Consider the following 71555-nt stretch of genomic DNA (forward strand, 5'->3'; position numbering starts at 1 on the left):
CCAAGCGAGCAGTCGCGGAGATGGCGACTGTGGGAAGGTGGGCATCACTCACTCCCCCCCTCGGCCACTGTCAGGACTGGGGTCTGAGTGGAGTCTGTAGGAGCTTATGGAGGGAGTGGACCCTCAACTCACTTTAACTCATGTGACAGCACCGATTGCTTCAGGACTGGTGGGACGTTCCTGGGCCCCCCTACACAATGCATGCTCTGCATGGCCCAACTTGTGCCCCTGAATGGAGTGGAAGCTCTCCGTTTCCCTCTCTAGTGGAGGGTTGGCATCACTGCCATCCAACCCTCCAGCCCACAGTGTACCCCCATAATACCAGACATGGCTGTCACTTGACCAGCAGAAGATTTCTTACCTTTGACTGGTGGCCCTGCCATCTCCTGCCACTGCTACGACCTTAAAGCACCTTAAAGTCTTTCCTGATTTCTGCCACCTAAGTGGTGTCTGCAGATTGGAGCCCCGACTCCTCGGTGCCTCGTTTGTCCTTCTCTTTCACTATACATGGATGGGACAGACAAACAGACAGAGGGTCCCATGTTTTCTAATGTCTGCTGTCATCTTAGACCTTCAACATAATGAGGACACACAAGATGAGGTGATGACGATGGTCTCAGAATTGTCATATCTCATCATTTACTAATTTGAATTTTGGTGCCATAAGTGCCATACAGGATTACCCCAAATCCCGTCCAGAAGGAAAGGTGATTCTTGCCAGGGAGTGGAAAAACAAGAATGGAGTGGCATCCCAACCAGGCTGGGAATCGATCCCTTGCCAGGAGGGGAGACCAGGAGGGGAATTAGTCCTTTTGGGGTATATACCCTTCACAGACATGTGGCATTCTTCTGGCACTGTTTCCATTTTCCAGAGCAAAGAGCATGTTGGGAAATGTAGTCCCCAGCTGCATGCCTGACTGGGACTTGGATTAAGCAGGCTCCATCGGAGTCGGGAGGCAGAGGACAACACTTGTGTGGAGGAAGAGGAAAAAGTGTTTTGTGCTGTGGGTGACACATCTAGAGGCCCTGTAAAGGTATTTGAACCCGTGACTGGGTCCGTATCAGTTTGGGGCTCAGTGACTCCTCTTGTCGTCCGCCATGCCACCGTCACCTCGGCTGCTGGGATGTTGCTAGGCATGTGGCTGTGTCATCGTGCCACAGGTGCACAACGTGATGGCGCTGCTCTGCCCGCTCCTCGGGTTTGAGCTGAGCTCTGTTCTCGTTCTTCTTCTCTTTCCGCTTTGATCTTTGGATTTTCGGTGCTCAACTTTGTCACCCTTTCTGTCCCTCTGCTCATCCTTTGCCTCTTTCTGTTTGGCTCATGCTGGTACTCGACCTTCTTTCTCCCTGGCCCTGGCACTCTCATCTTTTAACAGCCATGAAAAGGTGAGCCCCCCCAGCCCCCCGTCTTGAACGTCTCCTCTGTACGTGCGACTGAAATTCTTTTTCTGTTTTACTAAAATACGAGCTTCAGATCGGCTTACCTCATAAAGGGTGAGCAGCACAGACACGTAGGCGACGAAGGCGAAGCAGAAGTTCCAGATGAGGACCAGCCGGATCTTTGGAGAGAAGACCGAGATGTAACTCTGTCTGACGTGGGCGGTGGTCGAGAGGTCCTTGAACAGGTAGTTGAACTCCATGCTGCGAGGACGGCCTGTGAAGGGACAAAGGACAAAGCCGCTTAGCCAGACGTCTGAAGCTGGGAACCACACAGGCGTCACACAGCAGCCGAGAGCACAAGGTACCCCAGAATAAGTGGCATTGTGCCACACAACAGGGCACCCATAAGGTCACCCCGCTGCTAATGTCAACATCACTTTGGGTTTCACCCCAGAAGTGCCACCCCCTCCATCCCACATGGGCTATTTAAAGAATAATGGCCAATACCCACTGTGACACGCGGGTGCACGGGACGTTGGTGACAGTAATTACACGCCCAACCAGGGGATGGCGCTGTATTCTAATGCCTTCTCTTATCCTCTCTCTGCAGGATGGAAGATTGGCAGCCACATCATTGCTGATGTCACTTCCGTTGTCTGTCCGCCTGGCCCCGCCTTTTCCGGCCATCTTGTTTCCAGTTTGGTCTTAAACTGGCATCACCCTGCACCTGCTTTCCTGTTTTTGGTCTCACTTACAGGTTGGTGCCCCAGCTGTTTATCAGTGGCATTCAATAATAAAACATCAACAGGGCCAAACCCTGCAATCAAAGAGACGGGCAAATGATGGCATCACCGCTTGGCTGCCTTACTTTCACACAATCAGGGTCACGACTCGAGATTGGGCTGCCATCCGTAATGCTGAGGTGCGCCAGCCTGCCATGCGCCATTCTGTGGAGCCACCATCACCATCCATTTAAGGTCCTCGGCTCAACCAGCCAACACGGGCCGACAGCTGTCCCCTGGCTTAAAGATGGCAAAGGACTACAACTGAACAAGCGAATACTAAGAATGGCAAAGTTAGCCAAAGACAAACCCCTCAGCAGAGCCGTCATCCTTCCTGTCACATCTGGACCAGGCTTTAGAGACTCTCATGGGGGTCTCCATGATCTTGAGGCCCATTTGGGGTGCCATGAATGGTCACTGGGGCTCAGCCCTCCACTGTCCCGTGGCTCCCTTTATGCCTGTGCAGACCCCAAAGCCTGCTACTTGATTTGGGGGGCCAGGCACTGAGAGGCCGGTTTTCAAGTCCCGTGAATACTCTTGCTAAGATGGCGTCACAAAGGTGCAACTTCCTTAGTGCCAGGCTCTCACCTGATGTCAAAAAAAGCCACAAAATGGAGATTTACACGGAGAACCACAGACATGTGGGATAAATGACCAAAGAGTGCGCTGGAGAGTCAGACTGTAGGGACCCTCAAATCTTGACTTGACGTCATTTTGGAGGAACAGGATTGGGCTGGATTGCCTGTGCTGGTCATGACGTCCGAACATTACATTCAAATCCCAGTTGTGTTGGCTGGGGGGTGAGCAGAATGAGGTGGTGGACGTGCTGGCACTGGGACGAAGCAGCTGGGAGTGTGTGCCCCTGCTGAAGACCTGGGCGGTGGGCTGGAGCAGCCAGTGAAGAAGCCAGTGGTTCTCTGTCTGGAGTAAAGTGGCCAGTTCCATCCATTCTTCTGTCTCTCATTGGTGTCAGTAGTGGGATAAGAACATAGTACTAACCCAGAGAAGACAGACTATGCGGACCCCTCAAGCGCAATCACGATGAATCGCTTTAGGCAGGGTAGACCAGATCACTTTGCACCCCCTGAACGTCTTGGAGTTTGTGTTATCCTTACAATGGATGAGGGATTCTGGGAGAAGGGCAGTGTAGTACCCCTGTGTCTGGACCTGAGCAGGACTCGCTGCTTACGTAGCTGTGGACTGTCCGAGGGGGCAGGAATCCCTGGAGAAGCGCGAGGATGGGCACAGACACAGAACTGAGTCTCCTGTCAGCTAAAACTCCTTGTCTTGGGTAAGTGGCATCATGTCTGGACCCCGGTCTTGACTCAGCACATGGAGCTGAGGGTTACTGTGGCAAAAGCGGCACAAATGGTGAGGCAAACTGCCAGAGCATCAGGAGACCCAAGGAGCTGCAGATGATCTGAGCGGCATGGTGGAGGTGACCAGTGAAGAAGGCAATCGTCCTCCGTGGGCCCCCTCACCACTAACATAGCAGACCCCCTTTCAGGTAAAAGCAACATACTGTAAATGATACCGTCTCCCTTCCCAGTCCTCTCTGCTGGGTTGTGCTGTGTGACTTTGACTGGGAAAAGTTCAAACAACAAGTGCAGAAACAAAAAGGGAAAAAAACGAAACAACAGAACAAAAGCTGCTCCTCAGGCGCGCCCCTTCAAGTCCCCATCTGAGTTCAGGTGGCACCTGTGCACGCCAAGCAGTAACTGAGGACACTGCGGGGCTGACAGAGCCAAGCCAATGATGTCACAGACGACAAGAACCGACAAGACACATCAGGGGGACTAGGGACGGAAGGGGACAGTCGTTGTGGACATGTGAACCATCAGGTAGATGACTGAGGTACGCTTGTGACCTATGCTGCGTAACATCTGGTGCCCCGCTGGCCCATGACACACAAATGTAATAAAGTATATCATCATCATCATCACCATTGTCATCATCATTATTGTCATCTTCATCATCCATCATCATTATCATCATTGTCATCATCACTATCATCATCACCGTGGTGGGCTGGCGCCCTGCCTTGGGTTTGTTTCCTGCCTTGTGCCCTGTGTTGGCTGGGATTGGCTCCAGCAGACCCCCGTGATCCTGTAGTTAGGATATAGCGGGTTGGATAATGGATGGATGGATGGATGGATGGATGTACTATCATCATCATCATCATTATCATCGTCATTACCATTATCATCATCATTGTCATCATCACCATTATCATCATCATCATCGTCGGACACTCCAAGTCTTTTGTTCCGGTGCCCCAGAGACTCCATTTTAAATTACAACAACAGAAGGACATTTTTTCAACTTTTGACACCTAAGAACACAACAAGTGAACGTCCACCACGACTGTGGAAGGCCACGTGTGACATGAAGACTCCCCTGAGTTACCCCTGAATGGCGGCTCAGCGTGGCAGCACACACTTCCTGCCCCTGTGATACTCACTTTGTACCCAATTATAAGATCAGCCCTCAGATTTTGAATTTCAATCCATTTTCGATGCCCGAGTTCTCGAAGGTCTCAGCAGATCTCATCTCACTCTCTCTGACCCGGAGTGACTGCCTTGATGGCTGTCTCTGACTTTCAGGGGGCTCTCGGACTCTTCCACTTTGTTGGGGGGCACGGTGTGGTCCAGTGGAGCGGCATGGGGGAGCGTTTGTGTGACCCGGCCCCCCATTTAAGAGGCGGGGGGCTCAAGTGCCATCTCTACTTTGATGTCTTAGAGCTGAGACTCGCTCTTCTTCACCTCGAGGTGTGCGTCGCTCACTCTGCCAGGATGAACTTTTATTTTTGGCCCACTGATGTCAGTCACAGAGTGAAAGCAGGTTACAATGTAAGTAAAGAGGGACTTTAGTGTGGGGGGGGCACAGCATTGAAGAGTCGCCCACCACTTGCAGAAAGTTCAGTGGAAGTGACGTGATGGACTTTTCAGAGTCAGATGTGCTTGTATGGTGGGAGATCTCTTTACTAATTTGGTTTGAACATCTCCCAAAATTCCCAACCAAATGTTCCTGTGTTGTGCCGAGGAGCCTCCTGGACGTACAACTTAAGGTGGCAGCATTCATCTAATCCTTTGAAATTCAACTTGAAGGAGAACGTGAAGGTGGACTGAGTGGTCCCAACGGCTCACATGTTCTGAACGTCACTTCATCAGGATGGATGGTGCCGTGAAAAGCATCTGTAGTTTGGATTTGGGGGCACCTGTGCTATGCATGGTACTGCTAAAGACCCCATCACGTAGACTTTGTTTTCATAATCTTAGCGAATCAGTTGGCGGTGCCCCCCATTGACTTTGCTCCCTTCAGCTTTTCCTCCGTCCCACCTTGTCTGTCAGTCCCCCCTGAATGGCTTCACCCAGGTGAGTAGGGTGGCCTGGTTTCCTTAGTGCTCCGGCCACAGAGGTTATCCTTGGTTTCATCAGATCTAAGGATACTCTGGGTGGCGGGGGCTTCCATGAGTCTTTAACTGGACCCTCCATCATAAAGCCCAGATTGGTGAATTGTCCTTCTGGAAGTTCCTTCCACCTCCGCATAGGTTCTCTTGAGCTCAGCCCACATGACCACATGTCTCTTGCCATGTCCCCTGTCCCCTGATTGCTTAGTGTGGCTGACGGCCACCTTCTGGAAGAGCTGTGGTTCTTCCCAACTTCTTCCATTTTAGGATCATGGAGGCCACTGAGCTCTTTGGAGCCTTCAACACTGCGGAAATGTTTTTGTAGTCTTCCTCAGATGTGTGCCCTCCCACTTTGCTGCCTCTGAGCTCTGCAGGTAATCCCTCTGACCTCAGGACTTGCTTGTTATTCACCTGTGGGGCCTTCTACTGTCCAGTCAGGTGGGCGCCTTTCCTAACCTCGTCCGGTCAACTGAGTTGACCACATGTGGATTTCACAAAAATGGGAGGTTAGCGTCAGTAGACTTGTGCCCTCTGAGCCAAGTTACCCGAATGATTCGATAAGATGAATTATTTACCGCTGTGATCTTTCTGATTAATAAGATACGTCAGTACGATAGCAATGGACGAGAAGAATTGAGAATGAATTCGGGTCTCTGGGGGTCCTCTTGAGTGCTTCTGATCAGCACACCATCATCTCATAACAGGCTGAAGTTTCCAGTTTCCCGTCCAGCCGTTTAAGCTCGTAGACCATCCTCGAGAAACTGAGACGCACAGACACACATCTCATCGAGGTGTCGAGGTTTTCAGTATCAGAGGACCCTAAAACGTCGAAAACCAGAGATTTTTGATGAATCTAAAGGCCCCCTCCCACCTCCATAGATGATAGGTTATGGTGGGGGCCACAAAGTAACGAAGTGTAGAAACATCTCAGTGACAATCAGTGGAGTGGGACCACCTGAGACCCTCCGAGGAGTTGAGTGGACAGGACTGGTGAGCTTTGTTGGGCTGAATGGCGTCTTCTCATCGAAATCACTCGTGTCGATTTGAATTTGATTACATTTCTAAACTCACGCCCTGACGTTGTCACTCTGGGACGCTGAGTGTTGCTCGATTTGAAGGAGCAACAGAACGAAATGTCTAAAGAGTGAAGGGGCTCAACGTTTTGTACAAGTAGCGGGACAAAAACCGACGACAAAGCGGAACCATGAAAACGAAAAGAGTGCACAGACAATTAAAACAGCACAGTGAGCAACGAAGAAGGCAACTGAGCAGAAGCCAAAGGCTCCACCGCCACCTCCAGCAGGTCCAGAGAGCGTCCCGTCCCTCAGCCTGCCTGTTTAATCACCTTGTGAAGTCGGTGGGCCTCGTTTTCTTATCCAGGTCTTTTCTGTGGTCCTTGACCAGCACAGCCTGTGGCTGATGTACTCCTGCCAGGGCAGCCCCTCCACACGGACTGCCTGAGGTGTCGGGGGTCTCGAGGTTCTTCAACACAGCCGCTCCCTGGTCAATACTTGAATCTCCACGGGACTCGTCTCCTCTGTGTCACCGCATCGGCGCAGAATTCCAGCAAGTGGCGCGACCCGTTCTTCTGTTTAGTCTGAAGTGTACACCGGGTGGGTAGAGGAGGTGACACAAGCTGACAGTCCGTTGTCAGGACAACAAAGGCTTGTCCACCTGTGCTTACCTCCCTAACAGGCGTGGCTGGGTGACAATGAAGGGACTGGAGAAATCAAAAGTCACCATCCTCGGGGGCTGCCGGCCTTGGGGAGCATGTGCAGCCTTACTGGGGTCTTACTGCAACTTGCATGAAGGCACCACCTGATGAAGCAGAGACAGTCACACGCCTGTGACACGCATGCCCGGCGTGAGGTGACGCTTACGTCATGTGTGGCCTGATTGGGAAGCTTGATTGTGGTGGGACTTGGTAGCCATTATTTTTATTCACTTTCAGGGCTCTGCAGATACATGTGGAGGTGCCAACTCGTGCCACAACATGGTGGGCTCCCATTTGGCTGCACTGGAGCTGGTCAGGGAACACTCTGGTCTGTTTACTGTATTCCATTACGTTCCCTTCTTACATGAGTGATGCTTTTATCCAAGGGGACTTACAGCTTCTGACATACAACCGGTGACATTTCTCTTGTTTCCCAGCTGGAGCACAGGCTGCTGAAGTGACCTGCTCGGGGTCAGCAATGGGATTTGAACCCCTGGTCTAAAGCCTTAAGTGCTATGCCATTCTGGGGGGTCAGCGCCGCGTTGGATTCGATGGCCGAGGCTCCCGATGGAAAGGTTTTACTTTTTTTTTTTGCTCACTAAATTGAGTAAGAATGCGGCGGACTGGAGTGGCTTGGTGGCACAGTGGTGGCACTGCTAGCTCACAGTAAGGTGACCAGGGTTCACATCCCTAAGTGGAGTTTGCATGTTGTCCCCATGTCTGCGTGGGCTTCCTCAGGCAGTCCAAGACATGCAGGTGAGGTGAACTGGTGACACTAATTGTGTGCGTCCTGCCTTGTACCCAGTGCCAGCTCTGATTGGCTCCAGTACCCCCTGCAATCCTGGAAACTAACATGACAAGCAGTGGACTGGCATCCCGTCCAGAGCTCCCATTGGGCCATACTGGGTCGTCCAGTGAGGATTTCGGCCTGTTGATTCCTTTATATTTATTTATTTCTGTATTTATTATTTATCCTTTATTATTTCTTTATCGCACCATTTGGCCGACAGCTGGTTTCTTTTCTTTTGGAGTACAGGAGGGTGAAGTGACTCACTCAGGGTCACAAACTGGGGTCTGAACCCTCAACCTTCAAGGTCAGAGGCATTGTTAAATTTGCAGATTTGAGGGTCTTAGCCCCCTCTGCTATTTCTCCCAGAACTGTCCCAGTTGAAAATATAACACTGAAGAGTGATGGTGGGGGGATTCTCCCTGAGCCCCTCATGTATGACAGATGGCGGGGTGGTGGTATGCAGGAAGATCAGGGGCTTAAAATGTCAAAATCAATCAAATCCCCTTGTGAAGCCTTAACCACTGCACCACGGGGGTCGCATCCAGGGCCGTGTTTGCTCGCATTCAAATTGAACACGAATGGGCAGGAGTGGCGTCCCGTCCCGGGCCTGGTGCTGCAGATGGAATGAACGTTCAGTTTGATCTTTAACGGCTCTCGGGCAGAGCGTGCACGCGCATCACGTTAATATCAAGCCGAGGCTCCGTCTCCCGTCAGTTCCCGTTAAAGCGCCGCGGAGCTGCGGGTGAGCTCGACGTGCTGTGCGCAGCCGTGGCGCCGGAGGCCTGAAGGGGGCGCTGTGTCTTTGCTGAACGTGCGCTGCATTGCTCTGTCCTGAGGTGCGCCGTTCGCTCATTCAGCTGCAGTAGCAGTAGCAGCAGCAGTAGCGCCAGTGCCAGCCTCGCTCTCTGTGCTGAGGGTCTCGCCGGCCGGCGGTTCGCGCAGCCCCTTTAACTGCAGGGGGGGTCGGATGTGAGCCGCTCGAGAGGTGCGCACTTGCGCTGCCGCCGGGATGCCGCTGCATTAGAGGACTGGAGGCCAATCGAACAACATGGTGTCGTGGATCATCTCGAGATTAGTGGTGTAAGTAGAGCAGATCCTCGGCATCGCAATCCACTTGAGCTATTTATGGTGTTTGGGGCTGGGGGGCGAGCGAACGAGCAGGCAGGTTGGCTCGGATTCGGGGGCTCGCGCTGCAGAGATGCTTTGCTGTGTTGTGGGGGGCCCACTGCAGCATACGCACGTCGGACACACCTTAATGCGATAGGCGGACCGGCGGCCGGCACACAGCGAAGCCTCTGAACGCCGAAGCGCTCCGCTCGAGCCGCCGTCTCGTTTTTATTCATTCGCTCGCTCGCGGAGCAGACGGTCGCCTGTGTGCGACAACGCCGTCCTCGCGAGGATATTCAGGAAAGAAGAACAAAAAAAATCTGCAGCGCCTGGCCTCCGCCGACACGATGCGGCGCCGCTCAGCTTTCTGGTGGGCAGCCCGGGGGGCTGCGAGTGTGCCGCTGCGGTGACCACCAGGCGCGGCTTGGCCGCTCGGCTCCTCCACGGTGAACTCCGCGATGCCGCGCTGGTCGGCCTGCGCCCGGTGCTGTTTTATTCAAGACGTGCCGATCCGCTCATTTTAATGACATCAAGTGACAAATTAGTACTTGAGGGGCTTCTTCATCCCGCACCCCCAGTTATTAATGGAGGTGGCTGGTGCCTTTGATTTCCTGCCATGCCAATAAAATGAAGCCTTGTGCCGCATCGATGAGCCTCCATTTTAGGACTGGGGTCAAGTGAACCCCCAGTTGGCCCAGTTAGCCGGCTGAGGGACTGCACATTAGCCGCTCGGCTCTTACTCAGTGTATCATGACAGTGCGAAACAATCGGGCCATTGTCACGCGAGTCCATGCGGCCACTCAAGTCAGCGAAATGTGACAATGGGGACTCAGACTGTCAGCCGCAGAGACAAAGCCGTGCTGTGCGGAGAGCGAGTGCCAAGTGTGTCGTGTGCTTGTGTTGTGGGTGGCCGCTGGGTCCCCCGCTAGTTGTCACTGTCGAGCTCGCTGTCACTCTGGTGCAGATGCAGGTGACATTGGCCTGTCACAGCCACTTAAGTCTCTGGTCGGCAGAAGGTGGTCCTTGTGTTGCCCGCCGTGAGTCCTTTTTTTAATTTGTATTTGTATAAATCCCGAGACCGAAGACACAGACGGAGAGGACGCAGGGCCTTGAGAACGTCTGCAGCCCCCAAACCATTTTCACAGAAGTGTTGGTCCCACTTGGGTTTTTCACAGAGAGTTTGGATTTCTTCATCTGAAAATGATAAATCATGAAGCCGAACTGGCACCTTGTCCAGTAAATCTCCGCTCCTGGGGATTCATGCAGCAGAAAGGACCAGGATGTCGTGATGCCCCCCAGAGTTTAGGCGTCCATTCTACATCGCAGCAGGTGCCAACACCACAGGCAGTGGTGGGCAACTGGTTCTGGGGGCACACGTTGATACCAGAGTTCTGCATGTTTCTGAAGCCCCTCATGACGTCCCCTGTGGCTCCGCACACGACTCAGGATTCAGCGGTTCCCTGTCATTGTAGACTTGACCAACGTGGGGACCAAGCTTGTGTGACCTTCAGGGACAAGTCCTTGCGTGATGTTATTTGTGGAGTTCCAGTACTAAGAAGACGTTCCTCCAAGCTCTCAACAGCCCTTAACTGCCAGTAATGCCATTCTACTTGTGTGCCCGGTGAGACTCCTCTTCAGTCGGTTACAAAGTAAAACAATCGGGGCACAATATTTATTATTCTACAGAGCAGCAGGTTCATGCTGGCATTCCATCTGTTTTCCAAACCCGCTGTACCCTGAGCGGCGTGGAGCAGGAGCCTAACCCAGCTGGCACAGGGCAGGACCAACAGGGTGCCAGTCTATCGCTAAATGACTTAATCCGATCTGCTGAGTGCCAGCCTTGTGATAACACAGCCTGGCATCAGTGTTGTAATCTGCTGTCCGTATGGACACTAGGGGGCGCAATCACAGGGTCCCCCAAAAATACGCAGGCTGGAATATCTAGGAAGAAAAAAAAAAGGCGCCTTACTAATCTAAAATATTATGAGGGAGTAAAAGAAAAGAGCAGCTGCCAGTCCAACAGCGGGAATGTCCGCCGCCTGCGGGTCCGAATCCTTGGCACCTCGCCGAGTTCTTACAGCAGGTCACTGAGGGGAGAATTCATTTGGCACAACGTCGTGGCGCAGATTTGCTGAAGCTGTGCCAGGTCAGTTGGGGAGCAGCAGTGGGCCACCGATTGGAGTTCTCGCCACAGATGTCTGATGGGGTTAAGGTGGGCACTCTGACTGGGCCACTCATGGATGTCCATCTTCTCCATTCCAGGCAGCCGAGCTCCTTGTCCTGGCAGACGTTTGTCCTCCATGATCTCTCTGGATGCTGCGGTGTTTGCCAGTCCCACAACATGGTGCTGGTGCCACCTGGCTGTTAGTTTTATGCCTCATTTAAAGCCTGAGGGGTCAGGACATGAAGGTCCACTTTGGTCACCGGAGACCCCAAGAGTTTCAGCCACATCTTTGCAGGGTCTTCCAAGTTGCAGACAGAGGTGTGTGTGTGTTTTGTTCTCTGCCAAGGGGCTGCTTGCCATGAATTTCCTCCTGAGTCATGGCACTGGCATCATGCCAGCCTCTCTGACCAGTGCCATTCTTATTCGGTGGCTAGCCTGGCATCCCTGCAGTGTGATGGATTGGACTGAGCTCCGAGGCCCCTTTTGAGGTGGTCTTGTCCCCTTCTCCCCTTTGAGGTGGTCTTTCCTCTTCCCCTCCCTGATTTGTTTTCAGTGCCCTTTTGGCTTAATTTTGGTTTGCTGTCCTTTGCTGTGACCGAGGAGGGATTGAGAGCTGGTGGAGACCACCAACGAGCTGTTGAAGTCGATCATGGGGGGTGTTGGGGGGGTCTCACCATTTTGATTTTCACTTTTTAGCAAATGGACTCGGGCCGTAGTCCATTAGGTGTGAACGTTATCTAGTGGTCTGAATGCGGTCTCAAGGCACTATATCTTGTTGTCCATACATTTGTGGACTATTTTTGGTTCTGCTGTCAGGCCTTGCCAGGTGCCCACCATGTTAGTCTCAAACGCTTAGCAGGTCCTGCCATCTAGGGGCGGCTGACTTTGCCCGCTGTGTTTGGTTTCTCTGTCCATGCAATTCCATGCCGAGTGCCCGCCAGCCTCCTAATCCAGCAGCTGCTGTGGCCATTGAGGAGGATCCTGTGAATGCCACTGCTGTCCACACACAACATAAAGTAAACTGGTAAAACTGGGCAGAGTACTTGGAGCCAATCCATTATTGGGCAGCTCGCTGCTCTGGGGGCCCATTGGCTCAGCGTGGGGTCTTTGATGTTCTCCTCCATGTCAGAGATGTGTGCCATGGGATAGACTGGGTCACCCAGATTGGACCCCAGGGGCCACAGAATGGGTTAAAGAGCTTTGGTGTAGGGGTGGTGGTGTACGGCTGGTGGTCCGCCTCGTGTTCTTGTCTGGACGATGTCTGTAGGTCCCGCTCCCGTGATTTTCAGGCTAAAACGCATCTTGTAACAAATGTGCTAGCGAGTGGTGGTGCACAGCTAGTGTTGGAGCGCTAGTAATATTTGGACTTTGGTATCCATACCACCTTTTGCACCTTGGCATCAGTGCCAGAAAGGTTGTGAAGCAAATACTGGGTAACTCCAAGCTCCGCCCCTGCCCTCGCCTACGTTACTTCAGCACTTTCGGTAGCAAATGCCATGCCGTGCCACATCGGGCTTGTCCTTTTATTTTACCATTTTGTTTAGGATTTCCAGTGGTGCCATCTTGTTTTGTTTGTCCTTTGCCCTTTTCAGGTCTCATTGCCACAACAGCAGTGGCGGGATGCGCATTCCTGGAGGTCTCCTCATGTGACGCTGTCGCCACAGCTGCATAGAAGCTGGCACCATGCATTGGCACCCAGTCCAAGATTGCGGATTTTCCTTCTACCTGCCCTGGCGTAGGTTTAGCTCTGCACCCGGTGATCTCCTCGTGGTGTTGACACTTTGTATTTGGGGACCAATTTTTATTAACAGCAGGATGGCAAAAATGGCAAATGCACAGAAAATAAAACCAAATGTACGCCACCAGGGCCAAGTTCTTCTATAATCCTCAACGCGACTTGAAGCTCTGGGCTCCTGCCTGCACGTGTAGCCACACCCCCATCACCTCCCACCAGTCCCCATATATGGCTCCATAAACGCCCCTTTTGAATATTCATGAGCTGATCAGCATACATGTTTGGCCGCGTTCCTGAGTGACGGCTTTACTTTCACACCCTGGGTGAACACAGAAAACTCAGTGAATGTGAACTTGAGGACTTTGTGACAATTGGCGAGGGTTAGAGAGGCTCATGGGGGTCTGCCACCCCCATGGGTGCACTAGGTTACTAAAATAAGCCCCAGAGGGTCTTTTGTGTTTGTTTTTTCTTCGATTTGTAATGTCAATATGTTGATGAGTGAATTAGGTGCACGGTGACGCAGCTGCTGGCTCGTACTAAGGAGACTGGGGGGTCACACCCTCATGGTCCCTGTGTGGCATTTGCCTGGTGGTTTGCTCCTGTTTTCTCTCGCAGTTTAAAGGCCTGAGGGTCTTGGATTGTCCCCTGATGTGTGTGTGATGTGCTGCCACCCTGTCCAGAGGTTGTCCCTTTCTGTCCCTGTTACTTACTAGGATGGTCTCCTTCTAGCCCCGATAGAGAGAAGCGGGTTTAGAGGAGCGAGGGAGGGATGAACGAGTGCGGCATAACGTCCTGCCTGGCGCTGGTCTCCCCTGCGGGTCGCCAGTCCTTCAAGCACACCAACCTCTCGTCTGCCCAGTTTCCGTCTCGGGTTTGCTCACCGTGTCACCCTCGGCTACAGAGAGGTGCCCACCACTTGAAGGCCTTGCACTGAGGGTTTTCCTGTTTTACGCTCCCAGGAGACCCAAACAGATCCCCGGTAGTCGGCAGTGAGAGGGTAGAAGCTGCAGTGCACGTGCCCAGCGCTTGTGTCCGCCAGCAGGGTGGTGGCTAAGGGTCTACGCTGGCATCTGGAATGCTGCCCAGTTCAAGTCCCGGTACTGCCCTTGAGAAGGCCTTTAAGCTGAATTTTGCCCCCAAACATCATGCGAAAGGACAATTTCCCTTCGGGGTCAACAAAATACATCAAAACTGAAATCTCCATCACGTCACCCTGTGAGTAAATATTGAAAAGACACAAAAGTGACATCCATCAGTCGCTTTGATGACACCAAGAAATCCAACGTTCAAATGGGTTAATAAGCAAGTCACACCCAAAGGTTACGCCACTCGTGCGTCTTCTGTCTTCTTACAATGACGAGGGGAGAAAATACGTAGACGGACAAACGTCACACCGCATCGTGCTGTGTCCTTTAAATGTCATTGATGTCCTTTGTGTGTGACGATGACCGACTTATAAGCTGATTTAGATGTCTTTGAGCCGCCCTCTTGGAGTCTTGTGCTGAACTGGAGCCGACGTTACGAAGACCACCACGCGGAGATCCGGCCGTTACAACATTGGAACAAGCGAGCGGACATCGGAAAGTGACGGAGGTCGGAATGAAACGAGATTTGCTGGTCACTTCGATGTCCTGCCGCCTGGCGTCGCTAAAATGCCAACACCACCAAAGTCCACGTGGGACGTGCAGCTCGACGAAATGCTGTAAGCCTTGGCAAGTTTTCGTGTGTCTTAGAAATCTCGACTTTGCGTAGGAATTGGCATATGAGCCTCGCCAACCGCTCTGTACGTCAAGCCCTTTATGTCCTTGGAGTGGGCACGGCGACCCAGGACATGGGCAGTTCTTGACTTGCTTTAGGGAGGCGTGTTACTTGGCATCGCTAAACGAGCCGCCCTGCGTGTGCCGCCCTGCACTTTATTAACGTTTTCTGCCTTTTCTGGGGGTTTTGTTTGGTTTTTCTTTCCATTGTCTTCCCGAGGTGCCATTTTGGATTCTTTTACTTTCTGACGTTTACATCGGTTGTTGCCCGAGGTAATTTTTCCCAGGATCCCCCTGGAATGCGTGACGCGTAACGTCATTGGCTGGACCCTATAAAAGGTGGTCTCTTGCGTTTCTTGCTTCCCAATTTAACGTTTGCTGTGCGACTTTCTACGTAAATCCGGCCAACAGATTTTGATTTTTAACGTTTCTGCCTCGTCTCTCGGGGGTCGAGCCCACACGTGTTTTTGACGTCACTTCATCTCCCGACCCTTTCATTAAACTCCTAAAAACTGTCTTGTACTGAGAGAGACCACCATGCTGACCGCCATACTGGTTGCAGTTTCTCCCTGCTTTGTTCTGCTGACTTTGATAGATGAATGCGCCTCCCCGTCCCCCCGAAGTGTCTGACCCCTGGTTTGGGCCTCGTCCCCACTGCCATAGGTGGCTTTGAAAATGCAGGGTCCGCCACCCTCGCTGAAACAGCATTTTTGACCACCGAAAATGGCAGGAGCGAGGATGGAGTTTACCGCTGAGCTCGGACGTCATGTGGTGGGCTTCCTCTGCGCCCACCGACCTCCACGATGTTTGACATTTCGCTCTCTCCAGTTTGGCCAAACTCCCAGTCCACCTTTGCTGTGGTTTTGTCTTCCTTGAGCTCGTTTGCACCTCATCATCGGTCCAGACAAGGACATCCTATTTGGGTCTCGACATTTTGATGAACTTCTCCTTTCCGTCTTCAGATGGCGCTCTTGACGCGCTCGGTGGGAGAGGTTTGTGAGATTGTGGGGTCTCGGCGTGGATGAAGAACGCCACCTGACAGTGCTGGTCCTAAAGCTGTTGGTCACGCGTGGACTGTGAGGCCTCATCCAGGGTTTGTTTGGGGGTCCCACCAGTCGACAGACTTGGAGGAGCTAAAGAGGAGTAAGTGGGTGAAGGTGAGTGGAGGCCCCCAGCAGGGGTGTCCATTGTGGAGCCGGAGGGCCGCAGCGGCTGCAGTCATCCACCTTCATCCTTAATCCTTGACCAGTTCCTCCGGCTGTTGGCCTTCGTTTTCATTGAGGTGCTTTTTAAGATTCAGACCTCGTCATTGGGTGGTCTTGTTTGGTTTTCTTCTTCACCAAAAGCCAAACTGAAATGAGAAGCCAACTCACTCTGGAGGGCTGCCATCTTCACCCCAACGGACGAGGCCCGTTCTTCGCAGGCCTTGCTGACTTTCTCTGAGCTGTGCCTTTTGGACGAGGGCACAGTCCGCCATCTCCGATCTTCACTTAATTCCTTTAACTTTGTAAGTCACCTTGGATGAAGTCATCAGCTGATTAATTAAAGAGCTGGCTGTCCGCCTTTTAAACGCGAGTCCGCGTCACATGGGAGCTGGCAGGCTGCTGCTTCCAAAGTCGAGTCTTTCACATGTCGGGACGTGTGAGGCAGCCCCCCCGGTCCTGGTCGAGTGGGGTGGTCTGCTCCGGTGGCACTTCTGAGGTTCATGGTGGGGACAGAATGGCGGGGGTGGGGGGGGCAATGTCAGAATGAGGGACAAAAGTGCAAATGGGGTCAAGATGGCTCTTCATGTGTTGGCTCACTTTTGGGGGAAACAGTGAAAAGTTCTGAATCTTAAAAAGTAAGTGGGCTGAAATGAAGACCACTCATGAATTAATAATGGGGGCTGCGGCCCTCCTCCCCAGGCCTCAAGTGTTGCCTGAAAGTTGAATGTGCAAAGCCTGCCATCTGAGGACTCCCACAGCCTGTTTGATTTGTCCTTGTTTGTGACGTGCCCAGTGCTCCCTGATTTTTTTTTTTTTTTATATAGTGCCTTTCACTTCAAAAATTCATCCATTATCCAACCTGCTGTATCCTAACTACAGGGAGCCAACACAGGGCGCAAGGCAGGAAACAAACAAAGGGTGCCAGCCCACAGCAGGGCGCACACACACCAAGCACACACTAGGGACAATTTAGAATCTCCAATGCACCTCACCTGCATGTCCTTGGACTGTGGGCGGAAACCCCGGGGAGAACATGCCAACTCCACACAGGGAGGACCCGGGAAGCGAACCCAAGTCTCCTTACTGCGAGGCAGCAGCGCTACCCACTGCGCCACCGTGCTGCCCCACTTCAAAAATAAAGAGTACAGTAGCCATTTCAAATGTACCATGTGACGTGCCTTGGAGTTTTAGTGGACTGGGCACCGCCAAAGAGACACTGGGCACCATTAGGAAATCAAAAAGCAGCATGGTGGGTTATGATGTGTGGAGCACAAGGCTTTATGTAAGTGGCTTAACTCAACGGTGAGGCCTCGCCTGGATGTGCCTTTACTGGTGGTCTTAGGGGGGTTTGGATTGTGGGGTCAGCTTGGTCCCCATATTACAGAAGACGACACAGCAGCAGTTGAACGAGTGCAGAATAAGGCAGCTGGGCTGATTCAGGACCACGGAGAGCAGTCGGCGAGAAGGCCATTAATTCAGGCTAAGAGGCTGCTGGGTTATATAGCGCCTTGATGTACGAAGTCAAAGGAGGTTTTACTTGGTGAGGTCTCGTCTGTGCACAGTTCTGTTCTCCATATTACAGCCAAGACAAAGCGGTGCCAGAGGATGAAGAAGTGAGGAGAAGCAAACGGAGCGAGGGGGTGACCCGATTCAAGTGTCTTAAATTAGGCCGGGAATTCAAACGGCGGATCCCAGCTGTCACTTATTAACGTCACAAACTAAAAGAGTGCGGCTGTTGAACTCGCTAGTGAGCTCTCATCTGCAGTACTGCGCACTCCGCGAGCGGCTGGGCTGATTCAGGCCCACGGAGAGCAGACAGAAGAGAAGGACATCTCCAAGTGTCGATTGCTTGGTTGGAGATCCTTTCTTAATTCCTGATGCCAATTATCTTTTCCACAAGTGACAAACGAGAGGAGCCCGTCCAGCCCGTTGCGCTCGTGTGTTTCCTTAGTAGCCAACTAGCTTGGTGCCCCCCATCAACACCAGATCCTCCTTAAGGGTTTCAGCTCCGTGTCTGTGGAGTTTGTTCTTACTATAAAGACCACCTTTGGTCCTAAATGGCCCTTCCTCTTAACGTCTGCTGCGTCCTCCATTTCGTGACTCGCAGTTAAGCTGAGAGAATTCTGCTGGATGTGCCTTGGGGGGGTTTGAAGGCCTGCATGAGGTCCCCACGTCATCTCCTCTGCTCCGACTGAACAGGTTGAGTCGGTGACAGTAGGACGTGTCCTGAAGTCCCATGATGCACCTGGCTGCTCTCCACTGCACGACGTCCAGTGTCACTTTGTGTTTCATGTCCTTGTGGTGACCAGAACTTGCCAGTGTGTGCACAACATCTCATGGTTTAAAGTCCTCTGTTTGTACCCTTTAACATTTGGTCAACCTTTTTAGTGGCTTCTGCGCATTGCTTAGACGATGACAACATTGTGTCAACAGAAACCCCTAAGTGCCTCTCGGCGGTGTCTCCCATCTTGTGTTTTTAATGGACGTTCCTGTTGCCCCCGTGCAGCACTTGTCACTTTCCTCCATTAAAGTCCTTGTCCCAGGTGTTTGCGCAGTCCATGTCGGCTGTTCTGAGATGTCCCTGCTGCCTCCTCGGTGTCTGCCATCGCTCCAGGTGTAGTGTCACCTGTGAATGTCACCGGTTTACAGACTACACCTGTGCCTTAAGAGGTGACCGGAGTGACGTGCTTTGAATTAGGATGGCATTACTGGGTCCCAGTTACCACTTTTAAATTGTTGAGGATGGAAGCTGGCGAAGGGCACCGCTTGCTGAATGAAGAGCCAGATGTCCACCGTCCTACTCTTTTGTAACTCACAGAAATGGCCGACGCCCGCCGTTGTGCTCGCAGACCGTGGCATCGCCAAAAGCCCAGACTGCAGCAGCCCCCTTGTAAAGCCCTGATCTGCTTACTTGTCCGTTTTCTGTCGCTGATGACGTCAGCTTTGTCACTTCTGCAGTTCTGAGACGTCCTACGCGTCTTCCAAGTGTCCCTGTTTGTGTTTGAGATGCCTCCTTTCTTCTTTCTAATGACATTTCCTCCCGGCCATCGCTGGCTGCTTCAGGTGAGGTGAAGGATTTTCGTGTGACCTCTGGTGACACGGTGGGGTACAGCAGGACATGCCAGCCTCTGACTGGCATTTGTCTAACCAGGCGCTCCTCTGCCTTGTTGTTGGTCTCCACAGGCTGATCTTCGGCACGCTGTATCCTGCCTATTCCTCTTACAAGGCGGTGAAGACCAAGAATGTCAAGGAGTATGTAAGTACCCACATTGGCTCCGCTGGGTGGTGGGCTTCAGCTGGGTGTGGTGGGCTTCAGCTGGGTGTGTTACTCTGGCCGGTCGCCGTCTACTGTATTTAATAGTAGGATTCCTGTTGGGCGTATTCAGCCTAATGTGTGCTGCACCATCTGTTGGAATGGACTTTTCAACACTTGTAGTAAGGCATTGCATTTTCATTCTAACAGATGGCACGTCGCACACATTCGCAGTGCTGTTGAGAATCCCATAGCAAGTGAGACCACCGACCAACCGACACAGTAACTTAGTAAACCGGAAACCGAAAAAAAGGAAGGCTTGAGGGAGGACGAATCTCACCAAGATCCATGAAACGTGCCCTGCTTAATGTGGCAATACGAGGGCAGTCATAAACCACACGGGTAATGGGCCACAGCCTGAGATCGGCTAACGAGCCCACCGGTCCGAGTCACCTGACAGCATTGAGTCAAGTTGTCACGGTCCCCAAGTCTGCTTGGTGACTTCTTCTTCTTCTGTGTGTCGGTTTGTGTGACTTTACCCTCCGCGAGCCCCGCCGTGCACTTGATGAAGAATTCCTTTTAAAATCCCAGCGGGGGTCCAGCCTTCCTAATGTTAAACCGGGCTAGCGGCCTCACTTCAGTCTGATTGGGTTTGTTTCTGTGTAGCGCCCTTCGCCGAGTGCAGTTGGTTCTCAAACCCCAACTTTATCACTCGCTAGCTGTGGAAATCGAAGGAATCAATGCAGACCTCGGTGTTAAGGTTGGCAGTGCACCATCTGTTGGAATGCAGTGCGCTGTCTCCTTTCGTATTCTTTGTTGTGTAGCCCTCATCTGAATGCCTCAAATCCCGTAGACGTCCCGCCGCTCAGAAGACTTTTGATCTCCATAACGTCTCTCCACCTGCCCCTCCACGTCTCTAAGCTCGGGTACTTACAAGGAGCAAAAGCCAAGCAGGAGTTAAGTTACGACTTTAAATAACGTATTAAGTGATGGATTTCATCAAACAGTAACAATCAGCAAAGTCCATCCGAACATTGGCAACCTGGTGAATGCGTCCCACAGACTTGTAGTTACTCCGCTGTCTCTCATCAAGTCGGCTTTCTTCAGCCCCTCTCAAAATGGCCGCTGAGCTGCGCTCCTCACCGCGTCGTCTTTATGGCCGTTGAGAGAGATGGAGGAGTAAAGCGACCAAATTTATAGGACGTCCTGGTACAGAATGGCCTCCCATTCCAAACCGATCCCAAACCGCCAACTTCAGACCAATAGAAATCCGGCACGACTCGTCCCACAGTTGCAAGTCCAATCGCCGTCCCCCTTGCCAGGCTGTCCTCAAGTAGTGGATGCCCCTTGTTGGGCTGACGTTTGCCAGCTTGCTAGTCTGAGGCAAACACACAAACCGTGCAGTAAGATTGACATCCTGGGCCGGTCCTAAAGACTCTGGGGGGCTTGGCTCGTCAGACATGCAAGCCTCGCTGTTCTCATCATTGAAATCCTGGAACACTAATGTTACGTTTGCTGCGTGTGACTTACAAGTAAAGACGTACAAAATATGCATCGACAACATTTCACTCCAAAACGACGTGTCATTCCAACAGATGGCGCATCATCAACATTTATACTAATAAAATGCATGACCGCAAAAGTTTAGGATGCACCATCTGTTGGAATGACGGAGCGCAGCAAGCGAATGGACACACAGACACTGAATAAGTCGGACAGAGTGCTTTGAAGCTGATTGGCATACGAGGAGTCATGTGACAGATCATTTTAGAACTGAGCAGGAGAAGAAACCAAAAATACAGTCTGCAGCATCAACGGGGGTCCACGGTGGGCTATAATGGACCAAGTCAGAGACTGAGTCAGTCCTGGGGACCTCGGACAAGTGACCACCCGCCCTCTGCTGGTCACTCTGCAGTAGAGTCTCTGCCGCCCATCTGAGTTTTCCACCCGTTGATCCCATGGCTGCCCATGTCTCTTTTTCTTATGGGCAGTAGAGCGGTGGCACCAAGTGGGCAGAGGGTCCGCTCCTTCCATCTGTCCTCGTAGCTCACGTGTCTCAGAATCGGCCTGGGTGATCAGCTTGGGATTCTTGAATAAGAGGAAGACGTGATCCGGAATAAATTGGGTGTCCTGCCAGTTTCACTTTCGGCCTGTGGGACGGTCCTCTGCGTTTCCGTGTCATTCCTGCTCCGTGACGTGATGTGTGTGTTGTGTGTCAGGACTACGCGTCACTTACTCTCAGTAGTGTTTGCAGTCTGACCCCGATGTTGACGGAGGAGATGATGGGAGAGTGACGACCATGATGTGTGCCAACTTTCTGTTGTGCCCGTCGGGTGTTGCCCACTCATTTGTCTTGTTTTGTCTTGTTCTCCCCCCGCCAGGTCAAATGGATGATGTATTGGATTGTTTTTGCGTTTTTCACCACGGCGGAGACGCTCACGGATATCATCCTCAGCTGGTGAGTATCGAGTGTGCTTTGGGCAGAATTACAAACTGAGACGCCGTCCTGCACGTCCCATCGAGGCTGAGGAGACGGCCGAGCTCAAGATGGAAGGTAACTGGTGACAAGTGACAGCCTGTTGGCATTTAGGGTTTTGTAATAACCAGAGTAGATTTGAAGGGTTAAATGTGATTGGACCGCCGGGGTCACATGACCAGAACAGAACCGTCCTCCGTGTTCTGGCAGAGCGCAGGTGAGGAGACGGAAAGTTTGTGTGAAGTTTATCCCAAAATTTGAGAGCAGTCAAAAATTAAAGAAAACTACACGGTGGGTAAAGGAGAGAAGGAAAAAAAAAAACGGACGATTAAGACAAACGTGACGAGGAACACCAACGCTAAACCTGGGACACATGAGAGTGACCATCAAGAGGGATATTAGGGGGGGCTAAAAGACCGCTGGAGAGAAGTAAAGCAGATAAGGCGACGGAAGACCCTAAGAGATTCTTTAATCGTACAAAAAAATCAGTCAAGGAGGAGGTGAAGAGCATCAGGAAGAGTAAAGGGGGATTAAAAGATACAGACGGTGAGATAGCGGACCCCCTAAAGTCACATTTTAAGGAGGTCTTCACAAGTGATAACCTCAGAGCAGTAACAGGGACTACTAAGGAGGTGCTGAGGGATTAGAAATTGTAAAGAGAGAGAAGAGCTGTGAAGATTAAAGAGGCTGAAATCACACAAATCACCAGCAGCAGATCATACGGACCCTCAGGGGTCTTAAGGAGGCCAGCGAGTGCAGATAGAAACCCTGGACACGTATTTATAGGACGTCACTGAGCACTGGGGAGACTCTGAAGGACTGGAAAATGACAAATATCATCACGTTATATAGAAAGGGTGAGCGGGCAGATCAGAGCAACTACCCGCCAGTAAGCTTAACGGGCATCACAGGACAATTAATGGAAGGGATTATTAAGGAGAAGATGGAGCAACACCTGGCAAGGACAGGACAGGACAGTCGGTGTGGGGTCAGACGAGGGAGGTCACTTTTTTTAAGGAGGAAACAAAAGAAAACGACCAGAGAAGAGCAGATGAGATTATTGATGTGGACTTTCAGAAAACATTTGATGAGGTGCCACATGAGAGGGTGGGCATCAAACTAAAAGAAGCGGCAGGTCAGGGTGTAGGTGGGTGCAGAATTGGGTGACGTTACCAGTGGTGACCAGCAGGGGGCAGTGCAGGGGTGGCTGCTATTTTTAATATCTAGAAATGATTTCGATAGGAATATAAGGAACAAGCTGGTGAAGTTGGCAGATGATACCAAGATAGGTGGACTGGACTAATTTGGAATCCGTTTAAATCATCACAGAGGGACTTGGACAGCAGACAGGCGCGGACAGATTTGTGGACGATGAAGTTTTAATTTCAGTAAATGTGAAGAATTACACATAGGAAGTCAAAATGTAAGGGACGTCTGAAAATCGGATGTCCGCTCCATGAGGAGGACTTCGGAGTCGTAGTGGACTCTAAGCTATCACCTGGCAGACTGTGTCGAGAGGCCATTAGGAAGGGTAACAGAACATCAGGTTATATAGCGCCTTGACGTGTCACAGGAGGTTCATAACACTCTGGTGAGGCCTCATCTGGAGTCCTGGGTGCAGTTTGGGCCTCCAGAAGGACAGAGCAGCACCAGAGAAGGTCCAGAGAAGACGACTTGGCTGATTCAGGGCTACAGGGGATGAGTTATGAAGATTAAAGGAGCTGAGCCTTCACTCCGGTCTCCTCTTCATCTTTGTGTTTAAAATGATGAAGTGAGACCGTGGGTTTGTCACAAACGCGCACACCCATGGAGACTTGTGAAGGGTGAAGAGAAGCACAGACACCTGGACTAAGTGACCACGCAGTGTGGTGGACCGCAGGAGTTTAGGGACCTTCAGACCCCAACTTGATGTTATTTTAGAAGAACGAGGTGGGCTTTGGGGGGAGAGGGGGGTGAGCAGGGCCGGGGTGTAACGAATGTGCTTCACCCTCCAGGTTCCCGTTTTACTTCGAGCTGAAGATCGCCTTCGTCATCTGGCTGCTCTCGCCCTACACCAAAGGCTCCAGCGTTTTGTACCGCAAGTTTGTCCACCCGACGCTTTCCAACAAGGAGAAGGTAGGGGCGTCCATGTTAAGTGGCTTGTGTCTGAATTTCGATGTCCCCAAGATGAGGGTGTGGCCTGCCGACGCTGCGTTCACCTGCTGTCTGTCACAAGTCCACGGAGCTTCATGGAGTTGTGCGGTGACGCTGACCTTTAACCTCAGTCCGGAATGTAAAAGGAAGCCAACCAAAGCCAGCGTAGTCACAAATGTCGCTTTGGAGGTTGCTTTGCCTCTGCCCACTGATTTGGTGCCCTGCTAGTGGGTTTAGTTTTTCTGTTTTTTTGTTTTCCATATTTTTTTACAATTTTTTTGTCTCAAACCCGCAGCACGTTTTGTGTTTCTCCTGAAATCCTCTGACGTACAAAGCAGGAGCTCCGAGTGCTGGCACAGCAGCGTGTGATCGCAGAGGGTGAGACCCCAGGCTCGTGGTGCCCGCGTGCCACTCTAATTCTTTACGCTTCGCCCTTTTGGCAGGAAATCGACGAGTACATCAGCCAGGCGAGGGACCGCAGCTACGAGACGATGATGCGCTTCGGGAAGCGAGGCCTCAACCTGGCGGCGAATGCTGCGGTGACCGCGGCTGCCAAGGTGAGCCCACCGTTTGATCATCGACACGGGGCTGCCGTTCCTGGGGGTCTCTCCTCGATGTTTGTTTGGGCGTCTAAGGTGCCCTCCAGCCACTGCTACTTACCTCAAGTTGTTTGTATTTCTAACCTCGCGTCTTCATGGAGAGCAGCGGGGGTCTCCTTCTCCTTCTCCTTTTTTATTTTTCTCATCTCCCCTGATATTCCCAACTCCAAGCTCCCTGTTATTGAGGTCCGGATTTGGGCCTGCTGGGGTCTGGACAGTGCCAGGTACAACTGGCCAGAGCTGCTTGTAGGGGTCTCTGCCTGGACTTGGTGGGCCAGGTCACAAGGTGGGGGGGATGTGGATGGACTTCTGGAGTTGGCCAGGAGTGGGGGTGGTTGATGGCCCATGAATCCCGGGTGGTGACGGTTGAGTCCGCTTCTCTTCTGAGGTGACACCAATGCAGCGCCATATCGGACCACCCTGATTTGTTTGTTGGCATTCAGGCTATGTTTGTGGGGAGTTGACCTATGGTGCCCGGGGGGCTTGCCTGTTATCACTGGAACTGGAAGGGCAGACAGACGGCACATCTTGGCACCATGAACAGCAGTAGGACACCATCACCCTGAAACTCCTGTCGTCCTCGCGTGACAATTCCCTGAACGTCGGCTCAAGGGGGACGCGTTCATTTAGAAGATTTGGGAAAATAAATCCACACCAGCGTGAGGGTGGACTTGGGCAAGCTGAGTGGTGGGCTCCTTTCTTGTTAAGGAGTTGGGGTGCCATGGTTGGCACCATTGGTGGGTGACTGACCCTGATGGTGGACATCAGGATGGGACCAGGAGGAGCAAACAACGTGGTACCACTGAGACAGGCTGGCCAGACATGCGGCTCCAGGATCTCACGGACACTCGATTGGCAATCACGTGCTGCGTTTGGCCATCGGCGCGTCACACGTAAAGCCTTGTGCTCCTCTCGTCACCTGCGTGTCTGTCAGATGGGGGTCAGAATGGTCCACAATGCCTTGTGAGTGGCACAGCTGTGTCTCGGGCAGATAATGAAGGGGTGGGGCATGCAGAAAAGGCGGGGCCTTCAAAAAGGGAGTGTCAGAGAATGGCAAGCTGAGGTGCCCCACGCTGCATTGCACCCACATGAGGGGCCGATGGGGCAGAGATGGTGGTGACTCTCGCGATATGCGGGCACACATTTCACGTGCATTGTGCCATCACTCACCTGTGCCCACCTCTCTCAAGGGTCCATCCAGATGGCATCAGAAGGTTCGCCAGTGTCTGGAGGTAAATGACGGAGGCGGCCACCTGGTCAGTTTTTGCTCCTTCTAATTTTGAGAAGCCGCCCTTCTTCATCTTCTTCTTCTTCACTGGGTTTCCCTTTTTGTGTTAAGATTTGTAATTCTGCATGGCCTCCAAATGTTTAACGAGGGCCTCGCCATGATGCCACCTGCTTTGTGGGATGCCAGTGCAGGCCATCCTGGGGGTCTGAACCTGAGCCACCCCTTGAGTGAATGTTTGTGTCGTTCAGTTTTTTCATGTTCAGTTGATGCCCTCTCCTTTCTTGGCAGCGGGGCACCATTGTCCCTGCGTGAAGCCCCACGTTTCTAGTGGTCCACCAGGATTCCTGATTGATTTTGGGTGCTCTTGTCATCGCCTGTCCCTTCTGACTGTGACTCGTCTTCTGCTTCTCTTCTCCTGGCCCACTGCTGTCCTCTGTGTCTTCTCAGTGCTGGCAGACCTTGTGCCACTGTGCCCGCTCTCCTCCAAGATGCTGCCAATCCCAGCTGCCCGCTGCGTATCTCAAGCAGGAGGTGTTGGGGTCTGCCATGCAAGTCGCTATACAGCCCAGCGAGGGCTCCTGCACTCCGTCAAGCGCTGCCCTTTCTGACCACCGTTGGCCTGCACTTAGTGTTCACTGGTGGGGTCCCGGGGTGTCGCCCTGCTCTTCAGTGTGCCCAGCAGGATTGACTGATTTGACTTCTTGTCTCCGGCAGGGTCAGGGTGTGCTCTCCGAGAAGCTCCGCAGCTTCAGCATGCAGGACTTGACTCTCATCCGAGACGAGGAGACCCTGCACCTGCACGCTGCGGACCCCCGACTCCGAACGTCTACCAGCAGCCTCCTGGATTCCCTGGAGGACGCCAGCGTGGCCAGCGCTGTGCCCCGTGGTAAAGGTACGTCTCGGTGGTCTGATTGGGGTGGCGGCGGGGGGCACAGCTTGTGGAGTGCGCTCTGCTTTTAAGCTGCTGCAGGTGGTCCTGTCGCTCTGCTGGGTGGGGACACAAAGTGAGTGCTAAATGTCTCCGCACCCTCAATGGGGGGCAAACGCTGAAAATCAGTCAAGTCCGCCATGGTGAGGGGACCAGAAACAAAGAGGTCTACAAACAAAAGGGCGCCGAGGCGTTTGAGGTCGGTCACATTTTCCGAACTGTGCCGTGTGTGCGTGTGTCCAGAGGGGGCGCTGTGGTGGCAGCTTGCTTATCCTCATTAACACCCACATAGATGACAAGGACAAGACACTTTATACCCCCAGATGTATGTGACCTCCCACAGCAGACTACGAGTTGGGGTCAGAAAGCCAACACCCACCCCCCAAATTGACCCCCAAATCCCCCAAAACAAACCAGTGGGGGTCGAGTGTGTAGGAAAACAAAAAGCGAGAGAGAACTAAGTGGGCAAAAATCGACAATAAGCAAACATTTAAACACCGCCGTCTTTGAGACCACCCGCCTCTCCCTCACGTATACACGTTGTGGACTGTAGGGGCGCCCTTGAGCTCTCCCTGCTCCCCCATGTAACTGGCCCATGCCAAGCAACCCCCTGGCACAAATGTGGCGCCAACACACGTCAGCCCAGTCAGCTGTGATAATGAAGTGACTGGAAAGGAAACCTGCAGCCAGTGCGGACCACCCATACCGCCCCAGCCCCTCCAGGGATTGACACCTGAGTGCCTTGTGCCAGTCCTGGTTAAATGGCGAAGGCACACCGATGGGAACCCAATGTTATAGATGTGACATTTGATACACAGACAGTCGCAGGTGGGCATTGAGCCCACTGGTGCCGCCCCACCCATGTGTACCCGAGAGCCTCGGTGGTGGAAGAATCTGAGACGTGGCCGATTTGGATAAGAGAGGTGACCCGTTATTTACAGTAGGGGGGACGGACACACAACTTCAAGCTGGTGCAGGTGGTCTTCTCCGAGCCCAAACCTGTGGAGGGGGGGTGGGTGTTGGACACAAAAGTCCCACAAATAACAATAAAATGACAAAACTTCACCAACGTCAAGTCCGTCCTCTTCCTTCCCTCGCGGTCAAAATGGCGAGCAGGGTGGTCAACATGGCAGAAAGGCTGGGCTTGCAACACGGCGGTTGAGGACATGACGTAAAATCATTTCCGTAAAGGCGCTATATAAGACCAAGGTGACCGCGGTACTCTGACGTCCCTTTGCTCTCTTTGCTTCACAGCCAGGCCAGTGGCATCTCCCGGCGAGGACGTCCATTCGAAGTCCGACGGGGAGCAGACGGAGACGAGGACCGAGCAGTCCGACGAGGACACGGGGGACAAAGCGCCCAAGCGCACCCAGAGCGTCAAAACGGTCAAGAAGCCGGCAGCAAAGGCAGAGGTACCCCAACAAATGGCGCCGTCCCTGGCCTTGTGTGTGGCGGGTGGGGTGTGGGTCAGTTCTGGTGGTCCCCCTCTGCCCCCCCTTTAAAGGTCCACTAGTTGTTGTGACCTCATCCAGGCCCAGTCCATTCCCTGGGCACAAGGCTGGCTCTGGACTTCCCTGTGATGCCCGCTCCTACATTACTGACCTAGGATTTTATTCATTTGCTTTGTGGTTTTGTTTTCGTGCCCACGCTTTCATTCCAAATCAATATGGAACAGACCCCCTAATGAGAGAAGCCATTTTGTTTGGTTATACGATAAAAATCTTCAGCCGTCTCCCAAACTTTTTAAGGAGGGTGGTCTTTCAGAGGGACCAGGCAGCACAGACATCCTTGTAGCCCGCAGCGAGATTTGGAATCACGATTGGAATGGCGACGCCATGCAGCCACGCTGCTCTGTGCCAGGTCTGACATTACTGCTGGACCACCGACTAGATGGATAACCAAACAATCCCACAAATCCCCTTCCTAATCAAAAGATATTTTCTATGATTTCTGATTTTATTTCTGCTATTCTTTAGTTAGCAGCACGGTGGCACAGTGTTGGCGCTGCTGCCTCACAGTAAGGAGACCAGGGCTCAAGACCAGGGTCCGCCTTGCATGGAGTTTGCATGTTCTCCCCATGTCTCGGTGGGTCTTCAAGTTGAGTGGATTGGCCCGTGTGAGTGTGTGCCCTGCAGTGGACTGGCAATCTGGCCGGGGTTTGTTCCTGCCTAGCACCCCCACCCCTACCCACACCTCTTGTCTTAGAAAGTGACCTGGCATATTCTTTAGTGAAGAAGAGATCCCCCATTACTAGCCCACTGGCACCCTCTAATAAAAACTGGCAGTGCCAGGGGCCGATCCCAAACCTCTAGTTCCAAAGTGACCTCGACGTGCCCGCCTGACAGGTCTTCCTATTTTTTTGTCTTCCTTTACAGCCACAGACCAAGACGCTGAAGAGGCAGCCGAAGAAGAAGACGACGGCCCCCAGTGAGACGGCGTGACCCGCGGCTGGCACACCCTGTGACGGGCACACGCAACCCGTGTAAATAGCGTCGCGTGCAGACCGCGTGGGGTGGTCCGCAGCTGTCCGCTTCAGTGCTGTGTTGATCCCTCATCCGTCCCGCAGTGCGGTGTTGCATTTTTTTATTACCCGGACGTCTCCCACTCCTGAACTTTTTTATCAGGACTTTTCCAGCCTGCCGGACAGCCAGGGGTTTCTTGGGAAGAAAAAGAAAAACAAAAAGGAATGCGTTTGAGTTGGCACACTGGAGTTGCTTTGATTTTTCTCAACTGGTCTTAACTGGAAAGCCGTGTTACTGGGGGTGAGTATAATGGACGTGCCCATCACTTTCACTAGGGTGGCATACATGCCTTTTATGCCAAGCACCACTAGTGATGGCACACATGCCTGCGAGTGGCCAGCGGGGTCCTTCCAAGTTGCTGCATACTTCTAACCTTCAAAGATTTGGAAGGTCTCTGATGCCAAGGGCTAAGATGGCAGACCTGGGAGACGGCTCTGCCATCTGCTCTCTTCATCTGCTGCCCACTGGCACTTCTCACTGACAGCCCCAAGTCCACCGCTGCCTGCCATTTGGTTCAGTCCTCCCAAGCCCCCGCCCCAGATGCCCATCAGCTTCTAGCCAGCAATGCCCTGCAAGTTGTAACATGGGTGGCTGTGATGCCAGTCACATGAGATGTCACTTTCTGTGAACTGTGATACCCACTGAATGGACCGTCACAACACTCTTCAAGTGAGCCGTGGCTGTCTGCTGATCTGTGATACCAGGTCCCTGGATGCCCAGCCAGGAGAGCCACCAACACTTTGGATGTTTCTTTTAGTTAGCAGTGGCTGCCACATTAAAATCAATGCCAGAGGTATTGGCCATCCCAGCCCTCCACATGTCTGCCACCTGGTGGTTGAGCTGCTTTGTATGAAGGTGGTCATACCAGTTCTGTGGTGCCAGTTGCAGCTGACATTTGTCACGTCTATAGTGGGTGGTCCATCTAATTTGCAGGGCAAGCTGGACAGGAATGGGCAGGGCTGTGCCTGCTGCTTGGCACACACTCTTCTCTCCTTCATGGGCATCATTGCCCTGATAGTAGGCAGATCCCATGGTCCATCATGTGCCCGCCAATGCCATTGAGCTCTGCTGTTTTTTTTTTGTTCTGGTCACCTCCATTGTGAAGAGTCCTGGCGCCCATGAGCTGCGGGTGACACGTTTCTACTCTCCACAGTTTGGGTCACTCAACTCCGCTTTGCACCTTTTTATGCGTTGACAAGAACCTCGGGTGCCTGGGCTTGATGCCCCCATGTTGCCTCTGGGTGCTTTGACAAGGCCTTCACTGTGCACAGGTGACTTTTGGGATGTTTGAATCGAGAGTGGCAGACGTGGGCACAGAGTGCGTCCTCATGGACCGCCACCAGAGGGTGCCAGCACTCTGCCTGTTATATACCTGCTGGTCACCACAAAGGCCGAGTTGCCCCACGGCGCCCAGTTAAGGCCTTGGGTCACAGGTCGCTTACTTTATGGTTTTTAATGTGTTTTGTTTTTTAATTTTAATTCTATTTGTTGACCGCAGCTTTTATGAGGTGAATATCTGAATAAATTCTAAAAAGCGCCGTGTGTTGTACCGTTAAGTTTAGAATGGAAATAAAAGTCTGGAATGTACTCTGACTCCATTAAAACTGAGGTCTCGACCAGCGTGTGCCGAGTGACTTATTGGAGTGGGCGCCGGACCAGCATCCAGTCAAAGAGGGGCTGGGCTTTAAGTGGACCCCCTGTAGCCGGGCCACTGCGAGGAGTATGCAAAGCCCCTACGACCGGACCTCTGAGCATCAGGAAGTCATCAACCACGTCTGAGGAGGTTGAACCGCCGCTCCCCTGGGGGTCCCTATCACGGCTAAGGCCCCGTCCCGGTGTGTGTCCTGAAAGAGGGCCAAACACGGACTTAGAGAGTGTTTGGGGGTCCCAGCTAGCAAAGCTCCATTTAACGAAGGGTTAATCATCCTGTTCTTTTTAAGCCGCCCATTGCGTGTCTAAGCTCCGCCTCTCTGAATGTTGATTGACAGTTGGTCTCCGTGCTCTGGGAGGGAGAAGGGGAGGAGCTTGTGAGTGATGTCACTCATCGTCAGGGCGGGACTTTGGGAGGACAGGACTGGAGATGCTGACTCGTCTCCTGGAGCCACAATGATATGCCAGTCAGGGCTCGGGGTCAAGCACCTTGGCCAGTGGAGACCCCCATTGTGCCAGTTGCCCCTGTGACCTTGCAGACCTCCTGCATTGTCACTCCCGTGATGATGCCACACACACACCCTGATAGGCCCTTCTGATGCCTCTCTGTTCATGGCCGATGTGGCAGGAGGGGCTGCCAGCTCCCAAAGACTGCAGTGACACTCACTGGTCATGGTGCCTGGGCAGTGCCCACCTGGAGCATGAAGTTGGGTGGGTGACTGAAAGAGTTTGACTGAACCCTCCACAATAAAGACCTTAGAACCCTACTATATAGCACCTTTCACCTTTTTCTGTCACTAAAGCTGGCACCAGTGGGTGGCGATGAGTCACATGTTGATTAGCACAGGACTGGGCACAGCTGTCATTGTCTAATTTATGGTATGCAGTGCCCTTCACATCTGCTGTGTTGGCCATGTCACATTAGTGAGTCCATCTGACCGCCCGAGTGCTCTTCCTTGCCATCTCATTGTATATAGCGCCTTTCCTTAACCGTGTATACTTGGCACCTTTCACATCTCTCGGTGACATGGTGCCACTCCTGTCTATCTGTCTCAGTTTTATAGTGCCATTCTCTCTCTCTGTATATAGCGCCTTTCCTATTTGCTGCTCTCATCTCCCAGCGTTACTTCTACCTGTTGCAATGGAACCAAGGAAGGAGCAGGCAGGCAAACAAAGGGTTATGTTAGCGTACCACCTGGCAGCCCCCCTTAATGGGGTGTTGAGAACATAACAGGGAGCTGAGCAGCAGCAGACGACGTCCTCCTCCTGGCCCGAATGAACCCCAACTTCCGCTGCTGCCTTCTTGGTTGATGTGCCCCCCGAACCCAGAAGGGGGCCAAAGAGGAACTGGGTCACATGACCTCGGACCTAGGGGTGCAAAAGGCAGAAGTGTTTAGTGACAGTGCCCCCCCTCTGCTCAGGGGGGTATTGAGAGCCCAGAAGGTGCCCCTCAGTGTGCTCGTACTTGACACGGTGTCAGCGTGCAGCTTTGTGATAAGCACAGCAAGTTTGAATTTCAGTACTGACACGCCATCATATAGTGCCTTTCATGTCAATGTTTGAGTATTCCTCCATATTTTATATATATAGCGCCTGTCACAGCTGTTGATGGCACTGTAGGTCTACTCCCTACTGAGAGAGGTGACGTGTTGATTAGCACAGCAAGTAGCAATTTCACTGGACAGGTGACAATAATGACACGACTGTGACTCTCTTGTGTGTTTTCAGTATGGCATCTTGACCACCATCGATCAAATGTATCAAGCGCCTTTCTCATCAGTCAGCCTGCCCAAGTTATAAGGTGCCTGTCCTAGATGGCACCATCCACACCTACATGTCTATTATATAGCGCCTTTCATGACAAGGTGCCACCCTCCTCTCTCTCTGTTAATTTCTGGTGTCTTTGCCGTTTACATATTGATCTGATTTATAAAGGCCTTTGACATGTTGAAAGCTTTGGGTGGGCCTGAGGGGGCCAAGTGTGTCCAGTCAGTCTACTGGGCCTGTCCACTAATCACAATATAAGCAGGAGTCGACCTCCCTGGACTCGATGGCTCTGAAGTGGACATCAAGGGAGAAGCCAGTAAGCGATTTGCTCCGTTTGTAGATTCCGGCTCTTTCTGTGGCTCCTACTCCTAACCCTAACCCTAAATCACATTCCATCAGGGGCTATCGAGGGTGGGGCTCAACTGGTGAATTGTGCTGATTGGCTGACCAGTTTGGACTTAGCGGTGAAGATGGAGCGCCACACTCTGCCAATCATCTCTCTTCATTGGGAGCCAATGAGCTGCTGTGTGGGGTCCACTTGGGGTCCCTGGCCACTGTCGTGTGTCAGACACCTCACCTTGTGTCCACTGACATTACTATCAGTGACAAGGACAAGGAGCAGGATGAGAGCGCATTGCATGGTCACTTATAGAGGCAGACGCCAGAAAGACCACCGCAGGTCCTTTGTTTTCAGGAACCAATGAGATCTTGGATGACCACTTGGGGTCCCCGACCTCTTTCAGGTGTTGTGTTCCCACCACACAACTTGAACCTTTATGCAAGATACTTGAGGTGGGAAGTTGAGTAATGCCATGCGAAATGTGGAGCATTCGGGAATTCACGGCCCTCCCCCCCCCCCGCACTTTATTGTTACGTCACGATTGTGACTTCATGTTGGAGATCAGGACTTGGATGTGGAAGGAAGTGCGGCGCTCCGTCTTCACCGCCAACTCTGCAAAGTGGCACAAGTGCTTGTGATTAACCAATCAGCACGATTCACCACCCGAGCCCCGCCCATTAAAGTTCCTGGATGAATGAAAAGCGCAGCATTAGGAGGAGGAGGAGCTACAAAAAGGACCGGGAACTACAAATGGTCCGAGTTCCTGTGCTGGGAATGCTACAAAAGTTACAGAGTTTGTAAAAGTCCCCGTCACTGCAAAAAGTTCCTGCAGCGGGAAAGCGCCGGGCGCGTAATAACCCACCTGGTGGAGTCGCGATCGCTGCGAAACAAAAAAGTGCGAGGGTCCCGATCGCGTCACACGTCGCACTACAGCAATCGCCTTTGCACATCACACAGTCTGCATAAGCCAAACCCGGAAGTGGCCAAGGACCCAAAGTGGACCGCCCAGAACGCACTGGTTCCTGAAAACAAAGGTCCTGTGGTGACGTCCTTCCAGCGTCTGCCTCTTAATCTGCCCAGCTCGCCATGCGCTCTCCTCCCGCCGCTTGTCCTCGTTGTCGCCGCTGATCGTAACGTCTGCGTTTATGTGGCTGGCGGACACGAGCTGAGCTTCCGGGTTTGTCCGCGGCTTCCTTCTTTTCTTCCTGCTCGTTTCTTATTCTAATTCACAAATCTCATGTTTTGTTGTGTAAACGTGACTAAATAAAGGAACCTTGAACTTTGAACCTTGAACTTGGACTTGGGCGTGTGCTTATCTGTCATCCGGTGTTTGGTATTTGTGTCCCGTGTCCTTCATGTCGTCTTTTATTACTCTTTGAATATTCACGAAGCCCTTTATCAATAACATGTATGATGATGATGATGATGATTAGATACACAAATAACACAAAGGTAATGGACAGGCGACCTCCTAGCGAGTTTGACCGCCCAGACTGACGGCACCTTCTCGTGACAATGACAACGGGTCCCATCGCTTTCGAAAAATGACATTACTGACATTTGAACGTGCCTCCTGCTAGTCCCCCCACTTGTGAGTGACATGTCCCTCTGTCTAATGTGTAACTGGAAGCCCCCCCCCCACCTCCCACAATGGGGCCAGAATTCAGCTGTCATGCAGCAGACGTGTGACTTAGCCGCCGAGCAGAGTCGCATTGAATGCCCTGTGCCAGCTTCAGTTACCGTGGATGACTTGGGCACCAACAGTCCTAACCGGCTTGTATTGACAAATGGGGGGGCGGGGCGGGGGCGGGGTGGGGGAGTTGTGCTACTGTTACTGATTCTGTTTTCGATCATCTGCTTGATTGACATCAGTAAGCCAATATCATATAAATGATAGCGCCTGATCACTAGCATGGGGGGCCACACACCTCAACACTCCCCCCATCCGCGCTTGGATTCTGTATACTTGTAAGACACGTGTGAAACCCAAGAGGAGACCCCCACCCGGTGCACCCCCCGCTTTTCAATTTGAACTACGTGTGAAGCCGCGTGCCTCTTTCACGAAGTGGCCGGGGGCTAAGAGCCTGATACCTGCAGATCCAAGAAGCGCCTCCAGGGGGCGGGTCTGTACTCGCCGTGTCCTTTGCTGTCCGTTCGCGTGTCTTGCCCTGCTGCGGGTGTCCCTCTTGCTGCGTCATTCAGCTGTCGATTCTGTCGCGCTTGGCGAACTTGGTGTCTGACTGATGTCGTCTTGACTGAAGCTGCAGAAGTCGCCGTGCCCAAAGCTTTTGTTGCATTTTTGTTTTGGCGACTTGGGCATCGTGCCCTATAGGGTGGCATCTGAGATGTTGACGTGAACGCGTCTGCTGCTCAGAGTGGCACCGACCACGACTGCTGACGCACTTATTGACTTTGTCCACGAGGGGGCAGCAGTGCTCCATCAATCCTGTCGGCTCGTGCTGCCTTCGCCGCCTCTGCAGTTAACGCTCGCTTTGCGCCTGTGCCAGGTGCGCCGGGGCAGAAAGGATGCCACTCCGACTTGAGAGCCCATGGGTGAGCAGCTGTGCCATCTTTAGGAGCGCACATGAAGCACTCTGGTGCAGCGTTTACCCAGCAGAATGGAATCTTCTTGGGCCATTTCACTCTCAAACCTACCTCATGAGCCTTTGTCAACAGCACTGGGCACCAGGCAGAAAGCAGCCCTAGACAGGATGCCACTCAGTCACACAACCACTAACATGGGGCCATTTTGGTGTCACCAAACACCTTAATCAGTCTGTCTGTGGAGACATGGGAGGCAAGCCCACCGGGTCACAGAGAGAACATGCAGTCTCCACATGGAATGGTAGAAGTGAGAGATTTGAACCCGGGAGGCTGGATCTGTGAAATGGCATCACTAACCAGGGTCCCTCCCTGCTTTCTGTCCACCTTCAGTTCCCCCCTTCTTGGCTTCACTTCTGTGCCCACTGTCTCCCCAGTCCTATTCCGGGTGAGGCAACATCCACTGCCAGTTGAGTTCTTTCTTCCCAACTCCTCACATTTCCTTACCATTTTCTGCCAGACGCCACTGAGCTGCAGTCTGTTTCCTTCTGCATGTGGGCACACGAGCAGTGCCCGCCTGCACAATATTGCAGGCTCCTGTTACATAAAGGCCTGAGATGACTGCACTTCATTTGACCGCTAAGATGCGGGCCCCTGGAAGACGTCCATCGTGGCAGCCACAAACACACACACGCACACACATCTGTAAAATACCCTGCACTATTAAAGCTGATCACTGCGGACAACTGCTGAGGTGTGCCAGGCTGACATGGGATAAGCTATCTACCCCCCCCCCTCTGCCAACTGGCTCTGTGCCAGGGTGATGTTGGATAATCCTGCCAGCTGGGCGCTGCTGAAATGAAATTAGGCCAGGAGTCCACCCCTGTGGATCAACAACATGGGGTAGTCTCCCAGCGCCAGGCCTGCCACCCACCCTGTCAAACACTATTAAAGCGAGGGAGCTCCTTTGCCAGGCAGAGTGGGCGTCCCCGCATGGAGATGAAAGCTCTGCTGCAAGGAGGAGAGCCGAGGGAGGCCCTCAAGTCTCCTGGTGACGTCAGGCAGCTCCGTTATGTAAGGCTCTTAGTGACAAGACGCGGGGGGCAGCTGAGGCCGCGTTCGCAAATTCTACCAATGGGAGGAGGGCTCAGCACTGGCGCTGGCATTGAGGGGGGCACACACTCTGCAGCTCACTGAGGGCCTGTCCTGCTCATCAGCTGCAGGGTCTGCATTTACTACCGAGGGGGTCCTGCAGTGTTGGGATGATAAGAGGGGCCTTCTCTTTGTGGGGTACGCTGTCAGGCTGCACTTGTTTGAGAAATTTCATGGGGTGCCCCCAGTCTGTATAGTGAGTTGGGTTTAGAGCTAATTAATGAATTTGGGGGGCACCTTCACTCTGCTCACAAGCTTGAGGGGTTTTGGGGTGCCCATTTAGTCAGCTGTTCAGAAGAGGTCATTGATTTCTGGGGTTCACTCTCACATCCCACTTAGTAATGAATGCGTCACTGGTTTGGAGGTGCCCTCGCGCTCCCACTCCGTAGGCTGTTCAGAAGGAGACATTGAGTTTTGGGTGCAACCCCACTATCTTCTTAGTGACCTGTTCAGAATCGGTAACTGATTTTGGGGTGCAAATCCTACTTGTCAGGTCATTTAGAGGGAGGTGCTAAATAGGGGCGCACTTCGACTGAAGAAGATGATTAGATTGACTTGTTGATTTTGGGGTACAACCCACTGCCCTCTGAAGATGTTTTGAATGAATCATTTCTTTTGGGGAGCACTGCTGCCTTCTTAGTAACAAGTTTGGTTTTGGGGTTCATAGCCATTCAGTAGGTTTGCTCTGATGTTGATTGGGGTGCACTGCTACTTCTCTCTTGGGGAGACGTTTAGAACTAATGATCAGCTTGGAGTTATGCCCCACCTGCCTCTGAGCAAGATATTCGATTTTTAGGGTACACCCCTCCTTCTTTGTTATTTAAAAGGAGCCATTCTTTGGGGGGTTCACTCTTACATCCCACTTTCTACGTTGTGCCCATTTGATAAGCTGTTTAGAGGGAGATGTTGATTTTGGGGTACCCTTATAGTAAGATGTTTGGAAGGAGTTATTGATTTTGGGGTACACACCCACATCACACTTCGATAGGTTATTTAGAGGGGGCTCTAATTAGGGGTATACTCCTTATGCTCTTTTAGGAAGATGTTTCAAGAAAGACTTTGATTTTGGTGGCACATGCCCGCTTAGTGAGGTATGTAGAATAGGCCTTTGATTTTGGGGTGCACAGCCTTGTTCAGATTCCATCACTGGTCAGGGGGTCTTGTTCCTTAAATTGCCCACACGCTTTGTCATATCTGTTGCTCTGCTGGGTTTCTCAAAGTGTGCCCATCTCTTCAGTTTGTCTTTGATTTTGGGGTACATTTCTGCTCCTTCCATTTGCCATCCCACATTCCAACACCGAGGAATGAAAACAGAATAGGAAGGTCTGTATAGCAAGATGTCCAGAACGAGTCATTACTTTTGGGGTACACGTCCAGGTCCCACTTAGTAGGTTATTTAGAAGTAAACCCTAACTTGGGCCTTGACTCCTACTGCTCTCTTAGTAAAACGTTTAGAACAAGTCCTTGAATTTTGGGGTACACTTCTTCCCCCCTTTCTGTAAGATATTTAGACCAAGTCTTTGGGTTTTAGGGCTCACGTCCAACTTGCTGCTAGTGATTGGGGGTACACTATGTCTTCCCTCTGACTAAGAGGTTGAAAGTAAGTGACTGATTTTGGGGTACACACCCAAACCCCACTCAATGCTCCATTAAGAACAGCTTGCTGCTTTGGCAGTAGAGTCCCTTATCCCACTGACAGGCTGTGATTTGGGGGTCCTACTCTGATTTCTGGCTGATTGTTCTCTCTGTAATCACCTGTAGAATGTGACGGCCATTTTGATTAAGTTGATTTCCTCTTCAAAGTCCTGTCTGAAAGCAGTCAGTCATTTTGGGGTACCCACGGCCTTATTTGTTACATTTTCCACGCACTCCATCTTACTTGATGCTCCGCTGGTCTTCTCAGTGTGTGCCCATCTGTTCTGCATGTCACTGATTTTTGGGCACTCCCTTACTCTTCTTTGGGTGATTTTGGGGTTCACTCCTCTATTCATAAAAAGAAGAGGCCATTTGTGGGTGCACTTCAGAATAAAAAGGTCTTTGGCTAATTTGTTTGGACATGCTGACCTCCTAAGGCTACTGAGGTCTCAGCTTGCGGTGGGATGTGTGGAGACCCCTAAACCCCTGCAAGGTGTCCTTATGGGCTGAGCTCGGGGTGAGGAAGAGGCCAAGGCCAGGGCTCAAAGTGTCCCCATGGGGACCACCCCCCCTTCTGATTGGCATCTTTTCTGCCCACACATCTGTCCACCCCTTCAATTTTTGCCAGCCAAGGGGTGCCAACCTCCTCATGATGGACCCCCAGCACTGCTACACTGCGTTGCTGTTGCTAAAGGCCCCCTCTACATGGACCACTGATATCCACGGTCACTTTATTGTCCTTTAGCTACTGCAATGTGTAACTTTCGAGGGCAGTGCCACGCGTCTCACTTCTCGTCTCTTTTCGGTGTTGATGGCCTGTTGTTTGCTCAGGAGAAGATGTCACGGGGGCTTCGGGGGGACAGTGAGGGGGAGCACATTATATTACATGCACTTTATGGAAATGGCCCACTCGTAAGTACCACCTGGAAATGGACTGATGCCGACTGACCACTGGACACACTGGGCACCGCTGCCATTTGAGGGTGACCATTAGTGACGGTGTGTCCCTCATCCTGAGATGACACCTCTGAGCGTGGCAGGCCAGCATCACTGGACGTGAAGCCATTCCTGTCATTTGTCTGAGATTACAGTCAGGATCAGTCCGTCCACCTTGGGGCTGTGGATGAGTTTGGTCACCACGATGAGGTCACTGTCACCAATGGAAGATAGTGCTGTTACTCAAACTAATGTGGACATTACAGAGGCACGTCTCATAAGAGTCAGTGTGTGGTCATCGTGGTGGGTGGTCCTCACCCCTTCCAGGCTGTATCAGTATGGCGGTCATTAAGACAAAACCATCTTCACTACTGGACTGTGAGAGTCTACTCATTGGAGTGATACCATGTCACCCAATGTCCACTGTGGTCATCTCAATGAGGCCATCCTCACCACTGAGCATTCATGTAGCTATTAGAGTTGGGCCATTCTCACTGCTGGACTGTAGCTTGGTGCTCCCCAAAATGTGGCCACCTCAATCTGAGTTAGCTGATTGGATGGTTGTGGTCATCAAAAGTTGGTCAACCCACCCATTGGACTGAAGCCTGGAGATCATCAAGATGAGGCCACCCTCACTAGTGGACATTAGAATTATTGGCTAATATCAGCTAATGTCCCGTCATCAACATGAAGTTAGTGTAGTGGACAGTGGGACCCCCAGATCTTAACTTAACGTGATTTTGGACAATCTAATTCAAGGGGATGGGCGAGCTTGTTGTGCTGAATGGTCTTCTCTTATCAAACTTGTTCTAATCTATCAGTCACCATTATGGTCAGCCTGAGTGTGGTCATTCTCGCTGATGTTCAGTATGAGGCCACCCTCACTAGTGTAGTCCATATGACATACGGTCCACTGTGGTCATCAAGTTAACACCGCTTATCATGATGGCCGGTTTGAGTGTGGTCAACACGCTAGGGTCATTTTGCAGTCCAGTGCTTCATGATGTGTTAATCACGTTAAGGCCATCTGCCATGTTGGTATGTAGGTGTGTGGACTTTAGAGTGAGGCCGGCCACATCACTGTGCGGTCACCACTATTAGCCCACGTCACTAGCACCCCTCAGAGTGTGTCATCGTCCTGTCTGGCCTGTCAAGCATTTGGGATTTGGTCACCATCACCATCGTCATGTGTGGCCTAAGGCTGTCCACTGAAAGCACTGCCGCAATGACAGGCGTTCACCTGTAGGTGGCACTTTAACATGCCCCATGTCACCTAACATCTTCAAACCCACTTAGTCCATTTTGGGGTGGACCACGGCCTATTCTGGCTTTGATACTGGGAGAGTTTAGAGTGGCCAGCTAACCTGCCCACGTGTGTTGGGGGACACAAAGGTCAAGCAGACACATGGACATGACACATGGAGAAAGAGCGAACTCCACGGAGGCAAGAACAGTGTGCATGAAACAGGTCCTGGCCCCCTGAACTGATGGTGGGTGGGCTCGGAGGTCTCGGGATCATCGACCGCGCAAACACTCCACGGGGACTGCGACCCGCCGCACACACCCACACCCACCGGCGTTTCCATATGCCAATTATGTTGAGGTGGGCACATTACAGAACTGTTAAGCCCCTAATAATGGCCTACCTAATAAAGCTAGCGACGCCCCTGAACTCAGGTTTCAAAAAGCTGCGACAACAGCGACTCTGACCGCGGCAAGGCACAAGGACGTGACCCCATTCCACTAACACAAATCCCCCTTCCGCTGTGAGCACAGCGCGGCATCCTCGGCGGTAAGGCGGTGCCAGCAGGGGGCGCTAATTCGCCAGGAGCGCGAGGAGCGCAGCGCCACAGAAGACGGGACGAGTGCGGGCGGGCGGCCGGACAGACAGACAGACGGACTCATCGCGCTTCTCATTTTTGATTCCCGTTTTGACAGCAGCGTCACTCACGACGAGTTAATGGACGCCCCCGGGCCAGTGCGCCGTTCCAGCGGGTGGTGTGAAGTTATCGGCGCAATGGCCGGGCCTTTGCAGGCGCTGGGGTGGAGGGTGGCGGTGACGGATCGCTTTAATGTCTGACATGTTTATAAATGACGGGCACCGCAGCTGCCACAGAAGTGTCACGTCACATCAGCGGCTGGCCTCCCCTGTGGCGACGTGTCACTGTCAGCTCTGGAATTCAATGGCGTGCGGACGGGCGCTCGTGCCTGGCATTGACCGGCTGCTCGGTGTGAGCCCTTTGGGAAGGGGAGAAAGGGTGGTGCCCACATTGCTGGGCTGGTGGGCTAACGGTTAAAGAATCCGAGCACGGCACGAGCCGCAGCAATCAAAGGGTTAATGACGAAGGAAAGACGGCTGGCCTCATTTAGCGACAGAAATGTGACAATCGTTACATAAAAGCGCGGCCGTGCGAACGTGCGAGTGAAGCAAGTGAGGGGGACACACTCGCCCCGGTGCACTATGGGCTGTGTGTGTGGGTGTGTGTGTGTGTGTGTGTGTGTGTGTTCAACACACTGAACACACTGTCGTGCGCTTCTTATTCCAACCTGCTGCTTTGTAACTCAACCGAACTGTGTGAAAGGCGCCATATTACATGAGGGCGATTGTTGCCACCAGAGACAGTAGGCGCCATATCGCAGCTTTCTCAGATCCACTTAATCCAAAGGCGTGGGGCGGTGCAGTCTACCCGGGCAACATCGGGCACAAGGCAGGAACCGGGGTACAGCAGAGCCCACCGATGTCCACATTCACGCGCGCACAGGGACAATTGAGAGTAGCAAGTTGCACCCGCACGGGGAGATCGCGTAGACTCCGCACAGGCAGGCAGGACTTCAGCCATCGTAAAGTGTCCTCATGCATGTTCTTATATAGCGCCATTCCACTATGACCCAAGACACTTTACAAGTCCACTCTGACCTCTTCATACGTTTATAGTGCGAGTCCAGCTTACCTGACAGGCGAGGGCTCGGTAGGCTATGCGGACCGCTAAGTGTGTGCTTTATATAGCGCCTTTCATTAGCCCTCTCTCAAGGGGCACAGGGCGAGGATGCGTCCTATAATCATCTGTTATATAGCGTCTCTCCACAGTGACACTTCACAGGTCCACTTTGACCACTTCAGACGTCTATAGTGCGGTGGGGTCGGTAGGCAGTGCTACCTGTCAAATGTATTTTTATAGCGCCTTTCCATAGTGACCTACATGTTTAGACACTTGTCCAGTTTGACCACCTTCAGACGTTTGCCAGTCGGGGGCCAGTAGGCCAGGGTGTTTTGTATAGCGCCTTTCCTTGGCGCACCCTACACGCTGTATATTGGCGAGGACTGGTTGTCTACCCTTCTATTTAATATAGCGCCTTTCTGTGTACTTCGGGGGTATGCGCGTCCCTCTGGGCTCTCCGCTGCTCTTCAGCTCCGCGCGGCTGCCAGGCAGTCACAACACGGCGGGCGCGTGAACCCGTTTCGAATTTCACGTCCTTGGCAGGCCGTCATGTTTACAGCCGGCAGTGAAAGCAGAGCGGAGCTCATTAGTGACCCTCAAATTAACTCGCGCCGGAGTAATTGGGGGTCAAAGCCATTCATCCGCTACGGGCGCTTCACATTCACGGAGCCCTCGACGAGCACGCGCAGCAGGAGAACGAGCGGAACGAGGAATGCGTGCTCTGCCGCCCCCACGAGGCCAGTGAAGGAAAATAACATCAGATAAGAAAACGAAGGCGGGGGAAATGAAAACGGGATCGCGGTGGGCATCGGAATGGCGGAGTGAATGAAATAGACAAGGAACGAAAGAGTGAGAGAAAAGAGAGAGAGAGAGAGAGAGAGAGGAAGAGAGTGAGCTGCAGAGTGAGATTCACGAGTTCACAGGACGCAACACCTGGGGCCACCTGCACGCCTCGTGTGTCACATATGTGTCCTTCAAAGGTGACAGCCTGTGTGCTTTGATTGCTGCCTCGATTGCACAGGCGTGCCCCCGATGTTCATACAAGCAACACCCCGAGAGCCCCCGCTACTCCGTCCAGTCAGCGCCCCCTGGTGAGCCCCTGCTGCCTACACAGACGCTCCCGATTCTCCGATACTCGGACTGCTCGCCAGCTGATCCTCGCTATCTCTGATCTCCTTTCACTCGATTCCCGTTTGTGTGCCCCCTGACCAGGTGAGGGGCTTCACACCTCATGTTTTCGTCATCAGATCCACGTGGATAGCAGCAGCAGTTCACCTGCTCAGCCATCTCTGACCTGGCTGAGCCTACATGTTGCAACAGGAGCTCAGAACCCGATCCCGGTGACTGCTGTGCCCCCCGTGCCCACTGGGATCGCCACTTCTGAACGTGAAGGGCACCGGGCGGCGGCTTGCTGGCTTTGTTGTGTGCCAAACCGAGAGCCACTCGGCGGAACGTTTCAAGCGTTCGAGTTTTTCTGTCACCGCCACCGTGCCTTTGATATTCAGCGGCTGTCTTGGCCGATGACGGTGGGTTCGTTTCTTTGCCTTTCAATTTGTTCCACACTTTCAAAGCGCTCGACCCGTGACAGAATGTGACAAGTGCGACAAGTGACAACGAGCAGCACGGAGTTCGCTTTTTGATGCGACGTTAGTGAGGACGAGGCAGGTGAGCTGCTTTACCGATGAAGCCATCGGTGAGGATCTTTGGACGTCGATAAGGATTGGGCTGGTGCCCCCTGCTGGCACCTAATCCAACAAATACTGGCATTGGGTTGGGGCTACAAGTATAGCCAGGACGAGAAAAAGAAAGAATGTGCTTGAGTTGATGGCTGAAAACAAGAATCTCTGCACCGCTGGGTGGCACCCAACACATTTCAGGAAATCGGGGGTCTTCATGCCCTCCAGTAATTCAGGACTTGTATCGGTGGAAATCTCTCAGGCTAGGCAAAGTGCCCCCAGTTGGCACCTGATATCACATGCCAAGTATTAGTAGGTGGCTGAGATTACATGTACATTTGGGAAAGAGAGTGTGCCCCCATTCCCTCCGTGTCCGGGTTTCCTCCCACACTTCAAAGACATGCAGGTGAGGTGCTTTGGCGATTCTAAATTGTCCCAAGTGTCTGCTTGTTGTCTGTGTGGCGCCCTGCCTCGGGTTTGTTTCCTGCCTTGCGCCTTGTGTTGGCTGGGATTGGCTCCAGCTGACCCCCGTGACCCCCTAGTTAGGATGTAGCGGGCTGGATAATAGATGGATGGAGTGTGCCCCCTGGTGAATTACAGGGCCAGGCTGGTGGCTGTAAAGAATTTCTGCACCTCTTGCTGGTGCCCGAAACATTCATGAAATGGGGGAGGGTGTTATGCCCTCGCTAGTAGCCCCTCATAATTCAGGACTTGTATTGGTAGACATGGTGGGCTTCTATCCCAGACTAGACTAAGTGATTGCAGTACAATGAAATGACAGTGCGTCCCCTGCTGGCACCTAATGCCACACACCAAACAATGGCAGGGGGCTGTGGTTAAAGTGCAGCTGCACTGAGATAAAAGCCCCTTTATAAAGAAACAAAGTGCGCCCCCTGGTGGGTCACAAAGTCATGGTGGTAGCTGTAAAGAATTACTGCACCTCTTAATGGCACCCTTCATATTATTGAAATTGGGGTGGGTGCGGGGGCACACCTACAGTGGCATCTCATACTTCACGTCTTGTATTGGTGGAGATGGTGGGCTTCTCTGCTATGCATGAATGCCATTGTAAAAGAGAGACAGTGCAGCCCCTGCTGAGAGCCAGTGATGCAGGCCTGGTGTCCTAAGGGGGGCGACGAGGGGAGTTGGGTGTCCTAATGTTATGACTGGAAAAGCCATGTGCCCCATGATGGCATGTCACAGGTCTAAGTCATCAGTGCCCTCTGGTGGCTTCTATTGTCTCCAGACTGGTTTGCAGGAGGCTGCCATTTACCTGGTCAGGTAAAAACACTCATCTTGACCCTTCTATGGACCTCTTGTAAGGTGCTGGCTTATATGTGGTCCTGGAGCCCCCGGGGGCCAAGGGATCACACAATGTAGATTATCCAGTTAGATTCTGAGGTCCCCATGGTGGGCATAGAGCCACTCCACCCATCATGGGCTGCCCGGTGGCATATTGTGATGCCATTGTATTGAAAAACTGAGAGCCTGCTGGATCAGTTATGGAGGCTCCAATCACTGGGGGCTTATGATGTGAAATATATAAAAAAAAACAAAGGAAGACATGTGGCAGCCATGGCAACCGCTGCCATCCTCCTCCACTTCTAATGATGCCCATTCCACTTGCTCCAATAGCAACTGAGGCGGATGGCAGCTTCTGTTATAAACGGAAAACAAAAGGATGGGAGGCTTAATGGAGTCCTTTCTGGTGTCACCCCACACTAGGAATATGGCACCCTGTCATGGGCCGGATGCCCAGTTAGCGTGGCGTCGCCATTTCTTCCTTATTCCCTTTGCAGTTTCTGGCCCGGGCTATGTGTGTTTTTCTGGTCCTCCAGTTTTCAGATTAGGGTACCTGATGGGTATGAGCTACGGTCCCCTGGTTACCATGTCCAGGGTGGGTGCCCTTTCTTGTAATAAATGTGTTTGGGACACAGCCACCACCCTGAACTAAATTAGGTGGCTTTGAGATTGTCATGTGACAGCCAATATGGCGATTTGATACCCGGGCGTTCCTTTTTGGTGACATTAAGTGGACGGCTGAAGGTGGGTCTCAAGTGAGGTGCGTCGTTGCCATGAGGAGTAAAACTTCAAGTCAATTGTGGAATGAGACAGATTGTTGGGATTGGTGTCATCACCAGAGGGTCCCAGAATTTACATACAAGTCGCCCTGCCCACCATCCCAATCAGCTCATGAACAGCTTTGGCAGAAGCTTCCAGTGTTTAGCCACAGGCCACCACACTTGCCACTGGCCAAGAGGCATATAGATGACACAGAGCTCAGGGAGCAGAGGTGGAGGGATGTGGACCCTTGTGGTGCACCACTGATTAAAGGACAATCAGACTGGTGCCACGTGTGACCAATATCTTCTGAGTCCAAAAGTCCATCCCAAATTGGAGGAAAGAGGGAGGTGGAAGGGGACTGAGAAGATGGCAAGCACAGCAGAATATGGGCACAGAGAGGGTAAGAGCAAAGGACACAAGGCACAAGAACTTGGAGTAAAGACTCGATTAAGATCACGCAGTGAACACATTTTCACCAACACCTCCACTGGCACAGACATTGTGCCACCCACCTGCCATACTGAGCTCTCAGTCCCAAAGACCCAGCTGTTCCATTGTGCCACCTATGTGAACATTGAGAATCTACCTAATGATGTCCTTTGAGCCATCATCCATCTGGTCACCCATTTCCAGGATGTCCATCTTGTATTGGACGGCTAAAGAGGGCTACAGGCTATCCCGGTAGGCTACCTACCATAGCTGGCCACAGGCACCCATGCCCCTTTCCTGGAATCAACTGAGCAAACAGTTTGGTTCAGGAAACAGGAGGACACTTGGGTCAGCAGGCAGTCTGTCCTTGGATGAAGAATGAGATGGGAATTGAACTCAAGTCCCAGGAGCCGCGCTAACCACTGAGCTACCGTGCCCTCCTCACTAACACTGACGTTCTAGGCATTCATACTGTAGTGAGGAAACTGGCGATTTGCTTCCAAGTCTCCCTCAGTGATGGCGTGTGGAGCACATGGTGTGCCAACGTGTCCCACTGGACTCCCTCATAGACCGGAGCCAACACTTCCAATGCAGACACCAACACATGGCCAGCATGTTGGCTTTCTGCTCAGGTAGTGAGGATGTCCGTCCATCCGTCCATCCATTCAAGGACTTGGCCGACTGACAACGGTCCATCAAGTGAGGTCAGAGGTCAAGCACAGATGAGTCATCAGGTGAAGTCGGTGGATGCATATGGGTGAAACGGGTGCCCTGAGGTCAGAGGAGTCAAATTTCACCGCATTCCCATTATGTCCCTAATTCTTTGTACCACAGCCGCTCATGAAAGGCTTTTGGCCTGTGGGTGCCCGCTGGTGTGCCCGTCGGTAGTTTTCAGGCCTCCCCACATCTGTGAGTTTTATTGCTCAGCCTGCCAACGGAGTGAAAGTCACGTTGAGTGAGAAAACCTGCGGAATGAGGAGCGCGTGCAGGATTCGAGATTCGTCCTCCTCCCCTCCCCCACCACCCGGCAGCCGCGTGCAACTTTCGTGATGAGCTGAAAGGTGCCAAGTGGCACACAGAGGGTTTGATTTGCCATCCTCGGGACGTCACATCGTTGTGTGCCGCTCGCCGTTTCCCTCTCCCGCTGTAACAGCCAACTGTAATGAAACGCTGCTGTCACCGCTGCTGTCACTGGCGCTGTCACTTTGCACTTGTGATTTAGATGCGGCTCTCTCAGATTCTTTGACTGCTCATCCAACTTTGCAGGAAAAGTTGTTGTTTTTTTTTTCCTCCCCATCCACCTTGATCCGATAATGAAGAGAGAGTTGTGTTCTCGACCAGACGCGCTCACCATGTTGGCCACATTACGGCTGTCATGCCAGTTATCAGTGTGAGAAGTGACAGTGATGACACGCCGAGGAGGCAGACTCCGCGTGCTGTGTGTGATAACAATCCATCAGCCACCTCTCAACTCTGCCCGTGGTGTCCTGTCCATGTGCTGGTGACCCGTGTGGACAGCTGATGCTCACCTGGGTAGCCCATTACCATCTAAGGACCAGAGGAAAGGTGGGCGGCCATCACACGACATCAAACGTGGGACTCATTCTGAGACGGGGAGGACGGGGAAATGAAGAAGATTCCAGAAGGAGACACCAGTGGCAGGAAGCTTGTGGAAGACTCCAGCTGTCCTGTGCTCTTCAGTGGGGTCGAATGTCCGTCTTCAGAGTCAGTGGTGTTCTGCTAATCACTGCCAGCACAGTGGCTTTAATTCAGGGGTCAGGAGATCAGTAGTCCATCATAAAGAGGCCAGAACTCAGAAGCTGGAAAACCAGAACATCAACTCAAGTCGCCGACTAAAAAACAAGAACTCGAGCGTCATAAGCTGGGCGTGAACTAGGGCGCTAGTTACAGGCACATCCACAGTCTTGGAAGTGCACAATGCTGACCGTCACACCTTGGTGACAGTAAAGTTACATGCAGCACAGCAGCAACCATAAACAGGAGGACCACAGAATGGGGTCACAAACCCACAACAGAATAGTGCTGCAAAATAAGAAATGGCGGAAATCGATTCCACATCCTCGGAAAGCACAAATGGTCCTCCAAACACATAAAAAGACGTGAGCTGGAGGGGTCTCGTCACGTGTGGCTCTCTTCTAGACCCCCATGGCAGACCTTGGTTCAAAACTAAGAGTCTGATCAAGGCTACTCATGGAAGCAGCTTGAAGGACATCACATTGGTCTGCTGGTCACTCCATTTACTTCTGCCCGTTACACTCCATGGCCATCTTAAACTCTGCACTCGTAAGGCCCAGACGGGCGACGCCATACAGGAAGGTCCAAAGGAGAGCAACCAGGCTGACTTCAGGACCATGGAGAGAACATGGCGGCCTGTCCACTGGGACTGTACTGGGAGTGCTGTGCGGAGCGGAGGCTGGACCTCTGCGCTCTACCCTGTTGATTCGGGGGTCCGTCAGGAGTGTGTTCTGCTCCTACTCTGTTCAATCATCACGTGGACTATAGTGGGGGTCCAGTGGCTGGGGGGCATCTGTTGGTGAAGAGAGATTCACTGATCTTGACTTTACTGATGAGGCTCTGATGGGGGTCTCGAGAGACTGAGTGAGGAGTCTGAGTGTCTGGGCTTGTGAGGGTCCAGATAAACACCAAGAGCCAGGCCTTTAATGACCCCCTGGACACAGCAGGCTGTCTGTCTATGGAGAGTGTTGACCTCGGCAGTGACATTCACGTGACTCTGGTGACACTTCCTATGAAGTCAGTAGACAGATTGGGAGGGCATGGGGGGGTCATGAGGTCACTGCAAAGGGGTGTGTGGCACTCCCTCCCGATGTCTCTGTAAAAGGACGAAGGTCCAAGTCTTTAGAGTCCTGTTTGTGAGACGTGGACGCCATCCAGTGACGTGAGATGAAGGCTGGACTCCTTCATGTGGGTCTCTTCAGAGGGTCCTTGGGGGCCGCTGGTGTGACTTTGTGTTGCTCATGGAGTCCCGAATGAGTCACATGACCTGCACTGTGAGGGAGTGTCAGTTACGCCACCACAGCCATGTGGCACCATTACCTGACAGTGACTCTCATTGCTGAGGACCTGTGAGGCCAAGGGGAAGTCCATCTAACACCTGGCTACAGTAGACAGATGGTCACCTCCTGTGAGACTGGACCATGTGTCTGTCAGGGGGGTTGCCAGCCAGGACCTCGAGCTGTTTCGTCGTGTGGTGGGTGTGGTGGGAGGCACCACTTTTTGGCCTGAGCAACACAGAAGATGGCGGTCCGCTGAATACAGACCACTCAGATTTATTTCTAATCCTCGTTGAAGGGACATGTGACATCACACACTCTTTTGTAACGGAGCAAGATGCAGAAGATAGGAAGATATGGAAAATGATGATCCACTGTGGTGACCCCAAATGGAAGCAGATGGAAGAAGAAGGAGAGGAAGATTAAGGGACGACCCGGTTGGCATCCCAAAATTTCTTGGCTGTCTGGTATTGCCATTCCTGTGCGCGGCCACAACAGTGTCACACATTCCTATGTAGGGTCTTCATGGAAAAACAATCCTGTCCTTCGTCATAAAATCACATGGAAGGCCCTGCAGAGATGTGGCAGAAGGTCCTGAGGTCTGACAAGATTCTGTCCTGAACACTCTGCAGGGTGCGTGTGTGGCATGTATCTGACAGACAGGTGCCACCATTACCACGGTGGCAGTGCCATGACGTGGCCAGGCCTGATGGGAAGTCGGATGCTGTGTCATCATGGAGGACAAACCTGCTGGTCTCTGCCAGGGAGCTTCAACTGGGGAGGACGTTTGTCTGCCAGCAGGACTTGAGCCGAGGAGCAGCAATGGGTGGTCCAGTCACAATCAGAGCCCTGGAAAGCGGTCAGTGAACAGAGGCTGAAGGAGCTTTAGAACAGTGGTCCTCAAAGTGTGGTCTGGGGGTCTTCAGCTCAGGGCACTTGGAGAGCCACTGCCTGATGGAAGGTACAGAGAAGAGCGAGTGGGCTGACTAAGGACCACCGACACGGACTGAAGAGGAGGAGGAGGAAGGACTGAAGGGGCTGAAATGGACATCTCGTAAGAGGGGAGATAAGTGAAGTATTTACAAGGGTCTTAATATAGCGGACCCCGACTGGGATAATAAAATACATTCTACAGCAAGACCTCCACCTCATCAGACATCTCGTGGAGAGACCACCGAATGCACCACAACTAACCCAACACAGACATAACAATTCAGCAGGTGGGCCGAGTGTCTCCTGCTCCACCCTGTGCTGTGACACGAGCGGAGATGACTTGCAGTAGAGGGGTGAGGATGAACTGGGGGTCTGCACTGCTTGGAAAGGAATTTCTTTAACAGTTTAGAGTTTTCTTTTTGGGGGTCCACACAGTTTGATGAAAATGGCAGGCTGGAGGATCTGGAGAAGAAACAGCAGAGCAGCCTCTAATGTGGGCCGTGACTCTGAGTTGATGTGCTGGGCTGGTCACATCACTTCGAAAAGAAGGACCACCAAATCAGCAAGCTAAGTAAAAGGGCAGGATGAGTTATGGGGGGGTCTCCTGGAACGGAAGAGAGAATGAAGACAAAACTGAATGCCATCATGACCAACGCTGCACATCTCTCTGTGACACAAAACCACTGAGGACTTCCAGTCAACGGAAGTGGGTCAGGAGACATGAATGGGGGTCTTTAATACCAACACAAATACGCCTGTATAGCGCCTCACTGGGACTGGCACAGCCAAGTCAGAGCTTGTCTTTCTTTTGAATTTTCTGCCTAATCTTTCAATTATTTCCATGAAGTCTTGGGGGGTGCCAGAGTGCTTCAAGGTGCTATATGTACCCACCCAGCGGGCTCACAGATCTCCATGCCAGTTGTCTGCCAGCTCCAACGTTCATGGACTTCAACTCCTAACGTCATGTGGACCACAGTGATGGCAGCTCAGCACAGGCGCTCAGGAGAAGTTTGAAGGACCACCAAAGGTACACGAGGCGAGGCCAGAGACCCCCAGGCAGGAGACTGGCGGGGTGGCCTCACGATGGCAGACTAGTTTGTCTTCAGCATGTGACAGGTGGCCTTGTGCCCTCCTCAGGCCTCCTCCAAAGAGCCATGAAGGGTTAATCTCCACGCGACGGGGAATCCCGGCGGCCCCCGTCCAGATAATCTCCAATAATGCGGAGTGCAGTCATTTTCCGCCGCTCTCAAATCCCTGTAATTCCCAACTGCAGAACTAAATAATGGAACAAGAGAGGCGCGTTATTACTGTATAAATATTACATCAATAATCTTGGCCTAATATTTTCCTGTCCCTTCCACAATGCATCAGGCACTTTCCTAGTCATAATAAGTGTATTATTTTACATTTTGTTCCGACGAGGCCGTCCAATTGTGTTTTGTCGCAGCCACTTAGACTCTCATGATGCATTCAAATAATTTATTTAACCCGAGGCGAAAAGGGTTTTCTTTTGACAGGTGAATGTGGGCTCATTTATTCCGAGGGCTGCCATCTGCCACCGCAGAAAACCTTTTGTTTGTTTTAGTGTTCAGCGCCACAAATAAAACTCCACACGGTAATCTCTGAGCCGCCGGGGACGTGACTTTCATACTGTGGGAACTCCGCTTCGAGCGTGGGGCGCCAACTGACAAAAACGAAAAAATAAAGATGAACTGAACTGCCACTCCTTAACCACTAGGGGGCAGCACTGGTTAGCCCTGTAGTAACTGGGATACACTTCTGATAGGGGTCCTGGACTTGGACTGCACACGAGATACCCCTTGACCACTAGGGGGCAGCCCGAGAAGTAACTCATATCCACATCTACAGTATCGGGGGTCTTATAACTGGACTGAACACAGGGGTCTTATAACTGGACTGAACACAGGGGTCTTATAACTGGACTGAACACAGGACACCCATTAATCACTACAAGCAGAGTAAGTGGGCTGATTCAGGACCACGGAGAGCGAGGCAGGAGGAACAACTGAAGGAGCTAAACAGCCGAAAACGATCAAAGAGGGGATTCAATTAAAGTGTTTGAAGTTACGAAGTGCATTAGCACAACGGACCCCACCTCTTGTTTTAAAATGAATTCTTCAGCAAGTACATTAACATCCGCTGGGGCTGTGCCTACTGACCCTTAATGCAGAAACGTCACTGTGTGGACCCTCAAGGAAGACACAGCAGTGCAGGAAGAAGACTACGTAGAGAGAAGAGGCCAGGCTGATTCAGCACCATGGAGAGCAACCAAGGAGGAAAGACGGAAGGAAAGGAGCCACATGGAAAACGACGGAGGTGGCCTGATTCAAGTGACATGAGGGGACTGTGCACAGGGCATCTCACGGGCAACTTTAAAACACAAACATGGGGGCACAGCTGGACACGCATCAAGGGAGGATTTTCACACAAGTGCTAGGAAACTTCTTGTCATCAACTGTGAGGTCTACTCAGATAAAAAAGGTGAAGGCCTAAAGCATACAAACCGACTCCGAAAATTCAAATAAACACCAAAAATCAATCCTGGAATTAACAACACGCAGGGGGCGACCTGAGCAAAGAGCAGAAAAATCAAAATAAACCAAAAGCGTAAAAGTCCAGAATGTAACCTAAGTGGGCTGCGTGTCAAATACATGGGGTCAAGAAAAGGTGTGACACCTGGGGGGACAGGGGGGACTGGTTAGCCCACCCCCTTGACCTTAAAAAAAGAAAGATACAAGAGATGGATAAACATGAAAGGCACTATATAATATGATAGATAGATAGATAGATAGATAGATAGATAGATAGATAGACAGATAGATAGATAGTGTGATAGATAGATAGATAGATAGATAGATAGATAGATAGATAGATAGATAGATAGATAGGTAGATAGATAGATAGATAGATAGATAGATAGAGTGAAAGGCACTATATAATATGATAGATAGATAGATAGATAGATAGATAGATACATAGAGTGAAAGGCACTATATAATAGATAGATAGATAGATAGATAGATAGATAGATAGATAGATAGATAGATATGAAAGGCACTATATAATAGATAGATAGATAGATAGATAGATAGATAGATAGATAGATAGAGTGAAAGGTACTATATAATAGATAGATAGATAGATAGATAGAAAATAAGGCACTATATAATAGATAGATAGATAGATTTCACTTCTATCTATCTATCTATCTATCTATCTATCTATCTATCTATCTATCTATCTATCTATCATATAGTGCCTTTCACTTCTATCTATCTATTATATAGCGCCTTTCACTCTATCTATCTATCTATCTATCTATCTATCTATCTATCTATCTATCTATCTATCTATCTAGTGCCTTTCACATCTATCTATCTATCTATCATATAGTGCCTTTCACTTCTATCTATCTATTATATAGCGCCTTTCATATCACTCTATGTACAGTTTCATTCTCCTCGTATTCTTCACCCACCCTCACCCCTCAGCATTCCTTGCCCGGTCCCTTGCCCGGCCAGTACCACTTCATTTCACCCTCCTGTCCTCACAGAAGTGTATTAAAGGCAGCATTCATAAGACACATCTGGTGTCACCTGGTGTTTTCCTTATAAGTCACCTGGTGAAGTGACATGAGAGAGCAGACTGATGGACTGATGAACAAACGATCTGACTGACTATTCGGCCAGTTGGGGTCATTCCCTTGTGGACTGTGACATTGGCTGGAGGCCTGCCTGATGGACAATTCAGCTCCTTCTGATTTTTTCAGGCTTTGCTTGCCTTGCCCCAGCCATGCGTTCCTCTTTTTTTCTTTTTCTTCTTCTTCTTTAAAGTGGTCAGCTGCAAACTGGAGGCATTATTTTCTCTCCTCACCAGCCCTGTGGGCTTTAAGCACTTGCCAAATGACCCTTTTATGTTGATCGATGCCCCCCTACCCGCGGTATGTGTGAAGCCCCAGCCCTCTGCCCTCCTCCTCCTCCTCCTCCTCCTCCTCACCGAGGCTCGTCGAGGTTCAATTGGATTGACTGCTGCGCTTGGCAGATGGAATTTACTCGGCTCATAAAAAGGCTGCCCTGCCTTGATTGAGTTGGAATCCCTGCGCTTTGAAAGGGAGTCTGGCGGAGATACCGGAATGGGCCTCTCCTGGGAGCCCAGCGTGGGTGGACGCCGTCCGCTACTCGTGTTATTAGTGTCGGTGACGCCACACATCTCTCCTTTCAGCGCGGCAGCCCTGCGGAGTGGGCGGGGAGACGGGGGCTTCCTGAGGTGCTCCCTGCGCTGGCAGCCTGGTGAGATGGCAGAGCAGAGGATGCACCGCTCCTTATGGCCGCCAATGAGGGGGTCTTTCTGTGTGACAGGCAGAGACCCCCAGCCTCCTGCTTATACTAAGAGTGGATTAACTGGAAAAGGGTCCAGAAAACTGGGTGCTGGGGACTGGGCTGCTGGCTAAGAGTGCCCCCCTAGAAATGAGTAGAAAGAGTGAAGAAAACAGGGATGTCCTCTTAATCAGCCGAGCCGGCAGTGCCCCCTGCTTGATGTCCTGTGTTTTTGTATTTTGGCTACGATGAATGGCTTCAGATCTTTAGGCAAAAAGTCAAACAAGATAAAGGGAACCCGAGTGTACATGTGACACCATTTGCTTCTTAATATATTTAAGTTATAAAGTTATCTAACTCCTGTGAAAAAGTAATCACCCCTTTAGTTACTCCATCAAATGACTGACCTACAGGAAGTGTTCAGTTACTGCTAAAGTTTTACTATGGGGGCAATTACTTTTACACACAGGTGATAATGGTGTTGGATGACATAGCTCTTTGAATAAATAATGGTTGTAAATGGTGTGAAGTCTTATTTCAGGTCCCTTTTCTGTAATATTGCATTTTATCTGAAGATCTGAGGAGATTAGGAAGGGGGCACATACTTTTTCACAGCACTGGATATCTTCCCCAATGAAGGGGCAGTAGTTCTAATGGACAACTGGACCTAATTCAAGGCTTTCAGCTTTTCATGTGGACATTAAGGCCTTTCTGGTGAATCTGAGAATGCCTGACAAGCTCTGCCCAGTTTGCCAGCCTGTGCCCAGTCTTTGTGCCCAGGTTTATTGTTATGAAGGGTGGGTTGGCTAATTGAGAATGTGTCACTTCTAACATGTCATCTAAGAGATTTGCAAATGGACTTTACCCACCCAGCAGTGCCTCCCCCTGCCTTCCACTGATGGAATTGCAGTCAGAGCTAAAAGGCCAGGCAGTGCCCTTTAACTGGGACAACTCCTCAGTGCCACCCTGGCCGTGGTTCTCAGACAATGCTGTGGATTTTCCATTGGCTAATTCACTGACATATGAGGATCAAGTGATGAACTCCACCCCTCTATAAGGGACTCAGCTGGCAGGGGCACCCAGGGTCCTTTTTTCAGCAGATGCCCACTGAATCTGCCAATGCCAATTATGCCACTCCCGGCACATCCCAGTTCTATTAATAAGTGTTGGATCAAAATGATCTTCAGGGCTGAGATGAGCTCAAATTTCTAGGGTAGGAACATTTCAAGCCGGCTAAACTGGTATACCTGCCAGGATTCAGAGTGGCTTAGGGAGGCCTACCTCTTGAGGTGGGCACCAGGCTACCAGCTTAAGGGTTAAACTGTTTATATGGAATATCAGAAAACAAAAAACTCAACTTGGAAACTGGAAAAGAAGGAAGAAAGGATTGTGGAATTACAGGTGTGGAAAAGATGAGGAGCAAACAAACAACACACTGAAGCAGAAACTTGGAGGGCAAGAGTGTGGAGGGACATGAGGAGGACATTGGGGACAGCATACAGGGGGACAATGAGGCACAGAAAGGGACATCATACTGTATGATGGGGGGCTCAGTGTTATGGAGAGCTGTAGCCCAACACAGCATCATCAACACTCAGCACATACACTTCTGCTCACGGGCCTGGTGGGCAACACAATAATTACAAGGTGGGGACCAAAACTGAATGAGACATTGGCACATCATATGACATGGGCGCTCAGCCACACAATCACTCACACTGGGGCCACCAGTCCAAATGATGTGGAGGAGCTGAAAGAAAAACACAAAGAAACTGAGAGGACAAGAAACACTGGGACACACTGAAGTAAGGGAATGTGAAGTGGGAGGGGATTCATGACACAGGAAATGAGGTGGCATATGCAAACTAAGAAAGGGGAGGGGACTTAGGAGGAGCTTACTTGAATGAGAAATAATGATAAGGCTAAGCTGGGGAGGAGTTAGGGAGGGGCTGAAAGTTGGGGTGGGGGTGGGGAGATGCTTATTATACTGAACAATATGGGTGGAGCCTAGTGTAGGATCGAATGGAGGGAGGGCATAAGGAATGCACCCAATATAAGGGGGAAGTAGGAGGAGATCAGTGTGATGGTAACTGGGAGGAGTGGTGTGAATTAGGAACAGAGCAACTGGTCAGCATCTGGTAAGAAAGACAGGAGGAGCTAACTGTAGAATGAGAAGGGGAGGGGCTTATCATGCTAAAACATTTGGGAGGAGTCTAATGTAACAAGAATTGAGAAAAGAGCAGATTATGATGAGGAATTGGGAGGAGAGCAGGGCAGTACAGAAATGAGGAAGACTAATGTAGTATGGAATGGAGCAGGGCACTATATGAAGAAGAATAGAGGGGGCAAGATCCCAGCGTCCTGCAGTCCAAGGGACCAAGGGACAGAATAAAAGGCACAACAGATAGATAGCTATGAACGGCACTATATACAGGAAATAGATATGCGGCATCTGGTACATCTATCAGCTCATATGATGCTTTTCACATTTATTAATGATCTATCTATCTATCTATCTATCTATCTATCTATCTATCTATCTATCTATCTATCTATCTATCTATCTATTATATAGTGCCTTTCATATCTATCTATCTATCTATCTATCTATCTAACTATCTATCTATCTATCTATATCTATGTGAAAGGCACTCTATAATCGATAGATAGATAGATAGATAGATAGATAGATAGATAGATAGATAGATAGATAGATGTGAAAGGCGCTATATAATAGATAGAGTGCAGTAATGAATACCGAGTGGTCCACTGTAATGACATAAAGAAGGTGGCCACTTTACAAACCTTTGCTCTGTTCCCATGTGGTCCTGAGGTGTCACTCGTTGCATGGCTGTGCTCAGGTCCCGGTCCTGGTGGTCTGTCTTGTGGTGGGTGTGGCACTGTACTCTAATCAGTGTGTGCCCCCAACCTCCTCCTCTTCCTCCTTAGTGATGATGAACAGAGTAGGACATAAAGTAGCAAAGAATATGGGAGGAGCCAATTATAACTAGGAAATGGGGAGGAGCCTAGTGACATCAGAGTGGAGAGGTCAACGCTGCAATGGGAATGAATCCCTGGTGACAGCATGACGTTGGTACACTGAAGCAACTTTAGGAGTGTCTGCTGTGGGGCTCTACAAACACAAAGTGTGGAGGAGATTCTACACAAGACGTCCATTGTGCTGAGTAGGAGATATGTTGAATTAAATAGTGACGGAAAGTCATGGTGTAATGCCAATTAGGTTAAGAGAAGCCCACCTGCTGGACGGGGCCTGAAGTCCATGTTACTCCTAAAGAAGAGCCCAAGGAGGACCTGCTCCATGATTCCCGTTCAGGCAGCGGTCCACGTCAAGTGGCTGTGAAGAAGAGCACGGTGGCCGCTCAGTGGTGGCCTGGCGTGCACCGCCGATGTGCCCGTACGTGACATGCAAAGATCAAAACAAGCCTCGTCCCATCTCCCCCGAGCCCAGTAATCCAAATGAGAAAAACTGTGCTCTCCGTGACTAAATGTGATGAAACATGATGGCTTCTGTGGAGCCGTCCCTACTGGAAGAAGGAAATGTCAGCGCTCGGTTACTATGGCACTAATATCAGATGACAAATTGATGTGAACCTTCGGGTGCTGCTGCAAACAAGGAAATGCCGTGGCTGAGAGTGCCAGAGTTGCTGTAATGAGGAGCGACATCTTGGGAAGCGGAGGAGAAAGAGATGAGAGGAGAAGACCCCGTGGAGAGCACAAACGAAATTTGGGAAGTTTCATTCTGTCATCACCTTCTGCTCCTTCATCTCCACAGGAGGGTCTTGTATGCGTATGGACAGGACGTTACATAGCGTCAGGAATGAGGACTCTGACTTCAAGCCATTGTGTGGGTCTCATGGCCGCAGGTGCAGCCCACCCCTCACATGTGAACCTCCTCGTCTGTCTGCCCAGCAGCCATGTTAACATGGTCAGATTATGGACCGGGCACACCGGGCATGTGCCCTAACGCTCTTCACCCCAGGGGGGCCCAAAGTAACCCCAGGTATGTAACAAATAACTGATTAATTAAAATGTGCCCTGACCGGACCCCTCGTCCAGCATGTGTGTGATTATGAGGGTCTTAACCACTGGTGTAAATTAAAAGCAGTTGGGACAATGAAAGCTTTTGGCGACTCCTTGAGATGATTTTCTGGGGTCCCTTAAGGGGTGAATTTCTGCCGTGTGTGCAGAACTCAAAGGGTCACTGCTGACCACCGTGGTGTTGAGTGTTTTATGATTGTCGGCAAACAAAATGGTGAGTCCTCACTAATGTGTCCCAGAACAGGCCTCACCCCAGACAGGCAGACCACAAACTCAAAAGCCAGGCTTCAAGGCCTGCACTGGCCCAGAATGGGCCATCAATATCCTTTAATTGTCTTAAATCTACAAAAATTCACTTCCAAGGGAGAGGAAATCATAAAACATCTGGTTTAAAGGACAAGGCCAGTGAAGCATCTTTTAAAACAAAGAAATCAAAAAGAGAACAACAATGGAAAAAGCAAAAAAAGGGCAAAAGAGATTTTCCTAAAATGAGACTCCAAAGCCAACAAGTCCAAACAAGGAAACCAAAGAGGAGCAACAATTCATCACATGACGAGACCACCAGTGACACGCTCAGTGAGTGGCTCCAGTGCTCCATCTGAATAGAAAGGCAGGGGGCGGGTCCTCAGTACTGACATCCTGCTGGCCACGCCCACTGGCACTCCAAACACACGAATAATTAATTCACTTAGAAAACAACACTCAAGAAGGAGTTCAGAAGCCATTAAGAAGGCTAACAGAGTGTCAGGTTATATAGCGCCTTGACGTGTGGAGTACAAGTCACAGGAGGGTCTGCTCAGCTTTATAACCCACTGGTGAGGCCTCATCTGGAGTCCTGAGTGTAGTTTGGGTCTCCAGGCTACAAAAAAGACATCACAGCACAAGAGAAGGTCCAGAGAAGAGCGACTCGGCTGATTATTGGGGGCTACAGGGGATGAGTTATGAGGAAAGATTCAAAGAGCTGAGCCTTTACAGTGATGAAGAGGAGACCTGACTGAAGTGTTTAAAATGATGAAGGTAATAAGTCCAGTGGATCAAGATGGTGACTTTAAAATGAGTTCATCAAGAACACGGGGACACAGTTGGCAACTTGTGAAGGGGAAATTTCACACCAACATTAGGAAGAGAAGCAGAGACACTTGGAATAAGCGACCAAGTAGTGTGGTGGACAGTAAGACGTTAGGGACTTTCAGAACTCGACTTGATGTTTCCTTGGAAGAAATAAGTGGACAGGACTGGTGAGCTTGGTGGGCTGAATGGCCTGCTCTTGTCCAGAGTGTTCTGATGTTCTAATGAGGGGCTCAAGAACTGTTGTGATGTGAGATTTTGTATACAAGTTGAGAAATATTTGATATGTCTTTATTTGTAACTTAGGCAAAGCAATGGAATATCAGTGTTACATTAGTGAGAGGCATTCCTGGTTACCCCTGACTTTTAGCATTGGGTCTCTTAGAATTTTACGACAGAGTTGGGGGGACGTGCCTTAAACAAGTCTGGCTACTGTTTCTCTGAAGTCTCTCAGTCAACCCCCACAGGACAGCCAGGCTGGCTGCCTAACTGGCAACCTTTAGCTCAACAAATGTGTGAAGATGTTCTGTCCCCCCATTGGTCTGAAGTATGGCTTCAGTTTGGAATTGGCTTGTATGAGACGCCTTTAAGTACCACGACGCCCTATTGGCTCTAGGGGTTGGACAGAAGATCTATAAATTTGCTCACACTCGTACCAAACTGATGAAGACCATCACACCCTGAGCTGAAAAGGACAACACAATGAAGAGCACAGCTCACTCGCTGGCCATACTGAGACTGGCATGCGGCCTGTTCTGAAGAAAGCTGACCACCAATGAGGCCTTAACTGGAGACAAGTCTGTGTGCCACCTGAACTCCACATCACCATTTACTGTATCAGGCTGTGTGGGTGCCAATATTCAAATGTACTTTGCATATTGGTGTCATTTATGAATATTATCAATAACGCAGTGTTTAAATTGTAACTTAACTCCTGCTTGTCTTTTACTACACCGTATTGTCTGAGGTTGTAGATGTAGAAGGGAAGGTGAGGAGAGAAGTCATAAAGTACAATAGTGGTGAGTGTGTGAGATTTGAGGCTTTCTGACAAAGGCTACATATTAATAATACAGCAGGGGAATACTCTACCAAGACAAAACAGGAACGGACCCCACTGACCACATGAGGGGGTCAACAGAGGACCCCACTGACCACATGAGGGGCTCAAGAGAGGACCCCACTGACCACATGAGGGGCTCAAGAGAGGACCTCACTGACCACATGAGGGGCTCAAGAATGGACACCACATGAGAGACTCGAAAGTGGACCCCACTGACCACATGAGGGGCTCAAGAATGGACCCCACTGACCACATGAGGGGCCCAAGAGAGGACCCCACTGACCACATGAGGGGTTCAAGAGAGGACCCCACTGACCACATGAGGGGCTCAAGAATGGACCCCACTGACCACATGAGGGGCCCAAGATCATCCTGTTTTCCTTGTTGATGTCTCAGAGTTTCACTTTTTTTTCCCGGACAGGAGAGCAGGAGCTCCAGTGCTGACCCAGGCCAGTGTCCAGGCCAGTTAAGGGGTACAGGGACACCCCTTGCTGTTTCATGGTCACCTCTGCTATCCAAATGAGGGGCACTTAGTGTTATATTTCATCCAGGGTTCCTCCCCAAGTTGGGGTTCAAATTCTTGTTTTCTATCCTACTTATTCACTTGGGAGTCTTTGATTTTTTATTAATTATTTGCTTCATTCCCAATCCCTGTGTTGTTATTATGCTCCCTGGGTTTTGTGGGTGGGGCCACCTGCCCATCACCACCAGGGTCTGCCCTCAGGCTTGTATAGGTGGAGCTAACCCACAATCCCTTGCGGTTCACTCACATGCTCTTGGGAGTTGGTGAGCGGATTCTTGTGTTTTTTTTTTTGGATTTTTGCCCTCAGTGCTCAGTTTGTTGACCATCTTTGGGTTTGTGACTGGCACTCGTGTGCCTTGGACTGTCTTTTTTGGCCTTTGTGCCCCATGGAGCTTACTTGCATTCAGAGCATTGTTCATTTATAAAGATCCCTTGTTGTTAGCCAGGGTTTGATGGTTTCCCCCTCTAGTGTGCATTTTTGGAATATTTTTGGAACTTCATGCCTTGGAATGTAACCTCTAGGTGACACTTCCAGCTGGCTTGGGGACACAAAGGTGTGCCATTTTATCTGATGGAGAGTTTTGTTGGAGTTGGCTGCAGGCTTCTGAGCTTGGCCTTTATTCATTGATCAATCATTTTATGACTTTCATTGACCCTACAAGCCTTGTATGGATTATCATGTGCAGGATAAAAAAAAAGGAAAATAAAATCAAATAAAATAACTAAAGTGTAAAAGAGGATGGCAATGTTGGATTTGCTGAAAAATCCCACTTCTGCCACCAGTGACACTTTGAGACACACACTGGCTTAGTGGCGTCCTTCTGATTCTCCTCCCTCATCCCGAAGTCTTCCATGACTTCATGGCCTCATCCTAATGGGTTTAAACTTAGGGGTCATAAGGGGGGGTGTCTGCCCCTCCCCCATGCTGAGAATTTCAATTTCATTTGAATATCCCCGCCCCCCAGCCTCATCACTAGGATACACAAAGATGACGGGGAGCAACACTTGAACCTGAGTCCGCCAGTCTGGGTCACCTCTCTCTAATTTTAAGCCCCCCTCACATGTTTTTCATGTCAATCGTCTGGTCAAAGGGAGTGAAAGCCCCTTAGGATAGGATGCCATGCTGGCCATTGTGGCGAGTGCAGCCCACCGCCCAGCCTGCCAGGACCCCGCCAGTCCGATTACATTGAACCCTGCTCTGTCTGCACACGTCTCGCCTTGCCGCGGCTGCCTTGGACATTACAGGCCATCTTCCTCCTCCTCCTCCTCCTCCTCCTCCTTCTAAAACGTCCCTTGTTTGTCGGTCGGCTTTTTCATTTTTTATCCACACAAACACATTCACCGACAGCTGTTCTCCTGTTCTGTGCTGATGACATTTGGTTTGATTGATGGCAGACAGGAACGTCCTCATTACGCTCTGCTAAAAGTGGCAAAAAATAAGCAAAGCGGGAAACAAAGCGGCACAGACAGAGTGGCATCTGACGCTCCCCGGGCTTTGTCGGCCTGCTTTCTTCTTTTCTCTTCTCTGTGCTATAGCGCCTTTCATCTGAACATCCACGACTTAATCCCACAGAGGGTCTCAGGGGTCTGGGGTCATCAGGGTCCAAGTCAGAAAAAGGAAGAAATGTCATTTCAATTCACTTCAGGGGCCAATTGTGGTTGGGATGCCAGGCCTTCACAGGGCACACACACCTGAGCAGCACTGGGGGAAGAAGACCGCGACTTGAACCCAGCGTCATCAGCACTACCCACTGTACCATCTCTCCTCACTGCCTTTTTGTTGTACAAAGGACATCAAGAAGACTGGCATCTGGACCCTCACCTGCAGAGTCCTTGAGTGACACGGCATGATGCCCAGCAAAGTCAGGTACAATACAATACAATACAGTTTATTATGGGCTTTAACAGGCCCTGCCTCTTGACGGCCCCCCAGCCTTAAGTTTCTAAGAAGATGAGGAAAAACTCCCAAAAAAACCTTGGAAGAATCCTCGGGAAAGGCAGTTGAAAGAGAGACCCCTTACCAGGTAGGCTGGGCATGCAGTGGAGGTCAAAAAGAAAAAGGGGGTCAATACAATACACAGAACAGAACAAATCCTCAATACAGCATAAAAATACAATTTTAGAAGTATGGAGCAGAATTTAACAGTAGATGATATCCCATAATAAGATTTGGATATTTTTAGATCCTGGTGACAGCAGATCTCGTCTCGAAAACACCAAACACACTCCATTGTCAGTCCATTTTATAAAGCTGCTAATCTGGGGCAGGCTGTGCACAGGCTGGAGCCTAAACCAGCCTGTGGGAGGAAACCAATGCAGACACTGGGAGAACATACCAACTCCACACAAGGAGCCCCTGGTCTCGTTATGGCAAAGTGGCAGTGCCAACACTGTGCCACTGTATGCTGCAATATGTAATTCATCCATTCTTTTAACCTGCCTCTCCAGTGCGGAGTCGTGGGCAGCTGGCACCAGGCAGGAAAAACACCTGGAGGAACACAACGACACGCACACACACATCAGGGGCCAGTTTAGCAGACGAAACCCACCTAAAGTGTGAGTGCACGGGGTGGAAACCCACCTGAACTTGGACAGGACATGCAAACTCCACACAGGACTTGAACCCCGGCCTCCTAACTGTGAGGCGGCAGTGCCACCCCACTGGACCAGCCCGTAACACATTCTATTCTATTCTATTATTATATGTAAAGTTTAATTTTCCCTTTGTTATATAGTGCCTTTCACTATATCTATCTATCTATCTATCTAACTATCTATCTTATAGCGCCTTTTACTTATCGGCCATTGTGCTCTTCTTCACAGCCACTTGACGTGGACCGCTGCTTGAACGGGAATCATGGAGCAGGTCCTCCTTGGGCTCTTCTTTAGGAGTAACATGGACTTCAGGCCCCGTCCAGCAGGTGGGCTTCTCTTAACCTAATTGGCATTACACCATGACTTTCCGTCACTATTTAATTCAACATATCTCCTACTCAGCACAATGGACGTCTTGTGTAGAATCTCCTCCACACTTTGTGTTTGTAGAGCCCCACAGCAGACACTCCTAAAGTTGCTTCAGTGTACCAACGTCATGCTGTCACCAGGGATTCATTCCCATTGCAGCGTTGACCTCTCCACTCTGATGTCACTAGGCTCCTCCCCATTTCCTAGTTATAATTGGCTCCTCCCATATTCTTTGCTACTTTATGTCCTACTCTGTTCATCATCACTAAGGAGGAAGAGGAGGAGGTTGGGGGCACACACTGATTAGAGTACAGTGCCACACCCACCACACGACAGACCACCAGGACCGGGACCTGAGCGCAGCCATGCAACGAGTGACACCTCAGGACCACATGGGAACAGAGCAAAGGTTTGTAAAGTGGCCACCTTCTTTATGTCATTACAGTGGACCACTCGGTATTCATTACTGCACTCTATCTATTATATAGCGCCTTTCATATCTATCTATCTATCTATCTATCTATCTATCTATTATATAGTGCCTTTCATATCTATCTATCTATCTATCTATCTATCTATCTATCTATCTATCTATCTATCTATCTATCTAATATTTCCTTCAGCTCCCCATCTCCATTAACAGTAAAGACAGTTAGACACACAGGAGGACGAGGGTACAGCAGGACGTCCTTGGTCTTGTAGGTGGTGGTCTTATTTATTCTTATTCAGTTATTTTTTTAAACGTTATGTACAATTTAATTTGTTTGCTTGTTTTCCTTTTTCCATTTCTCAAGGAGCTCACCTGGTTCCACTCAGCTCACCTTGAACCCGGTTCCCAGCCGCTGCTCATTTTCTGTTCCATCAGCCCAGCAGGTGGCGCTGTACATTCAGATAGTTGTGAAGGTCCTCTGGACCCTCCACTAACCTGAGCACAATGCCACGAGATGGTTGCCATCTCTTTCAGCACCATTGCTTCTCCTTTGATTTTCTGAACTTCATCTCCAGGGCACATGCCCCCTGTGTGATGCCAGCCTCCTCCAAGGTGTGTGTCAGGCAGGTTTGAACCCTGGTGGAGATGTTGATCTGTTGAGGAGTTGATTTGTGATTTTGGTGACGCAGATGGTGACAAGAAAGAAAGGTCATGCTGCCACATACCAGAGGGCACTGGCATCAGTCAACAAGTCACCACAACACCTCCTATGTTATGCATAAATAATAAAGCAATTTAAGTGAGATTTGAAAGACCCTTTAAATGGAAGAAATCAATAAATAAGAACTTGTGTATTATACTGTGAGGCAGTGAGGCCGTCAAGTGGCTAAGTGCTAGCGTGCCAGCTACAACCCTTCCCAAGGATTCTTCATGTCACTCTGAGTAAATCACTTCATTAGCATTTGGGATTTGGAGGTCCTCTTGGACCTTTGGTGCTATGTTGTGAGGCAGTGTGGTCCACTAGTGGCTAAAGTGTCAGTTCTACACCAATTTAATCAGGGGGGCAATCCACTGAGGGTAGCACACAAATTTTATAGTGGGATTTGGAAGTCCACCAAGGAAAAACCAAACATTCACAGGCCTGTGTTGCCTACTTTGAGGGCACTGTTGACCCTAGTGGCTGAAATGCCAATGCTAGGCTGCCATTTCCATTGTCATCACCAAAAGTGAGTCCCTAAATTTGGAATTTGGAGGTCCCTTTGGATGAATTATTACTCTGAGATACCCTAATAGTTAAAGTGTGGCTACAAAGCTGCCAGTGCTTAGTGGCTCTCCATATCACCCTCACTGGGTAACTTGGATTTGGAAGGCCCTTTGGATGATGCAAATTAAACAAGGTTTGTGTGCTGTTCTCTGAGGCAGTGTGTCCTCCTAGTTGTTAAAGTGTTGGTGTTAGTCAAGCAGGTCAATCAGTAATTCACTAAATGGTGAGTGACACACAAACATTATAGTGGGATTTGGAAGTCCCTTTGGCTGAAGCAGAGGAACCCAGGCATCTGTGGAATGCTCTCAGCCTGTGTTACTCCCTAGTGGGTGAAGTATCAGTAAAAGGCCATCTGTTTAATCAGTGAATCACTTCACTGAGGCTGATACAGACACAATTATAGTGGGATTTGGAGGTCCCTTTGGATGAAACAAATCATTAAACACAAGCTTGTGTGCTATACTCTGAGGCACTGTGGCCCCCAGGTGACCGCCAGTCCAATCAGTAGGTCACTTCATACACACACACACACACACCATATTAACTTGATACAATTATTGATTTAATGACACTTTTCGTGTAAATTGCCTCGCCTTCCCATATTAGTTCAATAAGCAGGTGGGTGTGTATCCAGCCAGACAGTGGGGCCCCCTTGTGGCTAAACTGTGGGACTGTGAAGCCTAAAGTCTTTGTAGTCATTTGAGTTCAGATTGTGAAACCGTAAAGCGCCTTGTAATGACGTCACTTCTGCAAAGTAAAATGAAGTTATCTTCTTTAGTGGCGCACACACCCCAAAGTGGCAGTGGCATCTCTCAGCGGAAAGTGACATTCATCTTAGTTCTTTCTCTATGTGTTTCATTTTACCTTGAAAACTCTTTGCACTGGCATCAGAATGGCACAGTGGGCAGCATGTTCCCTCCTGGCATTTCTTGTACAGCTTTGCTGTCTGCCCCGACCCCCTTGTCACATCGCCTTTATATTTCTGCCTGACTGTTGCTACATTTTAATGATAGATCCCACACAGTGCCTATAGAGGGCACCACAACCCATCGGCCTGTGCCACTTGTACCCTTGTCCCATTCCTTACAGACCATGAAACACCCAATTAAACCATCAATGATCACAATGCTCTGCGCCACCCCATATCTTCTGCTGGGCAGCTCCTGAGGATTTGCTCGTACTGGCGTCTCTGCCAATTGTCTGCTGCTGGATGTGTATCGTTTCTGTCAATGGCCTGCAGCAGATGGCATTAAATGCTAATTTCAATGGACGCCTCACCATGGAGCACTTAAGGGGGGAGTCACCGAAGCAGAAAGTCAGAGCTGAGCCGGCGGCGAGGACGGGCACGAGGAGAACTGCGGGAGACCTCCAGTGTCGGAATGTTGCTGGGCCTCGTGGAGACCGCCGGGCACCTTGCATGTCCGGTCTGGGCACCACATGGCTTGTGACAAATGTGTTAATGGGGTCTAAAGCCACACTTGCCATTATGACCTTACATTCCTAGAATGTGACAAGAATGACGCCAGGGCCAAAGTGCAGAGTGCCCCATTCTGGAGGGAAACTGCTTGTGTGGCTTTAGAACTGGCATCAAACTGCTGGGTCTGGTATGCCACATTTGGGGTGAAGAAGAGAAAGACGACGTATCTGTGTCCAGCTGTCTGATCTCTGGAGGTGCAGTGGGTCTGACTTCTGGGTGGGCTGTTGTGAATGGTACATGGCCCACCGTGGCACAGCACTCTGGGCAATACTAGGAAAGAGCCATGGTGGCAGCTGGGCATTCTGGAGTCTGCTGTCACGTTATATAGTGCCTTTCACAGTAGCCTCATTTTACTGTTCATTGCTTATTGATGTGAATGCTTGTCAAATGTGATGAGGCTTTGGTGACCCTCATCTATCACTAAGCTTTTGTTTCTCTTTTAATGTCACCTCTTACTGTATATAGCGCCTTGAGCAACCATTAACATCTCTAAGAACGTATGTGACCCCCAGCCCATAATGACATGGCACATTGGCTTCATGGGGCAGTGATGGGTGATATTAGGAAAGACCAAGGAATGTTTGGGTCTATGAATGGACAAAGGCAGCGGGCATTGAAAGAATTCCAAGGGTCTCGAGACACATGCCCATTGCCAGTCAGGACAAAGGGAGTCCTGGTGGGAAGATCAAGGAGGAGACCCCTTAAACATGCCCATTACTTAAGAGCCTTCAATGAAGTTCAGAAGCTCTAGAGGAGGGCACCTGTGGCACAAACACACTGGCACAGGCCTGGCTTTCACTAGTTGGACCTGGGCACACGCCAGTGAGGTGGGTATGAAGGAGGCACTAGGAATTCGTACTTGAGCCTGGCAGCAGCTGGTAAGGCATCTCACAGGACCAATGATGGTGAGGCTGCCCTCATGTTATATAGCGCCTTTCTCAGGAGCATTGATAATCAAGGTTTACTTAACTCTTTACTGCTTTATTGATGTAAATGCCACCTAAAGGTGCTCAGGCTTGGGTCGCCCTGTTCATCCAGATCAGTATCTATCAAGAAGGTTTGTTTAATATAGCGCCTTATCGTTTATAGTGCCTTGTATAGCCATTGCCGACGATGCTCTTCACATCCCAGTACTCGCCAGGCCTGGCGCAGCACACGTTGTGCCACTGAGGATTCCCCCATTACACCACATGGCATTTATAAACAGTGGATGGGCACAAGGCGCCAGCTGATAGGAATATTTAAAGACGCTTGTCTTGTTTAAGAAACCTGACTGACTCATTGGATTTTTTTTTAATCTCCCATCTGCTTGAGCCAAGCTGCTGGTTGGCATTACATAAGCTGTCATTTTGGATTAGGAGAGGCTGAGGTGGGCACACTGCTGAGCTGTGACCAGAAGCCTCCCCACAAAACTGAGGAATTCACAACTATGTTCCCATGTCACACTGGGCCACAGACTGAAAGATCACCTTGCATTGGCACATTCCAGACTGGCAGAGCCCATTAGTGATGGAGAAAGCCTAAAGGCTCCAGCACAGCTCAGTAAAGTGGGGGTCCCACTGACCCCTCCATCCACTCATGCCATGGTGGCGACTCAATGGTGTGATGATGAAGGCTAAGGCATTATGCCCCAGATTGCACTGGCTGGCACCCCCTCCAGGGTACAACTATACCACTGTGGAGCTCCTCCTTTAGGACATTTGTGGCTCAAATCTGAAAAACTACACTAAGAGAAGGAAACAATGACAAATAGGGCACAGTGTGGCCAGGAGGGGGCACCAAAGGCCTAGTGGGCTGGTAAGGACCCTCCAGCCATTCATCTGTCAATCATCTGGTCTGCTGATCTGAGTCTGAGGGACATGGAGGGGCAGATCTGTGCCCAGGGCCAAAGGCTGGAAGGCAGGAAGCAGTGGGGTCAGTTTAGAGCGGTCAGCCCACCTAACCTGCCCACCAAGCTGGTGTCCGCACAGACCATCAGCGGGCCACTGCTTGAACCTGGACTCCAACTGTTGGTCCATGTTGGCATTTTTGTGGGCAAATTGTTTGGAATGTGGGAAAGCGAGGAAGTGTTAGAATCTGAAATGGGACTGGCAGCTGAAGAAGACTGAGGTGCCCGCTGTGTGCGCATATGCTACAGTGGGTAAACAGGGGGTGGGGATACTAGTGACACCTCACCAGGCTGGCACCCTGTGAGGGTCTCAAATTACACAGTGGGACTCCCCTACCCATTGCCCCCATGCCCACCCCATTTCTCTTGTCCCCCTTCAGTTTTCAGCCTCAATGCCCCAGTTACACTGCAGCCCCAAGTGATCCCAGACGAGCCCCCGGTGCCAATGGCTGATGAGGGTCAAGGTGCCCCCTTTCACCTGTGTGTGTGAATTACAAAGAGTTGTGTGTCAATGTTGGTCTTGATAGAGTGCCACTGTTGTGTTAGTCTATGGTGGGCATGTAGGAGTGAGGGCACCAGTGACATCTCCCCAGGGTGGCATCCTGCCTTACATATAACCGGGGGTCTTGCAGTAAGAAAGTGCCTACCTACCCAGTGGAGCTAAAAGGAGCAAGCGGGCATCTGACTGCGACTGTGAGGGTCTCAAATTACACAGTGGGACTCCCCCACCCATGCCCTCATGCCCCTCTCTCTATTCAGCCTCACTGCCCCTATTACACAAGCCCCCCAGTGTCCCTGGAGTTTTTGTGTAGTTCATTGTATCTCAGCGTCATCACCGTGTTGTCGTTTGCTGCTACTGCTATGCCCTTTGCCAGTAACGTGACAAGGATATCATGTGACACGTGACTTCATTGTGCTCCCCTAAGCCACAATTTGAACCTGGACCTGTAAGCCAGCGATGCCATTGGCTGTGCCACTATTGGCTTAGTCTTTGGTAGACAAACAGGGGGTCTCAGTTGCTGGGGGTGTGTGAATGTTAACAGCCGAGTTAAAGGCACAAAACACGGCTGTTAGTGCGGGCAGGGCACACTGCAGTGGATTGGTCGAACCACAGGCCAGTAGGGCGTGATGGCTGCTGGCCTGGACAACTGCATGTGGTGCCATGACTGTCATTTGTGGGCACAGAGGAGGTTCACCTGGTCAAAGAGACCCTGGGCACGAGGGTCTACGGGAAGCTGCCAGTGCACCATCCAGGCAGTGGGATCTGCCCGGCTTATTCACTAAATGGACCTCGTGATTAGTCTGGTGGCTTACGATGATGGGGGTGTTACAAGCTGGGGGGCACCAACAATGTGCCAGGATGCAAGGCTGCCATGGCAGAATCAAACGGAGCGAGTGAGTGAGGAAGGGGCTCATCAGCCAACCCCCTGGTCTGCTTTGTCGGCTTTTGGCACCCACAGATTTTCACTTTTTGTTCCTTCTCCGTGGGCTCTGCCATTGGCTGCCAATTTTTAAAAGCGATTAGCGCCTGCTGGAGATGCCGCTGCCATGCCGTGGGTGGAGTACTTTGTAGCGCATGTTAAAAATAACTGAACTGGCGCATGCAAAAAGGCAGATAAATAAAACATAAATGTCTGATGGATTATTAATCCGAGCAAAACGCTCTGAAGGAGAGGCGGCGGGCACTGGGGCTTCACGTCAGCCCCTGCCAGGAAGCTGGGATGCCCTCTGCTTGGAGATGTTTAGTCTCGACTGGAATCCGTGCCTCCTCGCAGACTGGCCAGTGTGGATCTTTTTACAGGGTGGCATGTCAGGGGTACACCTGGCAGCTCATTGCTTGAATGATTAAATGGGATCCCCAAAAAAGTGACCTGCAGCTGACTGGGGGTTTGATTGGAAGCTTCTTGTGCCATGGAGAAGACAGGGCGCTGCCAACGTCGAGAACGAGAGGGGCACTGACTGTCCCTAAGGCCACACAGAGCACAACCACAGAGGCGGCAGCAGGGGACAGTAAGCCTCAGCCATGAAGATGTGCCAGGAGGCTGTAAGTGGAGAAGGCTGGCACCACAAGGGCAGCGCCAGACATACGCAGAGAAATGGGTGACCAACAGCACTGCCATCCACTAATGGCCACAAGTGAAGGACATGAAGACAGAAACACAGCTGAGATGTGACCCCACGCGGCCCTGTGTACGGACCCCCGACGATT

General features: G+C 51.0%; 2 protein-coding genes across 2 annotated transcripts in view; one reads left to right on the top strand and one right to left on the bottom strand.

Moving 5' to 3' along the window:
- The window catches only part of LOC120542671, a 91198-nt gene extending 85365 nt beyond the window's left edge, over positions 1 to 5833 (bottom strand). The window contains exons 1-2 of the mRNA XM_039775276.1: positions 5533 to 5833; positions 1485 to 1654 (exon numbers count right to left, since the gene is read on the bottom strand). Coding sequence (XP_039631210.1) covers positions 1485 to 1654; positions 5533 to 5833 — 471 coding nt within the window. The remainder of the gene's footprint in view (positions 1 to 1484; positions 1655 to 5532) is intronic.
- Positions 5834 to 8800: 2967 nt separating this feature from the next.
- reep2 (receptor accessory protein 2) lies at positions 8801 to 30798 on the top strand. Its single transcript, XM_039774670.1, has 8 exons — positions 8801 to 9155; positions 19227 to 19299; positions 21678 to 21754; positions 23767 to 23887; positions 24349 to 24462; positions 26447 to 26624; positions 27915 to 28072; positions 29036 to 30798. The coding sequence occupies exons 1-8, from the start codon at positions 9124 to 9126 to the stop codon at positions 29099 to 29101; spliced, it is 819 nt and encodes a 272-aa protein (XP_039630604.1). The 5' UTR covers positions 8801 to 9123; the 3' UTR covers positions 29102 to 30798.
- The last annotated feature ends 40757 nt before the right edge of the window (positions 30799 to 71555 follow it).

The sequence above is a fragment of the Polypterus senegalus genome, chromosome 13 (assembly GCF_016835505.1).
Source record: "Polypterus senegalus isolate Bchr_013 chromosome 13, ASM1683550v1, whole genome shotgun sequence".
NCBI lineage: Eukaryota > Metazoa > Chordata > Cladistia > Polypteriformes > Polypteridae > Polypterus > Polypterus senegalus.

Coding starts and splice junctions, on each gene's coding strand:
- reep2 (XM_039774670.1), top strand. CDS start 9,124: ATGGTGTCGTGGATCATCTCGAGATTAGTGGT. Junction 21,755..23,766: donor ACGGATATCATCCTCAGCTG/GTGAGTATCGAG, acceptor TTCACCCTCCAG/GTTCCCGTTTTACTTCGAGC. Junction 24,463..26,446: donor CGGTGACCGCGGCTGCCAAG/GTGAGCCCACCG, acceptor TGTCTCCGGCAG/GGTCAGGGTGTGCTCTCCGA.